Below are 72,089 nucleotides of genomic sequence, written 5' to 3' on the forward strand. Positions count from 1 at the left end.
TATAAAAAAAGTTGAAGTAGTCATAACAATGATTTCGGGGATATAAGGAATGCTGAAATCCGACTTATAAAGAAGAAGTTATGACCCGTCGAAGTTTCGCGACAAAACCGGCACAACGTTGTGTATCGTAAAAAGTGAGTTTGCGATAAAATACTTTTAGCCTTAGCGATCTAAATAAAAGTCGTAGTATACGATAAATCGAGAACGTACATAAAAAGAACGTCAAAATATGACTTCGTTAGGGGAAGTTATGATTTTTATAACATTTGGCATAACAATATGCAGCATGGAAATTGAATTTTAACACAACCTAAACGAGAATCGAAGATCTCGTTAATAAGAGTTCAAAGATATAAAGACAAGCGAAAACGAACTTCGAATGACAAAGTTATGAATTTTTAACGGACTTTAACTGTCTAAGCCTGTTAAAATATAACTTTAAAAATAAAGTCAGAATTAGCCGACGGAGTCTAAACGAAAGTTGGACATCACGTCGCTACCTATGCGTTGATATAAAGAACGTCAAAAACAGAGCTCGTATGTGAAAGTTACGTAATTTAGAAGATAATTAAATTATGGGTTAAGATGCGAGGCCGACACGGTGCACAATCTCAGCCCCACCTTCCTCCCCACAGCTTCACACGTGATGATGACACGTGGCCACATATTCCCCAAAAACCGTGTACGCTCGGTGTACCTATTTAATTATGCCCCGCATACTCCCATTTCTCAACTTATAGATAGAGGCGCAAATCTCTCATTTTCTTCACACCTTTTCTTACCAATCTTTCTCAATACCCCCAAACCCTCTCTTCCATTCCCTAGAACTTCCTAAGTATTAGAGGAGAGTCCCGGAGTGCCATAAGGCTCCGAGAAGAAGAGCTTATGGCTCATAGATTCTGCCCGAGCAGAGCCCGGTTCCTCGCTAAACCCCCTTGTAAGTGAGTTATGCTTACCCTACTTTAAGTATAACTTATGTTTAAGTTCATTATAGTTATTATGAACCTATAAACAAGATTTATCAGTGATTCAAAGTCATTATACCGATTGATCTACTTATGGGGATGATGTCTAGGTTGTGATTTAGTGAGGTGTTTAAAGTGGGATTTCCGAACAGTATACTACGTATACCAAACGGATCGTGCCTTCGATACGATCCTACCCGGTTGTCCCTTACTTGATAGATCATGAAGTAGACTTTGAGTTAATGATGAATCTAGACTAATAATTAGGCGTAATAAATATTAGACTAAAATCTAGTAATGATATTACTAGGTTTCTTCGAAGGAAAAAATTGCTAGGAGCAAAGTGTTGCCTAAATTTTGAGTCGTCACTTTAACAATTGAGTGTATAGTTAGGTTCTGTTTGTTTTTTCTGAGGCAAAATGTCTGCAGTCTGCGGACCACATCTGTAGACCTCTACAGTAGAAGAGGTGGACCAAACGTCTGCAGTCTAAAAAAAAAAAGACAGTTTGTTTTTTAAACATCTGCGGACTACTAAAATAAATTGAAATATAAATAAATTGGTTTTTTTAAACTTCAAAGTGATTTTTTAATATTTTTATGACTTAGTTATAAATAATTAACGAATCTAGATCAACTTTTATGTATTCTTGTATAAAAAATAAAAATAAAATTGGTATAAATTAACGTATATATTTGATAAAAACCAACCACTTTGGTTGCAAAGTTATAACTAAACATTATAATTAGTGATCAAATAATTTGATATATAAATTGATGGAAATAAACTTTGATTATTTCAATTAAATCTATTAAAAACGTACCATAAATATTTTCTAGAGAAATTGACGATACTGTATTAAATAATATTTTACAAAATTTGGAAAAAAATATAAGATTATATTATGATTTTTTTCATATTTATATAAACAACTTCAACGACTATTATTGTAATGAATTTTTATTTACAAATTTGTCAAAAATATCATGTTTGTATTGTCGAACGTTTTTTTTTTAGTTTTGTAATTTTTTTTCAAATTGTTTATCATTAATAAAGTTGGAAAAATATAAATTAAAAAAAAACTTGTCTGAAGATGTTAGAAGACTCTGGTCCAGATTTGCGCAAAAAAGAGGGCGCGCAGACATTTTTAGGTCTGCAGTCTTCAAAAAAACAAACAATTTGCTAAGGCTAATGTCTGCGCGTGGTCTGCGCGGCGCAGACAGAAGAGGCTACGCAGATCTACAGACAAAAAACAAACACTACCTTACTTTCATCTTACACATAGATATGAAGTATTTAATATACGTTACGTGCTTTGTGTTCATATTACATGTGTTCTTGATATCTATGTTTGATGAATGAAATATACATATTTTATTCGATTTAAACTGTATATGTATTTTATACATATAATTATGATGGGTAAAGATGGGTAGATGAATTAGATGATGAAATAAAGGATGAGAGGCCTCGATGTTGAAAGTTGATTCAGTAATCTAGTGGAGTATAGATGATGACCACATACTATTCTAGACAGTCTAGTGGAACGCTAGCATGCTCGCAACCTGTAGGTGTTTTTGAACTACGTGTTCACCAGGTGTACTCCAACCCCCTCATGGTTTTCTTTTTGACATATATTTTTGAGGAATCCCCCTTCGCAGTGTTGTCATCCCGATGAAAATCCTTAGGCTAGGTCCCTTAATTTAAATGCTTTAGGGACAGAAAGTGAGGATAACGGGAATGGGTAATCAGGTTGATTGATTGATGAAAATAATAAACTTAATTATTGTGGATTGAAAACTCCATGTGCTCACCAAGCTCCCAAGTCTGACCCACTCAGTTTCTTGTATTAAAGGTAGTGGCAAAAGAGCACATGAGTGTTGATATGATGAGATATCTATGAATTATAGGCCATTAGAATGATAGATGTTGTAAGGCCTGTATTATTTCTGTTTATGCGTATGTACTGTATTGACAATGACATCCCAACATTTTTTATATAATGAAAACACATTTCTTCAGAAAAAGTTTTGATAATTTACTTATCATGTTTTTTGGAACAAAATCTGCAACATTATTCTTCAAAAATGATACTCTGATTTTTTAAATAAAGCATAAACATATCAGTCTTTTCTAGCTGTGAAATTGGAGATGTTACAGTTGGTATCAGGGCATTAGTTTAAGAGAACTATGAATTTGTATGATTTCTAAACTTAAACTTAGAATGTTAAGCGATGATTGTAAGATGAGTGTCTACTATATTTTAGACACGAACACTAGCTTATTTTAGGAACGATGCCTAAATCGCTTTTATGTGTTAAATGATTTATGATACTTTATATGTTATTATTTGATCGGATCTAAGGTCTATTGCCGACCGGATCTGGAAACTTTATGTGTTCAGATTTCTATATGTTCAACTACGATATTAGAAGTGACATGTAACTTTTCGGAGAGACATGGAGGATTTAAACATCTATCGTAAATAAAGATCTAAATTCGCATGCTTTAGTGTATAGATCGACATGGTAAGAACTCGAAGCAGATCAGGAAACGCTAATGGAAACCATCAGCCTGAGCCACAAGAGATCGAGCGTGCACCGGAAGTAGCAGCTACACCTGAACCAATCACGATGGTAGGAGTCCAAGTTATGATTCGGGCTATGATGGCCGAACAAAGAGAGGAGATGACACAAATGTTGCATGATAATAGGGATGAACCTATTATACCCATTGTACAACCTGATCTGAACATTAAACAGTTAGAGGAAGGAAATTACAACCGTACTGTGAGTCAAGTTGAACCCTGAGTAGTAAGGAGGAACGAACCAAATAGAGGGATTGTAGGGATGGGCGTATGTATAAGATCTTCTTAGGTGCCAAGCTACCAAGTCTTTCTGGAAGCTCAAATCCAGTGGAGATTATGGATTGGATCTCCGAGATGGAAATGGTATTTGAAAGCTGCAACTACAGTAACAAGCAGAAAACTGTATTTGCAGTCAGAAAACTAAAGACCGGAGTTTTAAGCTGGTGGGAGTTATTGGTAGATACAATGCCACAGGGAGAAGCCCTGAGGATGTATTGGGAAGCATTCATGGAGCATTTGAAAATGCAGTACTGCTCGGAAGTAAATCTAATAGACCTAAACAACAAGTTTCAGAACCTGAAGAAAGGGAAGATGAATGTTGATGACTATGTCACTGCATTCATCGAGAGGATGAAGTTATTACCCTACTTGGTGCCTACTAAACTCTCCAAGATAGAGAAGTTTGCTAACGGGTTACCATCAGACTTTGGCCCAACAGTCAAAATGGCAAACACTTTGAAGACAGTCGTTAGAGCAGTTAAGAATGTCGATAACCAATTAAGGGAGAAGGGTGTGGAGAGAGTTGAGGTAGGAGAGAAAAGGAAGTTTGATTGATCTTCAAGGTCCAACAAGAAGACCAAGTTCTCGAAGTATGGCTCTAAAAAGTTTGGAGGAGGAGGAGGTGAAGAAAGATGGTGTGAGAAGTTCAAAAGAGGCACTTTTGAAAATGTGATGGGGAGGCAACTTGTTACAAGTGTGGGAAGACTGGGCATTTTGCCAATGAGTGTACATCCAACAAGACGGTGTGTTATCGATGTAATGAAGAAGGGCATATTTCAAAGGACTTCCTGAAGAAGAAAGAGACAGCGAGACCTAATGTTCTGCCAAGGCTAAAAGCAAGAGCATTCCAGATGACCCTAGAAGCAACAAGGGATTAAGCAAATGTCGCTTCAGGTACCTTTCTTATAAATGGATTGCCTGCCAATATATTGTTTGACTCTAGAGAAAATTAATCCTTTATATCACATAAATTTGGTGGAAGACTAGCATTGCATGTAGATAAACTTGATAATGCTCTAGTTGTAAAATTTTCCATTGGCAAATTCATAACTGTTAACGATTACATTAAAAACATCGTCATCGACTTGAACGGGAATAAATTCTATGAGGATTTGTTGCTCATTGAGTTGAACGGATTCGACATCGTACTAGGAATGGATTGGCTTAGTGCGAACGATGCCGAGATACTATGCATGAATAAGATGGTGAGAGTAAACCCACCTGGAAAAGAGTCATTTATGGTGTACGGGGATGATGACTAGGTTGTGATTCAGTGAGGTGTTTAAAGTGAGATTTCCAAACAGTATACTACGTATACTAAACGGACCGTACCTCCGATATGATCCTACCTGGTTGTCCCTTACTTGATAGATCATGAAGTAGACTTTGAGTTAATGATGAATGTAGACTAATAATTAGTCGTAATAAATATTAGACTAAAATCTAGTAATGATAATACTAGGTTTCATCGAAGGAAAAAAATTACTAGGAGCGAAGTGTTGTCCAAATTTCGAGTCAGCATTTTAACAAATGAGTACATAGTTACTTTCATCTTACACATAGATATGAATTATTTAATATAAATTATGTGTTTTGTGTTCATATTATATGTGTTCTTGATATCTATGTTGGATGAACGAAATATACATGTTTTATTCGATTTAAAATGTATATGTATTTTATACCTATAATTATGATAGGTAAATATGGGTAGATGAAATAGATGATGAAATAAATGATGAGAGGCATCGATGTTGAAAGCTGATTCAATCATCTAGCGGAGTATAGATGAAGACCACAGACTATTCTAGATGGTCCAGTGGAACGCTAGCAGGCTCGCAACCTGTAGGTGTTTTTGAACTACGTGTTCACCAGGTGTACTCCAACCCCCTCATGGTTGCCTTTTTGACATATATTGTTGAGGAATCCCCTACGCAGTGTTGCCATCCCGATGAAAATCCTTAGGCTAGGTCCCTTAATTTAGATGCTTTAGGGACATAAAGTGAGGATAACGGGAATAGGTAATCGGTTTGATTGATTTGATGAAATAAATAAACTTAATTATTGTTTGTTGAAAGCCCTATGTGCTCACCAGGCCACCAAGCCTGACCCACTCAGTTTCTTGTATTACATGTAGTGGCAAAAGAGAACATGAGTGTTGATCTGATCAGAGATCTATGAATTATAGGTCATTAGAACAATAGATGTTGTAAGGCATGTACTATTTCTATTTATGCTTATATATTGTATTGACAATGACATCCCAACGTTTTTAATATAATGAAAACACATTTCTTCATAAATGCTTTGATACTTTACTTATCATTTTTTGGGAACATATTCAGCAACATTATTCTTCAAAAATGATACTCTGATTTTTAAATAAAGCATAAACAAATCGGTATTTTCTGGCCATAAAATTGGGGATGTCACACAATTTTATAGAATCAATATGTGCGGATCGAAGAGATGTGTAATTAAGGTTAAAATGTCTTATAAATATTTATGATGTATTGTTGGATAACAGTTGGTTTTGCAGGTTATTTATTACGGATTGATATCATAATAAAGATTGATATCATAATAACATTGTGGGATTGAGAACACTATGTATCTCACTAGGTTTCCCAACCCGACTCACTCATTGTATATGCATCACAGGTAGTGGTATTAAGATTGTTGAAGACTTGAATATGATGCTAAGAGATTGAAGAGAATACCTGCAATAGTATTCAGGACCTTTAGGTCTTTACGTTGTAACTTATGCGTTGAATTGATTATGACATCCTCAGTTTGAGACAATCATTTGTACTTAAAATATTTTAATATACTGAGATTTTCCGCAAACCAAGATATTATGATTTTTAAAGCGTAAATATTTTTTTTTGGTTCTTGAAAATAAGGGATGTCATAATAACCCGTCAACATATTGGCTAATTTTGGTTGCCTCATCCTCTCCTAGCCTTCTCGTAAAGCTCAAGAGTTTATGAAATTGGTATTATATTATATTATTGATCTTTTGCCCTTTTCAAATCAAGGAAATCTCTCTCATGTTAGAGTATATTTTTCGCCATAAAAAATCTCACCTTAACACTAAATATTCCCAAGTTAATATTTCAATGACATGAGCCTTCAATGTTTGCTTGAGTTTGATTCATCATTACAAATCTTGATTTTTTTAGCTTGGCTACTGCAAAGTTAGTTCTTCGTTCGTCTTTCATTGACATGCATAAAATGTCATTTTCATATTTATAGTTCAATTATGCACAACAATTGGATCTAAAGTTCCATTGTAGCATGGCGGTTGATACATGTTTAAATCTTTGTAATTGCAACCTATTTTTATAACCTTCGCCCCCTTTGGAAAACTTCCATATCGTAGCTCGTTCCCCATGCTCCTATAAGACATACCAAAATTCCCCTTGCTTGCTTTATTTACCATGTTCGTGGTGTTCTCACTTATCACTATGCTTACTTCATTCTTTATTATTCTCTTACACTTCGAGAATCTCTTGGAATCTTTCGACCATTTTTCTCTTTTACTCGATCCATCATTTCATTTAACATAGTTTGAAATCCATACAACAAATTTGGAGTGAATTGCACTTAGATGTTTTCGTCACCAACATTCTATTTAGCAGTTGGTACTCGACTTCGTCTTGTCATAATTTTGAGAACCTCTATATGTTAATTTTCAAAATAATAAGTAACATTTGATATCTAGCACATATAATCTTAAGTCTTAACTCTTCCTAGAGCACTACAAATTAAGTATAAATACTAAACTAAGCACCTAATTCACTTAAACTAATATTCTAATACATTTTGAATCACCCCTCGTATTGGCTAGAATTTATGAGCATTTAAAAAAAACAATCTAAATCTTTTTAGTGGTGAAGGTCAACTTAAGTGTACGATAGTGCACAATTTATATCAAAAGAAGAGTTAAGTTTTAACCACTACATAAGTTTTGGTATTCTAAATGTTCAAGCAATCTTCAACTATAATATCTTCTTAATTTTATATTTTGGATACATGTCAAAATAATAATGTTAGGAGTTAGAGGCCCAATAAGTAAACCCAAGCCATGCACCTCTTCAATCTCAGTGCTCAAGCATAAGGGTGGTGTGGTGGACCTGAGGCATGTTAGAGCTCCACGCAGATAGGGATGGCAAAAAAACCCGAACCCGACGAGAAAACCCGAACCCCAAAGATTTTGGGGCGGGTCGGGTCACTCTTATCGGGTTTCGGGTCATTATCGGGTTTTTAGTTCGGGTTTGGGTCAGGGAGTGGGGTATGCATGCCCCGACCCGCCCCGACCCGAAAATTTATATATATATATATATATATATATATATATATATATATATATATATATATATATATATATATATATATAAAATGAGATTTCATCCCTCTAACCCATTTCAGCCACCCGAAGACTCTAACCTTCAATCCCATCACGTATTCCCAATTTCTCACTATTGTGATAAATTTAGTTACGATATTAGACTTTAGTAATTTCTATTTGGTTCACTTATGTTAAGAACTTATTTGTATTTTAAGCATTTGTAAGGTTTTAATTTCTCAATTGTTTCATTGTAGTTTTCCTAATTTTTTCTGCCACCATTTTCGGGTCGGGTTTCGGGTCTATATCGGGTTTCGGATCGGGTTCAGGGATATTTTTAGCCCCAACGGGGCGCCGCGATAAGAAACCCGTCGGGTTTCGGGTTGGGTTCAGGGACAAATATAAATATCGGGTTCGGGTATGGGATATGCCGCCCCGCCCCGAACCCGCCCCGTTGCCATTCCTACACGCAGACCATCAAGGGGACTCATGCCTTATATGCAATCTTTTTGTCATATATAGTCGAGTAAATTACATGAATGGTCCCTATAATTTGGGGTAATTTGCACGTGTTGTTCTTAACTTATTTTTTTTTTAACTCGGAAGGTCCCTAAAGTTTGTTTGTGTTGCGCGTTTGGTCTCTTTATTACCTAAAAAGACTATTTTGCCATTAATTTTTTAATTTATTCAAATAAGGTGGGGTAGGTAAAGTGAGGTGGAAGTGGGGTTTGAGGTATGTTTATTTAAATAAATTAAAAAATCAAGGGAAAAATAGTCTTTTGAGGTAAGATAGAGACCAAACGCACAACAAAAACAAACAGTAGAAACTTTCCAAGTTAAAAAATAAATCAAAGACCAAACGTACAAATTACCCCAAACCATATGGATCATTCGTGTAATTTACTCTTTATAGTTTTAAGATTTAAATTGTTTTCATCAATTCATTACCTGTAAATTTATAATCAAACGGGATGCTGACATTATGATAGGTTTTGCCATGTACTTTGCAAGAAGTTGTCAAAATAATTTTTTCTTTTGCAATAATATTATAATAATTTCCATATGGTAAAAAGTTATAATAATTTCTAGAGCTTTCAAGAAGGAAAAAGAATCTGGTTAACTCTACATATTTTTAGGTGTGACAGACTTGGCTTTTCTTGAATTCTTTTGAATAGAAAATATAAACATTTCCTCATCTTAGTCCAGATACATTTCACCTTAAAAGGTCGAAAGAAAATTCTAATGATGGACTTAATTGCAATTGTCTTCAAGAACCAGAGGTTTCGGGTTGAATTTTGTTACGTGGGAGTAGTATCTTTTTATGACGTATTAAGATTGTTTGTGAAAACGTGTTATATTTCATTTAAGTGTACAATAATAGTATAGTTGTAATTTTTATGTATTTAGTCGTTGAAATTATTACCATCTAAAAGTCAAAATAATATTTAAATAATTAAATACATAGGTACAATATATACACTGTACTATTCAAAATGGCCCATATAGACCCTTAAATAAATAGTTTAAAATATATAAACATGTAACTATAGTTTAAGAGCGTTTTAAAGGGTTATTAACGTAATTTAACTCAAGTCGGATACACTAACATTGTGACGTAGATGTATGTAATCAGATTGTATTAGCAAATGTGTGATCGATTTTGATCCATTAAATTCATAGCCCTGTGGGCTATGCGCTATGGGCAGATTATTTGATTTGGGCTCAAAATCAAATTGCTGGCATCTACTTTTTGTAACCCGAAAACAAAGAACGGGAGAGAATGACCCGACTTGACCCGAACCGAACGTCTGTTTCTATTTATCTATCCGAAAATAAACCTCCAAACCTCTGCTGAAGTTGGCCATGGAGAAAATGGGAAATGCGAGCCAAAGTGTTCGTGTGTGTTTCATAACCACGAATCTGCGAAAAAATCGCGACAAGAGAGAGAAGACCCGACTTCACAGGGGAGTTATTGAACAATGTCACTTCCACAAACAAAGAGACTCCGAAGAGACGGAAGTGGTAAGAGACAGACAGACAGAGAATATTGGGGGAGAAATGGAAAAAGAACATGGAGAAATTACGAAGATCTAACAAGGAAGAAATAAAGAGAAAATCATCCAGATAAATATATCAACAAAATGCCGGAACATTTTTTGTTATTGCAATGCAGATCAACCAGGATCACCAAAATTGGGCATGAGTGATCCAGGGGAGGTCCACGACGAAGGGAGCACTGATTATCTGTGAAAATAAGAAGAATATAGACATTTCCTTCGAAATTAAGGGTTTCATTGAAGTTTCACAATGGTAGGTGGATTATGTTTCATTTATCAATGCTGCAATAGATTTTCATTTAAAACATCATGAAATCTCGATCACGAACACTTTCGTTGCGTTATTACGCTCTAAAATAGAGATACAGGTTTGGTTTATGATATTAATATATATGACATTCTCATGCAAGTTTGATAGGATCTTTTTTGGAATTTCAATGTCAACATTGTTCTGCCTGTGATACTTGTAATAATGCATAATGTAATCAGCAAGTATTATAGAAAATCTTCAAGTCAATATTAGTTTAGAAGTTGAACAGATATGATATCCAGAGACAAAGTATTGCATCCTTTGCTAGATTTTCAATTCAAATGTACTGACTGATTTGTATGCACTACAGCGTACTGCAGTGAATATAATAGTAGGCTCTCATGTTTGGGCTGAAGATCCAGCACAAGCATGGATTGATGGGCAGGTTGTCAAGATTAAAGGGAAAGATGTGGAGATTCAGACTAGTGAAGGGAAAACGGTTATTTTTCTACTAAAACCTGACTTTTTTATATCAAACAATGTACATGTAGCAGCATGAGATTAATTTTATGGGTTCTTTTTCAGATTGTTTCTAATTTATCAAAAATATATCCGATGGATTTGGAAGCTCCTGCTGGTGGAGTTGATGATATGACAAAGCTATCTTATCTACATGAGCCAGGAGTCTTGCAGAACCTAAGAACCAGATATGAACTTAATGAAATTTATGTAGGTCTTCATCTAATTTTATGGTCTATTGATCTATAACTGCAAGAAATGGATTCTAACTTTATGGAATCATGACAGACATACACCGGAAACATTCTAATTGCAATCAACCCATTCCAGAAGCTACCTCATTTGTATGATGCTCATATGATGCAACAATACAAGGGAGCACCATTTGGAGAATTGAGTCCCCATGTATTTGCAATTGCAGATACCTCTTACAGGTAATGGTAAGTAACACCCTTTTCTTCTTGGATGCATGGGTGCTCACCACATCTTTACTGCATTCCAGGGCCATGGTCCATGAAGGAAAGAGCAATTCCATTCTGGTGAGTGGTGAAAGTGGAGCAGGTAAAACAGAGACAACCAAAATGCTTATGCGGTTCCTTGCGTATTTGGGTGGGAGGAAAGCTACTGAAGGTCGCACCGTTGAACAGCAAGTCCTTGAAGTATGATACATGACGTATAGTTCTTTAGAGAACCTCTTAATTATTCTATATTATGTGTCACTTCATGGCTATATACTGATAAACTTGCTGTGTCACTGCAGTCAAATCCTGTTCTTGAAGCATTTGGGAATGCCAAAACTGTTAGAAACAACAATTCCAGTCGTTTTGGTAAGTTTGTTGAGATCCAGTTTGATAAGCATGGGAGAATATCTGGAGCAGCTATAAGGACTTACCTTTTGGAAAGATCTCGTGTTTGCCAAGTCAATGATCCCGAGAGAAACTATCACTGTTTTTACCTTCTTTGTGCTGCACCACCAGAGGTACAAAATATAATATAACAATTTTACTTTGAGTATTTTACAAAATCGAAACTTTTTTTTTTAAAATTTTTTTTTCTTCCTTATTGCTTGTGCTTTCAGGAAGTTGAGAAGTATAAGTTGGGAAGCCCACAATCTTTTCACTATCTTAACCAATCAAAATGCTTTGAGCTAGTCGGTGTGAATGATGGACTTGAGTATCTTGCCACAAGAAGAGCCATGGATATTGTTGGAATAAGTAAACAGGAGCAGGTATACTATACCTTCTGTAATTTTGTTTTCCTTCCAGTTGATTCTTGATCCAAAGAATCTGTGAGCAACAAGTGGCTGCAGAAACATACTTAACCTCACATGTTGTGGTGTATTTATTGTTCACCTTACACCCTGCATGATTGATATGTGGTGCTTTTCTTGTCTAGCTTTAGACCCTGCATGATCTGCATCTTTCAATGCAATGATAGAGAAGAGCATGATCCATGGGCGTTGGTGTAATTTTGTCTTGTTTTCTGATAGGAAGCAATTTTCAGAGTTACTGCTGCTATTCTTCATTTAGGCAATATTGCCTTTGCTAAAGGGAAAGAGGTTGATTCTTCGGTGCTAAAAGATGACAAAGCTAAATTTCATCTTAAGATGACAGCAGAACTTCTAAAGTAGGTCTATTTTTTGAATTTTTAATGATCTGGAAGTCCTTTATTGCTCATAAATTTTTGTGTCAGGTGTGATCCTGTTGGCTTGCAAGATGCATTGTGCAAACGTGTGATGATTACTCCTGAAGAAGTTATCAAAAGAAGTCTTGATCCATTAAGTGCTGCATTCAGCAGAGATGGTTTGGCTAAAACAATATATTCCAGATTATTTGATTGGTAATTTTGCAGCTTTCATATGAGAACCATATTGAATAAACTTCTAGTATCTAAGATTTAGGATCCCTTTTTCATTATTTGCAGGTTGGTGGATAAAATTAATAAATCAATTGGACAAGATCCTAACTCAAAATGTCTGATTGGCGTTCTGGACATCTATGGTTTTGAGAGCTTTAAGAACAACAGGTGGCAACCAGGCACATGTTGTATTCCCTCCATTTCAAATAAAGCATTATCATTTTGACTTTGAAAAGTCACATATTTTTATTTTTGTCTCAATTTCATCATACACACAGCTTTGAGCAGTTTTGCATCAACTTTACAAATGAGAAGCTGCAGCAACATTTCAACCAGGTTACTATCTAAACTTTCTTAATCACTGTTAGCATGAGTTGTTGTTAATGTTAAGGACTCCCAAAAAAAAATTAATGTTTGAATTACAGCATGTCTTTAAAATGGAGCAAGAAGAATATAAGAAAGAGGCTATCAACTGGAGCTACATTGAATTTGTTGATAACCAAGATGTTCTAGATCTCATTGAAAAGGTATAGTCACTTTCAACTGCATTTATCTATATTTTCCATTATTTCAACCATAGAACTCTGAAGTTGTATCTATATTGCAGAAACCTGGTGGTATCATTGCTCTTCTTGATGAAGCTTGGTATAACAATAGTAGTATTAATTATGAGCTAGTGCAGATTTAAGATGTCTTTATTCACAATATTATTTTTTTCTACTTTTAGTATGTTCCCAAAGTCAACACATGAGACATTCGCAAATAAGCTTTATCAGACTTTCAAAAACCACAAACGATTTATCAAGCCCAAGTTGTCACGCACAGATTTCACAGTTGCTCATTATGCTGGAGAGGTATGTATTGTATTTGTAGCCAAACCGTGTTCTTACATGTAAGTAACACACTATTTTCTTAATCTTTTATAAAAAAAAATTGGGTGCTTTTTGTAGGTGCAATATCAGTCTGATCAATTTCTTGACAAAAATAAAGATTACGTGGTCCCTGAACACCAAGATTTGTTGGGTGCTTCCAAGTGTCCTTTTGTAGCCGGCCTTTTCCCTGCTTTAGAAGAGTCTTCCAAATCTTCAAAATTTTCTTCAATATGTTCCCGTTTCAAGGTAGGTATCTTTAATTCTTTATCTCAATTCTCAATGATTTTGATATTGTATGCTAATGTGTAAGTAACTATATGGTAATAATGCACAGCTTCAATTGCAACAACTGATGGAGACACTTAATGCTACAGAGCCTCACTATGTTAGATGTGTGAAACCAAATAATAAACTGAAACCTTCCATATTTGAGAACCTTAACATCTTGCAACAATTGCGATGTGGTGTGAGTATATAAATTTGTTTTATCTTTAATTTTAAGTCGGTTTTATTCATAGCCATGCATATTTCTTCCACCTTGTATGTGACTAATCTCTCTCTTAGGGTGTTTTAGAGGCAATCAGAATCAGTTGTGCTGGTTATCCCACCCGGCGTGCTTTCTTTGAGTTTATAAACAGATTTGGACTTCTTGCTCCAGAAGCCTTGGCTGGATTGGCTGGAAGGTAAAAAAATTTATTTCACACACACACACACACACTTGTTGCACCAGATTTGGACTTCTGAGTCTCTCTTTTTGGTGTTTCATCTCTTGCACAATACAGTAGCTTTGATGAAAAGATGGTATGTCAAAAGATCTTGGAAAAGATGGGGCTGAGTGGGTTTCAGGTTATTAAAATTTTGATTTACTTTGAGTTTATAAAGAATGAATAATCCCGTTGTTTTGTATATAACAGTACTAGGATTGTTTTATACAGATTGGTAAAACAAAGGTATTCTTGAGAGCTGGACAGATGGCAGAACTAGATGCAAGGAGAGCTGAGGTCCTTGGCAGTGCAGCAGCAATTATTCAAAGGCGGATACGAACTCATATTGCTCATCGCCAGATCAACGCATTGCGAAATTCTTCAATCTTTTTACAAGCTTTCTGTAGACGTGAGCCTCTCACATCACATGATCAATTGAACTTGTTTCTTCAAACTATAAACACACAAGACGACACATTATTAATAAGTAATAACTGTTTACACTTTTAGGTAGTCTGGCTTGCAGAAAGTTTGATCAACTGAAGAGAATTGCAGCTGCTATAAAAATTGAAAAACATGTGCGTAAATGGCGTGCTTGGGTGGCTTATACTAGGCTCCGTGTGTCAGTGCTTGCAGTTCAGACATGTGTACGCGCAGTAGAGGCGCGTAAAAGATTCCGATTCCGCAAGGAAACTAATGCTGCTATCAAAATTCAGGTTAATTTTATAAAAACTCTTTTTTTTATTATACTTATACCAACAGAGGAATTCTAATTGTGTTTTTTTTTATATAGACTCGGTGGCGTTGTCATAAACATTCTGCATACTATAAAAGGCTAAAGAAAGGATCTTTAGTTACTCAATGTAGATGGAGGGGAAGGATTGCAAGGAGAGAGCTACGAAAACTTAAAATGGTCAGTTATATATTTATTTAAAATCATATTCATGATGGATGTTACATTCTTTTTAGGGCAGATTAAAAGTTGCTAGCTTTATTTATTTTGCAGGCTGCACAAGAAACAGGTGCACTTAAAGAAGCAAAAGATAAGCTTGAGAAACAGTTGGAGGAACTAACATGGCGTTTACAGCTTGAGAAACGTTTAAGGGTAATTTATTTCAACTATACAAGTTTTGTTGGAAAAGTTTGTGATGTGATATGTCCTACATGTCTAGACTGATTTGGAAGAAGCAAAAGCACAAGAGGCACTGAAATTCCAGAATTCTCTAGAAGGTATGCAAAAGAAACTTGATGAAGCAAATGCATTGGCTGTAAAGGAAAGAGAGGCAGCTAAAAAAGCTATTGATGAAGCGCCTGCGGTTGTTGAAGAAAAAGAGATTGTTATTGAAGATACTAAGAAAATTGAATCCTTGACTGCTGAGGTGGATGAGTTGAAGGTAAGTAAGACTTACCATACAAACAGAGTTTTTTTTGTTTTTTTTTCTTTTTGTGGGGACCACATTAAGTAGTTTTTTTTTTGGGCCATGTAGGCAAAGTGGGAGTCAGAAAAGAAACGTGCTGATGAGCTGGAAGAATGTAGTGAAGGAAGACATAAGAAGTTGGAAGAAACAGAAAAGAAAGTCGTTCAGTTACAGGAAACTATGAGCAGATTGGAAGAGAAGCTAAACAACTTGGAATCAGAGAATAAAGTCTTCCGCCAACAAGCCGTGTCCATGGCACCTAATAAGTTTCTCTCAGGGCGTTCCAGATCTATTATGCAGGTATTTTATTTAGGTGTTGTTTCTTTTTGACTTAGTGGATTTAGTGAGAACAGTATGTATATATATATATATATATATATATATATATATATATATATCAGTGTTTCTTAATGTATTAAGAGGCTTTACCTATTTTCCCTTCTCTTTTCCTCCCAACTCATTTCATGTCAAAATTGATGAATATTGTGAAATTTGTTCTTTTGAAATGCAACGATAAAATGGTCATCTACTCTCATTCAGATGGTGCATTCAATCTAGAAAAGAAACAGCCTTTATATATACAACACTTTATCTGCATAGCCACTTTCATCCACACAGACACTGTTGTATGAAATTTTTATCCATTAAAGCATTATACTTTCAAATTTTTTCGTGTTAGAACAATATATTTTGAAAAATTTAGTCTACCATAGCAGTGAAAATTGCTGTATAAGATTTTTCAAAGTACAATACTGAAATAGGGAAAAAAAAAAAAAAAGTGATTGTTTGATATTCAACTCGTTGCAGAGGAATGACAGTGGTACTTTTATTGGAGAATCAAGGTCATCATCTCAGGTATCCTGAATCTTGAACTTGATGCTTTTTTTAAAAAAATTTAATCATCTATAAATAAATTACATGTTTCTGTTGTTTATGTATCAGGATCCGCATAGCCCTTCAATGCACCAAAGAGATCTAGCAGAAATAGACGACACACCACAAAAATCACTCAATGAAAAACAAATGGAGAATCAAGAACTGCTTATCCGATGCATTGCACAACATCTAGGGTTTGCAGGAAATCGACCAATTGCAGCCTGCATCATTTACAAATGCCTTCTTCAATGGAGATCTTTTGAAGTCGAACGCACTACTGTTTTTGACCGAATTATCCAGACCATAGGCAATGCCATAGAGGTACTTATTACTTAAATGCTACTCTTTTTTTCACTTCGTTTTAATAATTATAATAATTATTTTTTTCTAACTATCTTTTTTTTTCGTTTATTTAATAGAAAAAACAGGATAATAACGATATATTGGCATACTGGTTATCGAATGCCTCTACTCTTTTGCTTCTTCTTCAGCGAACGTTGAAACCAAGTGGGTCAGCATCTGGAATGGCCCCACAACGTCGTCGATCATCAGCTGCTCTTTTTGGGAGGATGACTTCTGTAATGGTTAAGTATTTTGGAATTTGATTCAACATATATATAATATGTATATACTAAAATTAAAATATGATTTTCTGGTTAGAGTTTCCGTGGGACCCCTCAAGGAATCGAACTTCCTTCCTTTGTGAATGGAGATCTGAGTAGTGGAGTTGAAGGTGGTTATACCAAAGTGGAAGCCAAGTATCCAGCTTTGCTTTTTAAGCAGCAGTTAACAGCTTATGTTGAAAAGATTTATGGAACAATTCGAGATAATTTGAAAAAAGAAATATCTCCGTTACTTGGGATGTGTATTCAGGTACCTAATTTCTCATTCTCATCATTTTTACTTAATTTATTATTCATGTTGAGTAATTAGGAAATAGGAGTGGACTAAATGGTAATTTCACAATTCACACTGAAGGCACCGAGAATTTCGAGAGCCAGCCTGGCAAAGGGATCATCGCGTTCGGTTTCCAGTTCAGCTCAGCAGACACTGATTGCTCATTGGCAAGGAATCGTCAAGAGTCTTGGAAGTTTCTTGAATGTTCTAAAAACAAATCATGTTAGTGCCATTTTTTTTTGTGTGTTTCTTTATTTTTTCCGTTTTTAACCCTTTTTGTGAAATGTTTTTAGGTACCACCGGTTTTGGTGCGTAAAGTTTTCTCACAAATATTCTCGTTTGTGAATGTTCAGCTGTTTAACAGGTATATATTTATTTTTTGTAGAGTGTGTTCTTTTGTGATGTGAATATAAATATGATTCTTTTTTTTTTTAATAAAATGCAGTCTACTTTTGAGACGCGAGTGCTGTTCGTTTAGCAATGGTGAGTATGTGAAAGCGGGATTGGCTGAACTAGACCACTGGTGTTTTAACGCAACTGACGAGGTAATTCCGGAGTGATTTTCTTTCGTTGGAATGGAATTAACGATTCCATTATGCCAAACACTATTTTGTATTCTTATTTGCTGAACACAAGGACTGCAGTATTCAGGTTCTGCTTGGGATGAACTGAAGCATATACGGCAAGCTATAGCATTTCTGGTAAAGTTTCTTTTATTATATAAAAATTTAGTCTTTCTGGTTTTAAAGATTTTATTTTAATCAATTTTAATCCATCCCATTCAGGTTATACATCAAAAGCCAAAGAAAACACTGGATGAAATAAGTCATGACCTCTGCCCAGTGAGTCATGTTCATGTTTTTATTAGTTTACAATAACAATCAAATATTATGTAATTTATTATACCAGTGAGTGATATATATTTATATATGGTCCACAGGTTCTTAGTGTACAACAGCTGTACCGGATCAGTACAATGTACTGGGACGACAAGTATGGGACACAAAGCGTCTCCCCAGATGTAAGTTTCATAATAAGATCAGTTTTTTTTTTTAATAAATTATTTAACTTTGATGGATGGGTCAGGTTATATCCAACATGAGATCGTTGATGACTGAAGAAAACACTGTTGTAAGCAATTCTTTCCTATTGGATGATGATTCCAGGTTAGTTTTAGTTGCTTTCTGTGTTGACTAGTACTGAAATGTCCAAAATACCCTTTGATGATATATGTTTTAACACAAATTAATTTTATGCAGCATTCCATTTTCGGTTGATGATATATCCAGATCAATGGATAATATAGAGATATCGGACATTGAGCCTCCACCTCTAATTCGCGAGAACTCAGGATTTAGCTTTCTGTTGCCACGTATCGAGAGCCACTGACCCAACTGCCCGATGTTTTCCGGTCAGGATAATCAACCCATGAGAAGGAAAAAAAAACATGAACTGTCCCGTGTTTTTCTCCATGTTTTTGTAGCTTTTATATGTTGTACAAATAGACATTTTTCATTTATTGACATCAGTCATAATGCCTGGCAAACACAATTTAAGTTAGAAAATTGTCCTCTTAACTTATCTCATAAATTCTATAACAATGTAATACAAAAAATATATTCAGAAAAAAGAAACAACACTTGCAAAACTGAGAGAGATGATGACTACTAAACCACTAAAAACTCAGCACCTATTGGCAAATGATCACTGGGATGAAAATAATTTGGCAATCCACCTTTTACATCCGCTGACTCAGCTTCCGGAAGCTCAAGGAAACTAACAGGTTCAATTTGAATCCCCTCATCAGAAGGTGAGAAAAATATATAATCAAGTGTACCAGTGAATCCAGGGGTATAATTGGTAAATCGCGGTTCACCCCTTGTACATGCATAAACACTTGATAAATTAATCGGTGGTTCATCTTCTAAACATTCCACTGAGCCACCAGAAACAAGATACTGGTACACCTGTACACAATTCCCAATCGATAATAAAAGCTAAATGTTTCTTGAATGTAAATTCAACAAGGGAATAAATAACCATTAAAATATAAATACCTTGTCTCCAGGAATAGAATTGAAATCCCCAGTAATGATTACTGATGGTTTGCACTCAAATTTTTCAGATACCATTTTTTTAAATTTTGCTACTTGTGATGATAAATATTTCGCCTGTGCAAGCTTCACATCTGCCCATTCTGGATCCCTACAGATAAAAAATAATCTTCAGACGAGACAAGGGCAAAACTGGAATTATAAGTAAAATAATTACCAGTAAAGATGTGTGTTTGCCACAATGATATAATGTTGATAAGGTTTTTTAAACTTGAAAGCAGCCATAATTCCAACACAATCACGTTTCAACCGGACATATGGATCATTAGGATCTCCTTTTCCTTTGGAATCAAGATCCTTCTCCTTTTGTTCCACACGAGATGCTTCATCCAGAAGCAAGTTAGCAAGGTCATTATAGTCAATTGTTTCCTCTATCACCAACTCCAATCTGGACATTTAAACCAACCAAAAAAAAAATGAATACAATCAATGAATATGCTTTTTACTATGAGAATGAATGAGACAGTTGTATACTTGTTGTGCTTGTAGAAAATCCCACATCCGTCTGATTTCCTACCACTTCTTTTAATGTAGATGCTTGAGTAATCATTTTGCTCTATTTTCTCTTTGTAGAAGGTATCGTATTCATCTAATTCCTGACAACAAAACAATTATTCTACACATAACAGAAATAAATAGTACAACAAATGTGTTATGGATATGAAGAAATTAAACCTGTAAGCATAAAATATCAGCATCAAGATGTTTAAGAAGATCAAGAATTATTGGGGAACGAGCTTTCCACCTGTCATAACCAAATTCTATGCATATTCAGATCATAAAAGAGGTGAATAGTTATCATTCATGATACCTTCATTTCAAATATGGAGTAATAAAGAGCTCTAAGAAACCAAGAAGAATTACTTGAGACAAGGTGATGGAGAGTGTGGGAATACAGAACTTTTTACATATACCTGCAGAAAAAGGAAAAAAAATTCAAGAAATAATGAATTGGCAAATTAAAGGGGTGTGTGTGTGTGCATACCTGAGCCAGAATGTTATATGAAACCACTCGAAATTTGAGGCCTGTAAAAATATTAGATATGAATTGATATTTAGGTTGACAATACATAGATTTAATTAGATAAAAATTTAAGGGGGATGGTGTTTTTTTACATACCCTCAGACTTGCTTACTGAAGTAATTTGATTCTGTTCGACTGGGATGAATTTAGGGTAAACTGGTGTAGGTGTAGGTGTAGGCGTGTTCTTAGTGCTCATTTTTCTCATACAAATCTTACTGCATATAACATAACCCACATTTTTATGAACAAACTGTCTATCACATTAAACAGTCATGTGCTACTTAATTCGCATCTCACAAATCACAAATGTGTGTGTTTGTGATTGATTCGTAAAATATACACTCGAAATAGCAAAAAGGACAACAAAAACTCAACAGCATACTACTCGTAAATCGGTAACGTAGCAAACACAAGATAAGCATCATAATAACAAAAAATCCGCCGGCGTACCTTGTTCGGTAGGAGGAAGAAACGAGAGGGATGCGAGAAAGCAGTAAACCACCGGATTTCAGAAGCATTTTCCCCCCAGCAGAAGAAGCGATATATAAGTAGAGCTTCCTCACAGGGCGGCCTCCTCCTCTTGCGACTAGCGACCAAGCCAATAAAAGGCCCAAATTACATAATCAGTCCCTCCACTGTTTTCCAATTGAGAATTTAGCTAAGATTAGGTTGCAATTTGGTAGAAATTCATGTTCGCTTCCATTGGAAATTTTTAAAAAAACTTATATGGTTAAATTTTTGCGTTTTTATTTTTCGTTTTAGAATTAGAAAAAGTGTTTGATTGTTTTCTATCTGTTTTTATTTTCGAGTTTTTGTTATTATAAATAGGGTTTAAACTGACTTTAGAAAAGAAGTTATTGAAATTTTTTTAGGTTTAAAATAGGGTTAAGGGTGTGTGGTGCCATGGTGGGATGGCGTAGGTGTTGGGGTTTGGGAGGAGAAAAATGTTTCTGAAATCGATAAATCGATAAGTAACTTCGATCTTCTTAAAGAACTATATGAACATTTTTCAGATATGATATTTTGATCATATGTTCGGGTTACACGAAATCCAGATTGTGGGAATAATCTTTTAAAGAATAATCTCAAGGTAAGTGGGCAGGGGGTATTTAGGGGAGGGGTGGGGGTTGGATTTGTAAGTGTGTGTTTTTATTTTTAAAAACTTTTGGAGATGAAAAAAAATAAAAAAAAATATGGAAACAATAACTATTTTTTTCCAAGTTCCTTGTAATTTTGGAAAAAATGAAAATATTTTTTTCCTTGGAGATTTTAAAAAAAAAATTATCAAATCAAACACGTTTTCAAAAATTTCACTTAATTTTATTTTATTATTTTTGGAAAACTAATGAATATTCCATGAAAAAAAGCACCTTTAGCATCATGAATTTTTGCAACTTTAAATCTAAATAATCATTTTTTAATATTTGTAATAAAATGAGATTATTTGTGGTCAAAACAGACAAGAGTTTCATTTGGATACACGACTTAAAGCTTTTAGAGAGTTTTAGGAGCATTAATCTTTTATCTTTTATGTTATATGGCACCTCTTAAAAGCTTAGAATTATTTTTGCCGAACACTTCCACACAAATAAAAGTTACAGTTTTTAACTGCCAGTTTGCAACAAGTTTTTCCAAACAGATCCTAATTTTTTTTTTAAATATTAGAGATAATGATATACATGTCAATTAACTATTTTAAATATACATAAAATACCATTTTTACATGTTTCCAGAGATAAAAATACATGCCTTGTAATGGTTATAAGTGTGTAACCAACTATATTGTCAGTTGTTTTATAACTAAAACTAACTCTAACAAGTTTCTAGAAAATCCAATGGTTTGTTTGTTGGAAGAATATTTATTACAACAAGCTTGTAAATATTATGTGTAGAATCATATTTAGCTAATGAAGATTCAATCAATCACATCTATGTAAATGAAAGGATGGATATAAATTGCAATAGCGTATGATTTTGTAATAGATATAAATTACAATAGTTTATGCTTTAAAAAACCACTATTTTCTCAATGATGGTTTATGGTATTTAAGGTAATCCTCATTTTGAGATGTTTTTTAGTCTTCCATAAAAAAAGGTTATTGTTAAAGTCACTCAGTTTTAATTTTCGGTTTCATTTACCTTAAGAATGACAGCTCCCTTCAAAATTGAAGTGCATGAGATTCGAATCCAATGCAACTCCTTTTATATTGCTCAATTCCCAAATGGTCATCAATAACGTAAATTCGTTCAAGATCCGTATGGGAAGTCAGTCGTGGAACACTAACAATATCTTTGACGTGTCTGGCTTTAAACCCTAACCTCATATGTGGAATTTAACACCTCAACCACTATACACATAAAGAAATTCAATACACCCTTTATTTCTTAAATGATAACTTAAATTTTAATAGACTCCAAAAAGATTCATTGCTCTCTTAGGAATTTTTGGTTTTTAATTCATAACATAAAATCTCAAATTTTATTTGCGAATTTTTTTTTTATTTATGCATACAATTTGGAAGTTCTAGCCCAAATTTCTTGTCATTGCATTAGGAAACGTCTAAAAATAGTCTACCTTTAGCTACTTAAGCAACACCAACATCCAGTAAGATGCTCTCGATAACATGAGGGAATGAGAATTCATTACAATGAGCTTAAATGTGCTGGGTGTTTTTAATGGCACCCAAAATTTTGGTCAAAACCATTACTACCTTAAAGTCAAAACCATTGACATATTAATTTTTTATTGTTTTTTTTACTTTTATCTATCTTCTTTTTTAAATATATCTTTTTTACAATATTAAATGATAATCGACAATGTCATTTAAGCTATATATATATATATATATATATATATATATATATATATATATATATATATATATATATATATATATATATATATGGTGAGGTTCAATAGAGAACCATAATTAACCAAGGAACCAAAGAACTAATTTTTTTTTTCAACTTTTATAACTTATTTTTTATCAAAAAAAAAAAACTAAAAATACAGAAATTCATAACTTTTTATCCTTTTTCCAATGATATAAAATTCGATTTTTTTTTACATCAAATTCACAATGTGAATCTTCGAAAATTCACAACGTGAATCCGGATTCACACGGTGAATCCGAAAAATATTTTTCACATTCACAATGTTAATATATGAATTTAGATATTTTTAGATTTTTTTTTTCGATAACGAATATGCTCTAGAAATTGAAAAAAAGATTTGGTTCCTTAAAGAACCCATAATTATGGTTCTCTATTGATAAATTATTTTTAGTATATATATATATATATATATATATATATATATATATAAACTTAAAAAAATATTAATAAATCATTTTTAGTATACTTATTCAAAACTCATCAATTCTGCATGTAGTTACATTAATATTATTTTTTATATTATTATTTATAATTATATAATTTAATTTTTTAACCATTACTAAACATATTTTATTTTTCAATTATTTATATTATAATTTAAATTAAATTTTCTTAAAATAAAAAAAAAAGTTGCTTTAAACTATTATAATCATTGTTTTTTTTATTTACCTTTGATTAGTTTCACCTCAATATTTTGTTTTTATTTTTTATATTGATTAAGCTCATATTAATATCCGATAACTCTTTAAGGGATTAGTCGACGTCTTGACCACACCTAATTGATTAATTTCTACACAGACAATTTGTAAAGTTATGATATTCGTCATATATATACAGGGCCTAGTCTTTTTTTTTTTATTATTATTAACGTCAAGAAAAAAAACATATTAAAAAAACTTGTGTGTCTACTGCTTCCTTTTATTATTATTATTAAAGACGGTACACAACTGTTTGGAAGTGATGATACATGAAAATTGTAATGAAAATCATAGATTAATACGATCTTAATCAATATAGAAATTAAACACAAAATATTAATATGATAAAAAGACTAACTTACCCTTCTCTTTTCGTATTTTTTTTCTTTTATTTATTATTATTATTATTATTATTATTATTATTATTATTATATAACAATTTTATTTGTTCTTTATTTTCATAGATGGTATTAATAGTAGTTGTTATGATGGTATAATAGTTGTTTTTTCTTATATTTAAGATTATTCGTTTAAAAAGTAACAATAAAATCTTTTAAAGCTGAATAAAAAAAGTAAATGATATAAACGAATGATGTAAACTAAAAACACATAACATTAAATTAATTATATTTGATGTTTAATAGTTATCCAGGGTTATATTTTAAGTTGTTTATTCAAGCAAAAAATAAATAAAAAAAAAACCATTATATATTGTGACCGAACAAGACGTAAATAAATATTAAATTGTATATTCGATTAAAACGTCAAAAATATTAAAAGATTTTTAAACTACAAAAACAAATACGAAAAAATAAAGGTAAGAATAAATAACAATATGATATATGTAATTTGTATAATTAATTTAAAAAATAAAAATAATTTTATAAGAAATCTATACAAATTCTATTAAAATAAAAAACAAATAAAATTGTTAAATAATAATAATAATAATAAGTTATTCTTTTATATGAAATAAGGACTAAAACCGTAATATTTATAAACTACAGGAATATAACATACTAATTTGTAAATTTAAGAACCAAAACTTTAAATCAGATCAAAACACAAGGACCACTTCTGTAAGTTACTTAAAAAAAAAAAACCATGAAAATGGTTTTGAAAAGTAGACACGAATCATTATATTTTTAATATTAGTTTAATTGAATTTACTATCAAAACTAAGGTTGAGCGCGGTATGGTTCGGTGCGGTTATTAGCGAAAACATCACCACTAACCGCAAATGCGGTTAATCAATTTTCAAAACCGCTTGGTGCAGTTATTTTTGAGGTGCGGTTAGACGGTTATTTTTGCGGTGTGGTTTTGTTTTTTTGTGTTGCAGTTATTAACCACATGGATTTGGTGCGGTTATTTTTTTGTGGTTTTTAACCACAGTTTAGAGTTCAAACGGTTTTAAGAGTTTAAACATATTTACTTGTAATAATAAAAAAAACCATAAGGTATAAGACAATTAACTTAAATCACAAACAACTAATATCTTAAAAACGTCAAATCAATAATTATTAACAATAAATATCTTAAAATGTTCTAATTTCACCATTTTTCAAAATTAAACATAACAAAAAACCAACACTTTTGTCTTCTAGTATTTTTTCATCTTTCATCCATGAAACTTGTCTTATTTTTAATATTTAATATATTAATAATTAATAAAAAAAATGTATATAATATATGCGGTGCGGTGCGGTTTTTTTGCGGTTTTCGAAAACTAATAACCACACCACACCGCAAATTTGCGGTTTTTGAAAAACAATAAACCTCACCATCAGTTTTTATTGCGGTTGCGGTTTATCGGTTGCGGTTTTTGCGGTTAATTTTAGTTGCGGTGCGGTTTTTGCTCACCCCATTCAAAACCCGGTTTTGTGCAGGTGGTTTTGACTTTTTATTGGGTGTGTTTAAAATCCCCCAAATATGCTTCCACAAAGAACTAGGACTCTTGGGATACTCCCTTCTCATGGGCTTTCACCATGAGAAACATGAAAAAACAGTTGAATATGTATATTTGCTTAAGGAGTAAAGTTCGAAGTATAAAACAAGATTGTGCTCATACACAAATTATTTCATATCGGTGGGGCTAATGACATACCACACCCAACCATTAGTTCCAAAGTTGACCCAACAAAGGCCCAAGTCGTCAATGGCCCACTCCATTGAACCCACTTGCCAAACTCATGCATCGTTAGCTCTATACATCATCAAATACATATATCTCAAATTGGGTCTATCCTAAAGTCAATGAAAACGTTATTCAAATAAAAATAGCATATTCCAACAAATCTTGTTATAAAAGGTGTTCATAACCATAAATTCAAACGAGAACTAAATCAAATATGTTATGCTCAAATATCGTAATCTATCTTCTCTTGTTTTCAATTGTTTGCTACTATGCACACCAATTTTATAATCCGAGTGTATTGTGTTTGGGATTACTTTTTAAAAGGACTTTTTGAACTTTTAACTTTTCTAAAACGTTAAAAGTTTGAATAGGTGTTTAGCAATTCTAAAAGTCTTTTTAGAATGACTTTTTGACAAGAAGAAAAATGAGTGATTTTAAAAGGTAAAAATTGTGACTTTTGGTTTTTTAGTCTTTGCTCCCTTAAAAGATAATCCAAATACATTGTAAAACCTTCTTTTGTAAAAATTTATAAGACAAAAAGTCATTTTGTTGAAAATGACTTTTTAGGCTAAAAAGCAATCCTAAACACCTCCTCGTGAATGTAGGAGGAGTGTATTCTCACATTCAAATCTTGATATACGGCTAACCGATTCATTTAAGTTAATACTGAAACTGAGATCAAAGGCATGTTGTACTCGTAGATACTTTATGGATCAAGGTATTATTGAGTCATAAATTATTATCCCGAACTTAGAATAAGTGATGTGAACAACTCGATTTAAAAGGCGGCATTGTGTAATGGCTGTAAAAGTATAGGGTAGTAATTGTAATATTATGTAATTGCCGGCTCTGTTAAGCCCTAGACCATAGTAATTATCGCCAAAACAGAGCTTTTTGCTTGCACATCCTACCAAAACCCTTTCCCTTCGCATTTCGCTCCTCCATACCCCCAGAAGCAGACGCAAAATCACCGGCGGCGATAACAACTACACACCTTCCCTTCCCTTCACTGAAAACTCAAATCTTCCATCGACAGCCTCAATTCATCATACATCTTCTGTTTCTTCTGTTTCTACAACTTCAATTTGGTAAGTCGTAAGCATTCGCTATTCGTTATTGTTGCTTCAGTAAAATGGTTATTGATTGTATGATATTCATGTGAAATGCGCGTTGCTTGCTTGAATTATATTTTCTTCTGGTTTTTAGTTTCCGTCAGGTTTAGGGTTTATAGGTTTTGTCGAGTTTTAGGTCATGAAACCTTTTTCTTCAATCCAAGCTTAAAGCTGGTAAATGGGTTCGTAATCACAAAGATAACCCTAGTTTTTCGTAATTAGGGTTTAAGTATATGGGATGGTGGTAAGAATTAATTATTGGTTTATTAATTTTTGCAGAAGGATTATCTGGATGATCTGCATAAACCATCAAAAAGCTCTTCAATAGCTTCAGAGAACTCAAATTATCAAGGTCATTACTCATCAATGTTGCAGAATTTGAATTTCATCTCTGATCAATTGGACCTCACTTCACTTATCAGACATCGATCTTTCACATGTCCAGTCAAGACTCAATCAACAGTCACTACTTCACAACGATATCACCATTCCGTACAATGCAGAGGCATTTGCCTCGACAGAATCACTGATTCCGGAGTAGACTCATGGAAGAGGAATAGAATCAATGAAACCAATTTCACAGAAAGGCATTCAGAATCTTCAAATAGAATCTTGGTGAACAACAACGAGCAAACAAACAACGACCTCCTACAGAATCTATGCAAAAAATGGGAATTAATAAAAGCAGCAAGATTGGTAGCTGTAATGACCCGTAGAAACCAAATCCCACATTTTGATTCTTGCATAAAGTTAATCAGAGGCCTAATAAAGATCGATTATATAGATCGAGCTTCCGAGGTTCTAGAATCCATGGTTATGTCTGGTGGTGTTCCAGATATCATCACTTACAACATGCTAATCACCGGTTTATGCAAGAACAAACAAATAATTTCTGCTATTAATCTTCTAGAAAGTATGAGCTTATCCGGTTGTCCTCCAGATGTGATTAGCTACAATGCTATAATTCGAGTCATGCTTGAACATGGCTACATTCAGCAAGCGGTTTCATTTTGGAAAGATCAGTTATCAAAAGGGTGTCCTCCTTACACTAGTACAATCACTGTTCTTGTTGAGTTAGTGTGCAAATCACGTGGGGTTATAAGAGCTATTGAAATTTTACAAGATTTGTCAATTGATGGATGTTATCCTGATCTTGTGACATATAATGCTATGATTAATGTCAGTAGTAAAAGAGGGGATTTTGGGGACACTATTTTGATTCTACATGATCTTTTATCTCATGGTATGAAGCCAAATACGGTTATGTATACGACTCTTCTCCATTCTTTTTTTAACCATGGTTACTTGGATGAGGTGGATGAGATTATTTCTCTCATGAATGAAGCTTCACAATCTCCAACTATGGTGACCTACAATATTTTGATAAGGGGTTTTTGTAAACACGGGTTTCTTGATCGTGCGATTGGCTTTTTCAATGAAATGGTTTCTTCTAATTATACCCCTGATATAATCACTTACAACACGCTTTTACGTGCGATTTGTGATGAAGGAATGACGGATGTGTCCCTGGAGATTTTGAACTGTTTGGGAGACAAAGACAGTAATACCCCTCCGAGTCTTGTAACTTACAACATTGTGATTGATGGATTGGCGAAAAGGGGTGATATGGAGAAAGCGGTTGATTTATATCAGAAAATGATGAAGGAAGAAAAAGATATTGTTCCTGATGATGTTACTCATAGATCCTTGATTTGGGGGTTTTGTCATGCTGATATGGTTGATGAAGCCATGGAGATTTTAAAGGTGATGGATAGAAAGAACCATAGGGCGACACATAGTACTTATAAGTATATTATTCATAAGCTATGTGAATATAAGAAAGTAGAAGGGGCAATTCAGGTATTAAAAATGTTGGTCTCAAGCCCATACAAGCCGTATAGTGAAAAGTTTTATTCTGATATGCTTTCAGGTTTAGCTACAAATGGTATGAACAATGAAGCTAAAGAACTACATCAGAAACTGATCGAATGGAAGGCTGTTTAAATCTTTTTTTTTTTTTTTTGTTCTTCTGTTTTCAGTTTAGTAATGAAAAAAATATCAATGATAAATGGCATACCTTTGTAGACCATTTAGCTATATCTGTTTTCAGAATCCAGAAATGGGAAAGTCTTTTTCAACCTTGTAAATGATTCTTGTGAGATTACCTTCATTTGGAAAAGAGAATGACCCAAGTCAATAGCCTCTGCCCTTCTGCCTGAAAACCCGACCCCTTCCACCAACAAAATGTAAGATGTCTGATTTGGTTGACAACCCGTTTCCACCATTTCTTCCAACACATGAATAGCATCATCCATTCTATGAGCTTTACACAATCCAAGAAGTATGATATTATAAGTTATAACACTTGGCATAAATCCATTACTTTTCATACTTTCCAACAACCCAATCGCCTCATCCACCATTCCATCTCTACACAAACATGATATAAGAGCATTGTATGTGATCTCATCAGGGTTGATTCCTTTCATAATCATCTCAGAAACCATACTCAAAGCTTTCTCTCTTTCTTTATTGTTCCATAAAGCACTTATCATGGTGTTATAAGTGCTTACATCAGGTGGACACCCTGTTTCCCCTAATCTTTCAAAAATCTGCATGGCTTCATCTGCATTTCCATTTTTACACAAAGCTGATAACACTGTGTTGTAATTTACTATATCCGGCCAACTTCCAGTTGATATCATGTAATCTAGAAAACCAATTGCTACATCAAGTCTGCCTTCTTTACAAAAAGCAGAAATCAAAGGGTCGAAAGTGAAAGCATCAGGAGTAAGCCCAGTTTCTACCATGATCTTTAACATATTCATAGCTTCATCTACCTTACCATCGCGACATAAAGAGGTTATTAAAATGCTATAAGTAACAGCATTTAACTCACAGTTTCTTGAGAACATTTCTTCCATTAATCTCTCTGCGTCACCCCATTTCCCTTGATTCAACAATGCTCGTAGTAGAATGTTGTAGGAGATGACATCTGGTTTGCATCCTTTTGATGGTAAACTTCTAACGAATTCAAAAGCTTCATCCATCATTCCTTCTCTACATAGACCTCTGATGATTGCATTGTAAGTGTACATATCCGGTTGAAGACCTCTAGACAGCATTTCATCAAGAAGCTTCATCGCTTCAGTAATCCCACCGTCAAAAATGGTGGCCTCGATCAAAATTGTGTAAGTAATCACCGTAGGTTTACAGTTATCCTCCAGTAGCTTATCCAACATCTTCATAGCAAATCCAAGTTTCCCTCTACTACATAGACTCCCGATCAGAATATTGTAAGTAACCACGTCCGGTGAAAACCCTTGATTTCTCATCCGATCTAGCACTCTGTTGGCTGAATCGATTTGATTCAGCTTACAAAACCCGCTGATTACTGCATTATAGGCGAAAACGTCTGGTTCACCATGGGATTCGAGTATCTGGATCACTTTCACTGCTTTTTCGACCCGTTTTGTGTTGAAGAAGCCCTTAATGAGCTTCGTGCAGAGGATAACGTCAGGTTTATAGCCTTTGCCAACCATGAGCTCTAGAAAGTAGAGTGACTCGTCGTATTTACCTGCTTTGCAGGACCTGTTGAGCAATTTCATGAAATGTGTCTCTTTGTAAGTGTAGGATTGGAAATGGGCAGGCTTCGAAGTGGTAGTAAGTTTGACATTTGAAGAAGAGCTTCTACTGTTGTTGGGACTAGGGTTTGAGTTTGGGTTTCTACAGGTTATAACAGAGTAATGATGGTGAGTAGTTGTTGTGTGTTTTGGGTGAGCGTTGAAGGGGAAGAATGTTGGTGAGAATTCTGTAGAAATCATTGCCTGATTTGGTCCGAGAGATTGAAATTCAGTAAAGTCTCATTGTCCAGAGAATGGAGAGAGAGAGAGAGAGAGAGAGAGAGAGAGAGAGAGAGAATCTGTTATATGTGTGGCAGGATATGAAGATTTCTGATTTCATGACAATATCCGAGTTTATGGATAAGATGAGACCCATGTATTGTCCGGGTCGGGTCAAGTTTTACTCATGCTTCATTTGGCGCAACAATTAACGGTATAAAAATAAATAACAAAATAAAAGAAAATTCATACAATGATATAAAAGGTTTAGAATGATTACTGTATTGTTTCAATCCTATTTTGGTCTCAAAATTTGTTTTATTCTTCTTAAACTTTTTTTATTTGTTAATTGTATTAGGTTGGTGATTACACAAGAGGTCCTTACACTTAATTTTTCGTTTTCTTTTAATCTTTTTCATCGACATGCCTTTTTTAAGAGCTTAATTTTCATGTATACCGAGTTGGCAAAAGCTAACCAAAAAAAATGGGGACTACAAATGAAAAGGATGCCCATTGTATTTTTATAGTACATCTATGACTAATTACCTAAGGATCACCCATTGAATTTCGCCCTAATCTTAATATGCATACATGTACAGACACATACAAATATAATTACATATACATACATATACACATAAATATACACGCATGAATACACATTATATACACATAAATATACATGCATGAATACACATACACAAGTACACAACAAATGCATATATACATACATACATACATTATACATATACAACTACACATATATACCATACACATACACACGTATACATAATAGCAGAGGGAGCAAACGGGCACACCGACACTACATCCCCCCGTCAAACAAAGTTGTGCTTAGGGTTAACAAGTTATATTGTTTTTTCTTATTTATAAAAAATGAAATGGTAGATTTATACTTTGAGTACAGTAATATATTTGATCCTCACCACCATCCTTTTTTGGTAATGGCTAATCCGCCACGATGCTTTTAGATGTAATAAATTTCCACCCACAAGTTAAACCAACATTTTGTAGCAATATGTTGCCTTTGAAAAACCAATTTTCATCAAAAGTGTCGATCCTAACGATATCAAACAAGTCTAATTCATTTTTATAAACTCATCAACGTCAATGTAACGTCATTATCTTTTAAATATATAACATAAGTTTTTATAATTACTTCTACATTAATGAAATGTTACTCATCTTTTAAAAATAGTTTCACTGCTACATCAACAATTCATTTATAATTTTCAACATATATCTTAAATATTAATGTATAAATTTAATTATTTATAATTAGTATAATATATTTTTATTATAAAATAATAAATTTTATGCATGTTTATCATATTTACAGTTAATTTTTCTTTTTATCCCTATTGGTCGCGGTTAATATTTTGTATAACTGAATACGTTAATAAAATTTAAAGCAAAAAAATATAATATATATAAACTAAACCGGTGTAATTTTTTTTTTGAAACAACAAATTAATTTACTCATAAACTACTTCTAATCACCATTTATGTCTTCTAATGAGGCTTGAACCTATCATCTCTCATTTGAGAGAGTCATTCTTTATCGTTAGACCAAAAGCCCTTTGGTGAATCGGTACGAATTTATCTTTTAAATTTAAAGATTTTACATTATTTGAATATAAAAAATATATTTTAATATCATATTATCATATAAATTGTCATTATTCTGAAATCCTGACTTTGCTCTTATATGTATGTGTTTATACACACACATGCATATACATATACTTGCATATGATTACACATGGTTATGCAACCAAGTTTTAGAGGGATATGTATAAGGATGGAAGGGTAGAGTGTGATCATAAAGAAAGACTAGGCCGACCGTTATCTGGGGAGGTGTGTCTATGGATTACGCTTAGACGCCCAAGTTAGAGATATATAGTTGAGAGAATATGAGAGAGATGAAGATGATTGGGTTGTGTTTTGTTACTTGTTGATACCTCTTATAAAAGAGGTATTTATATCATTCGTGGAAGAGACAATATCAGGGTTATCGTATGACTTGTGACACTATCTTCGCATGCTTTTGCAGGTGATCGTGGGTGTCATACAATCTTATGCTAGAATCAAGCATGACACTTTAGGCACTCGGGCTTTGCTCTTGGTTTAGTGGTATTGCAGCCCGATTCTACCCTCGTTCCAGCTCCTAGGGAGTCGCGCCGCTACCAGGTTTGCCCTATTGGGGGCAGGGGCGGGGTGGGGAGGCTGTAAATTTCTGGGGTGGGGGCGGGGGATGCAATCCCTGTCCCATTTGTCCCCGTTGACATCCCCTATGTCGGAGTCTCATGAATTTATAGTAAAAAAATGGATCAATATCCGATTATAATGCAAATTACAGAAAAATAGCAATATAGTTTATCCTATTTATGAATATAGGCGATGTATTGAATCTATAATTTTTTATGGATTACAACAACTTCTAAGTCTAAACATATCATCACCATGTCATACTTTGGTTTTTGTTAGCATAAGATCCAAAAGAAAAGCCTTCTCAGGGCATACCTTATTCACCACTTGTTCCACTTCTTCTCCTACCTTCTCCACTACTACACTCCTCCTACTCCTCACACCTTCATCTTCATCCATTTCCTATACACATTAATTACACAACAAAAAGACTTCCATAAATTTGAACAAAATTTAGAAAAAACAAAGTCTATGTTACTTACCTTGATCAACCATATTATATAAGTAGCAGCAAACATTGCTTGTGCTTGATAATCCTCAAAAACATTATCCGGGATCCTTTTACACCATCGGAAAAGTTTTATTTCATTTTCCACAAATAAATCCAAATGGGTCCCACTCCCACTCCCACTCCCACTCCCACCCGTATGACTATGACCTGCAAAATGCTTCATCCAGCACACTGACAAGAAACGCCTGTAAAGCCATAAGGCCTGCGTGCATCACATAAATACAAATACTACACTTAAAACTCCACCCAATCACAAATGAAAAATTATAAACAAAAAAAAAACACACACACACATACCTCTCGACCTATGTAACGCTTGATTAATATCTCACTCCATGTTATCTCTTCCTGATAGATAATTGCAAAAACATAATAATAACTTAATTGTATGGAAAATAACATATCATGAAGCTGTCAGATGTCAGATGTGAGTAAAAACCTTCCAAAGTTGACAAATTTCTGTTGCTTTTAAGTCTTGTTTATACCATGAATCTTCTAATGTCCTGCTCATTAACCGCTGTCCAATAACTTACATTTTAGTCACTTAAATAAACAAAGTCAACACAAAGTCAACAAACTTACAGTTCGATAATGAAAGCAAGAGTTATCTGCAACATGTAATCCAGCCCAATCTCTATATTTGATTAACTCATCAATCACCTGAGACAATCAACTATCAAGTCAAGAAATACTCCAAAAGAAGAAAATTGTGAAATTATTTTATCAAATTTGTACCTGACTCTCGGGCATGTAGGAAACTAACCAACATCGATGATTCCATGCACGATAATTCATCTTTGACTTCTGTATGTATAATTACAGACAACATTATCAATCAAGGAATGTGGTGCTACATAAAAAAGAACAGTTGAAAATATTTCAGTTAGTTAACCTCTGCTATTCTGTTAGCTAAATCAGATTCGTTTTTCAAAATCTCTTCAAGATTTGTACACTTTCCAGCTATCATCTTGATCACCCATCGCCTATCATAAATAGAAAAATGTTATTGAAAGATGGAGGAGAAGACAAATAAAACATCAGAAAGAAAGAAACTTTATTGAGGCTATAAGTAAGAGCTACCTTCCAAAATGTTACCTATGGCTCCATGTACGCTCGCTTTTTGGTGAACATGAAAGAACCAAACTTGAAAGTGAAAGCTCATCAAGATATAGCCTAATGTCTTGTTTGTTTAAGACAACTTCCTTTCTGCAAAGCATGAAAACATAAGAGAAGCCACATCTTTCAGGGATATAAAAAAAGAAGAGCAGATGATGTTTTTTATGAATCAGGGAAACAGAAAGAGACCTGCAATTCCATGCAGTTCCAAAATCACAACTCAGCAGCAAAAGCGCTCTGCTATGCTTCATTAGTTCGTTTTCAAGACCAGTTAGGGGAGATGAAGTGGCTGAGATATTATCTACTTTCTTTGAATGTAAAGGGATCAGCATCTTATATTGATGTAGTGAAGACATAAATGCATGTTTAGCAGCAGTGTATAATGGGTGGATTGATTCGGTTGAGATGCCCACTTTGTGATCTTTACTCCAGAAAGACATTTCGGTGGTATTAGCTTGTGAAGTGTCACTCATGGAAGCAAATTGGGATGGATGAACAAACCCCACTTCATCACTGTTTGCAGATGAAAAGTAGAAGATAAAGATACGATATTTTAAGCATAAGATTTGGTATAGTAGTATCACATGTAAAACTTACATTAAAGGATCCGATTCGAGAATGGACTCTAATTGATATAGAAGAGAAGAAGGGTCCGAGTAGCTGGATGGAACTGCTTCACTCATGATTTGAAGGACTAACAGCTTGGCTCTAATAAATATTCAGCACGCAGGGATATTTTTGTCCGCAAAAAAAGTCTCATATAAGTTTTTAGGAACGAGATTGAACCTCACCCAAAATTGAATCATTTTCTTCAGTTTCAATCAACGATTCCAACATAGAACTATGAAGACTGAATGATAACAACACAAAGCATATTCAGATGCAATGGAATGAAGCTTGAACTATGGAATTATGAACCCTAACAAAATAAGCAACAAAATAGAGAAGTTATGAACCCTACCAACAAAAAGATCATGATTCCTTTCTATATTTGATGATGTCTATTTTTTCCATTCCATAATTAGTATCAGGCTTTGTCCAGAAAAGAAAAAGGAATACCAAGAGGTGAATGGTTTACCATTTGTGGAACACCAAAAGTTTTTCAGTGGCAAATGAACTATCCAAAAGTTTCTCAGTATCAATATTTGCATCAATTAACCCAATACACAACAATCAAATTAACAGAAATGTGCCATTCCTATTAATTTGTTAGTGTATTGTGTTTAGCCAAATATCACTTTAACTTTGCAATTGGAATTCAATTAAGTTATCAAACAAATGAATTAAGTATATAATAAATTAATTAAGTTTTAGAATCAATTACATCAACCAGATTTATATATATATAAATTTCTGAAAAATAAAAATTGGAGTGTAACTCATACCATAGGTTATCAGGAATCAGAATTAACGAGAAAACAATTTAGGTTCTTCAACACTAAAAACGAAAAATGAAGACTTAAGAATAGTCAATTACACTTTCCTCTATTGAGATTAGAATGGTAATATGATACCTTGAGATTATACTGACGGGAGGAATCATTGAAGGGTCGACGTCAACGGGAAGAGGGGTTGGAGGGGAGGCTCCAATCTATTAGCTTCAACTCCCGTGGACGTGAAGGAGAGCGTTGATTTAGCTGATTCGAGGAGAAAAATGTCAAAGGGATTGGTTATCTGTTTGGCAGGATCTGAATTTTTAAGATCTGAAACGTTAAGAGCATCTGAATTTTTAACAAGCTGTTTGGTTGGAACCTCTGAATTACTGTGCTAAATAATGAAAATGACCATTTTACCCTTCTGTATTATTTTTTGCTAAATTCAGTAATTCTATTTTATAAAATAATTTAACCAACTTCTTAAATAATTATATATATATATATATATATATATATATATATATATATATATATATATAAACACCATATAAAATCTAAACACCCTACAAAATCCAACACATATGAAAACACATACAACTATAACAAACATGAGCTGCACATAACTACATAATGTTATAATTGGAAGAACTCTATCACCACACACCAACATTATCATAACCAGAGTTCCAATATGCACCACCATAACTTCTGTTGAAGAACTCTATCAACAACATTTTCTTTGACAAATAAGATGATATGCAATCCCTTAAAAAGAATATTTCAAGTATGAAATATTTTAAATCAACAAAATTTGCAGCAGCACACAACAGGCAACAACTATGAAATCCACCTCCAAAACCAACCACATAAAACATGACCAGGGGCAATATCTCCAAGGGGAAATCGACCACCAAGCTGTAACTTTGACTTTAGTTGAATCCAAAAACCATAACTTTGACTTTATTTGAATCTAAAACCGACATCAGATCAAAACTGAAATATAACCTAACAAGTAACAATCACATTGATGAAAATGGGCTACAACATAAGGGGTAGGATCGACAAATCAAGCCAATTTTTTTTAATGGAGAGAGCGACACCAATTAAGGATAAAATTAATCGGTATCTATCCGCTTACTTTCACCATCGTGCTTGAATGCTTGTTGGGATTGGGATTGAACCAGAATAATCAAGTTTCAGGGAAAAAAACTTACCAAGAGCTGTGTTGTAGATGAGGGACCAGGAGAGCTTTGCTTCCGGTGGTGATGGTGGCACTGGCGAAAGAATCGGCCGACTGGTTCAGACCGGAGATGGAGTGGGTGAGCAAAACGTCATGTATATTGAAAGAGAAGATGGAAAGTGGGGCTGAAATATCAAGGGCAAACCTGCAGAAGATGCCGGCGATGCAGCTGGAGCCGAAGACGAAGGCGCCACAGGCGAAGCCGACGACGGCGGCAGCAGAGGGGATCGGAGCTGCAACAGATTGGAGTAAAGGAGAGGCGTCGTTGATGGTTGGGAGGGAAAAAAGAGGCTGTGCCCTGAAATAGAAGAGAATGCGATTGTGAGCAAAACAGGAAACGCCGCGTGTTCTTATTTTTCTAATAAGAAGATGTCTGAAAATTAAGAGGTGTTTTCTAATTTAAGAGGCAAAAAAAAAATAAATAAATAAGATGCCATCAAACAACCTACGTCTTAATTTTTAAGAGATTGTCTTTTAATTTTTTAATTAAAAGGCAAACAAATAGCCCTAAGTCAGGTGAAAAGGAATGAGATTAGGTAAATTTTGATAACGGACAACATTACAATTTGAGGGATGAGGGAAATCATATTTGGAGAAGGTAAATTTTGAGGCTCCCCTTCTCCAAATATGATTTCCCTCATCCCTCAAATACATCTAACTCATCAAAAGTACACAATGATAAAGCATACATTGGTATGAAAATACCATCCGAAGTAAACAATGATAAAGTATACAGTGATATGAAAATATCACCAAAAGCATACACTAATACAAATGTATCATCTGAAGTATTAAAAACAGATAAATATGAGCAAAAATTATGCAAGTATGTATCGGGAACATTTTCCCAAACGGAGCAAAATTACAGCACACATGAACGAGAAACACTAGCATGTCTCAAAACATTGAAAAAAATGGAAAGTCGATCTACTCCAAACCAGATTCGAGCTACGCACAAATTCCAAATATCTACTTGGCTTTTGGCGATATAAATTACAAGAAGATTATTGTCGTGGACGTTTAATCCGTTGGCAACTACAATTACATCAGTTTCACCCATACCTCAAGTATATCAAAAGTGTCAACAACCATATAGCAGACACACTAACAAGAGAATGGAAGCCATCATAAAGCAACACTATTCATGGAAGACTAACACAAGAACAAAAAAATATATCTGCTTTTTCGGAGGCGGGAGGAATGACGTAAGCAATGAAGAAAAAATCCATAATTGAAGACATTATTGAAGACACCTGTCCTTTCAATGTGGAAGGGATTATTATATTTATCACTATGTAAAGTGTCGGTAGAATAATTAGGAGTGTTATTTTATTTATAAAAGTGTCGGTAGGATATTTTTATGTAAAGTGTCGGTAAGTGTCAATTATATTATTCGTGATTTAACATAAAGTGTGTAACCCTCAATAGTCTAGGGGGCTATAATGTAAATATGTATGTTATATTGCAATCGAACGATTGCAACAATAATTGTAACCGGCTCTGTTGAGCCTATAAATAGGGCCTTTGCCTAAATGAAATAAACAAGCTAAGTTTGAGTGTTTAAGACTTGAGTTGATCTCAATTGTCTTCTCTGTTGAAATAGTTGTTCTATTTCTGAATAGCAGAGTCCTATCCAAACATATCCATATAATCATCTAATCATTCAACACAATCCATCATCAAACCAATTCAACGCATCATTCAGGTATAACCTTCTGCATCATTCAGGTATAATCTTCTTTTAATCTTTATTAATTCTGTCATGTTGTTAAATTTATCAAAGCAATTAATCCGTCATCATGTTTGGAGAAGGGGAGCCGCGGGGGGGGGGGGGGGGGGGGTGTTTGGGATTGGGTTTGAAAATGTTGTTTATTAGCTTTTTGAAAAACAGTAAAAAAAAGTATTTGGCAAATTCAAAATTACTTTTCAAAAAAGTATTAGCTTTTTGAAAATGTTTATCTGCTTGATTGCTTATTAGCTTTCATAATGTAATCATCAGCAATGGATTCTCTCCAACCGAGAGAACAGGAACAGGTGATGAGAGACTGAGATAAACAATTATTTCTATGATTTATGGAAAAGATTGACCTAAATAATTTGAGTGTTTTGTCATAAAGATCGGCCAATGTTGATTTGGATCAGGGGTTTTCAAGGGTACCAAATTTACAAAAAAAAAAAAAAAAAAAAAAACAAACCGAACCCAACCGTAGGAAAGCGGATAACCACGGTTCGGTTCACGGGTACCCGATAAAATATAAAAAATTCAATTCAACTGAAACTATAAACTTCATTCTAGTTATTTCTTTCTGGAAATTAGTAACCCAAAGAGTCAAAAAAACATAATGAATTTCAAATATCATACATTATAATTGATATAATAAAAATAACAAAAAAAAACTAATGAATTTAGAACTATAAAACTGAAATTGTCCATATAGATTTTTGTTTGGGCTATTAGATACTTTTTTACTTATATATATATATATATATATATATATATATATATATATATATATATATATATATATGTGTGTGTGTGTGTGTGTGTGTGTGTGTGTGTGTGTGTGTGTGTGTGTGTGTGTGTCAAACGGTTCGGTTCGAGTATCTGCAATAACATCATAACTTATTGAAATCAAAATAAGAGTGTCTAAAATTAAAATAACAGTGTAAGAACAAAAAACAAATAGGAGAACCGTTGAACCAGAAGAGAAGAAAGAATGACCTTATTTGAGTGATTTCCGGTGACACTGTGTGTGACAGCTTATTTCCCATGAATGACAATTTGGCGAGACCAGGCTGCACACGTCAAGACTCCAGCGATGAGCAACCAGCAAGGCAGCGAGCGACGATAGGGATTGGGGAGGTTTTTGATGGTTTATGCAGACAATCCAGATAATCCTTCTGCAAAAATTAATAAACCAATCATTAATTCTTACCACCATCCCATGTATATCTTTGTGATTACAAAGTACAAACACATTTACTAGCTTTAAGCTTGGATTGAAGAAAAAAGTTTCATGACCTAAAACCCGACAAAACCTATAAACCATAAACCTGACAGAAACTAAAAACCAGAAGAAAATATAATGTCACATGAATATCATACAATCAGTAACCATTTTACTGAAGCAATCAATATCATAGCCTTCATCTCCATTTAACACCTGATATGTATGTATGTATGTATGTATGTATGTATGTATGTATGTATGTATGTGTGTATGAGCAAAGATCATCAACATCCCACATGAATTCAAGTATCACAAGTTCATAACAATAAATTTGATTTTTGATTACAACATTCAAATTTTAGATTTAATCATGGTTGTAAAAATCGTTCGGCGGTAGCTCGTCGGTCGACTGACGATAAGTGATTAATCAGACTCGGCGGGGATTAATTGGCGATTAATCGGGGACCCTAAATTATTTATAAAATTATTTAAAAAATCAATATTTCCTAAAAAATTAAGTATTTGGAAATTTTGAAATTTAAAATTTTGAAATTTTAAAAATTTTAGTATAATATTTTAACATTTGAAAGCTTAAAAATTTAAAATTTTAAAATCTTCGTGTAATATTTGAAAATTATTTTTTTTGAATTTTTTAAATATTTCCCGCCTACGACCACCGAGGACCGCCAAGGCCGCGTTTGACCGATTTTGACCAATTTCCGCCAAGCACCCTAATCGTAATCGGTTCGAGGCCGCCAAACGATTAATCCCCGATTAATCGGCCGCCAAGGCCAATTTCTGCAACACTGGATTTAATAAAGTATTTATAAATTAAAATGAAATAAGATTGTATAAATACAAACTCAAGCAATTACAATAAAGTTGTACCAAAAATAACCACATAATAGCATTATACAAAATCCATTACATTCATCATCAACCACCAATTCATCTAGTATTTTGTTAGAAGCTTAATCATCATCAACATCATAAGGATCTGCAGTAATGGAACTCACAATTAATCCCAGGTACCCAAAGCACAAGAAAACCAGCTATATGCATCTCGTAAGAAAGTGGGAAAAAGTTTCAAGTGCATTAACCCTTTGTAATGAGAATGTAGTTCTGAGTTTAGGAAGTCAAAACAAAGGGTAAATTGGAACCAAAACTGAAACGATGTAAACAGTTAAGATTGATGTATTACAATAACCTTTTCAACCAATTCCCAAACCTTGACAAAAAATACAATACATTTTGATTTCATACATACCAAACTACCAACAAGAATTCTGATTCGATTTTCATAACTCATACAAGCAACAAATTATGATTTCTTACATTATAAACAAAAACGGAAGAACAACCATTCGATCTACTGGTTTAAAAAAAAAAAAAAGACGAAAGAAATAGAGGTTGCTTACCTTTGTTGACGCAGCTTTGGCTGGAGAAGGCGGAGGTCACAGTGAAGGAAAAACGGCGTCGATCTTGGGATTAGGAGGAGGCGTCGATGGATGTGGATAAGCAGGATAGCGATGATTTTTGTTGTTGTTGCGTATTTCTTTTAGGTCGAGAGGGACGAAGGGGGTGTTTGCTTAGCTTTGGACAAAAAGATCATAGGATTCCTATTTGGAATCCTAGACTTTTAAAGCTACTTTTGGATTTTGCAAATAAGGAAAATCAATTTTTTGGAAAAGTCAGGGAAACCTGACTTTTTGTAACTTTTTCAAAAAGATCTTTTGGCCTCTAAAAAGCTAAGCCAAACACCCTCGAAGAAAGAAGAGGGCATGAGAATCTTTTGTTCCAGCAACATGTTGTATTGTAAGCTAAGAGCATCCACAAAGACCATTATCTCTCAAAATATAACTTTAAAATATATTTAAACTAGATTATAATTATTATATATTATATATCATGTCTGTTGTATGGCATAATACACTTAATAATGTACATCATAATTAATAAAGTAAATGATGGTCCCACTTATTCATTGTTGCAAGGTTTTTAGCGGTTGCAATAACTTGACTAATGTGGTTTTCGAAGACTGTCCAGGTGACATTGCAAGGTAATTGAAAGCACCCGGGTGCTCTAACCGAGTAAGTCATTTGGACCAGACATTCTGATCGACTCAGCAGGTATCAAACACAACCGTCTGACCGAGTCAGCCCAAATCGTTGACCAAGTCGAGTTAGACGGATATAAAACAGGGCCTTAAAGTTTTTTTTTCACTAGTAAAAAAATTTATGAAAAAAAATTATGTAGGTAAAACAAAAAGCGGGAAAATGACTTGCAAGTGTATCTTTTCGTCTTGGATATTTTTTTTTTATACATTTGCCCATTTAACTTGTTAAATATGCTCACATTTAACAAGTTAAATTGTCAAATGTGTACCAAAAAAATTTGTCTAAATATGAATAATTTTTTTACATATTTTTAAGACTTTTTATAATTTCTTACATATTTTTTTAACTTTTTTTATATTTTCATATAATTTTTTTATAACTTTCATACAATTATTTCTAAACTTTCTTATACAACATTTTTAAAGTGTTTCATAGATTTTGTATGACAATTTAATATTTTTTTATAATATTTTAAAATAATTTCGTTAAATATTAGTTTAAAACGTTATATTAAAAAATAAAAAATTTATAAACTTCTAATTAAAAAGTATTAAAAAGTTGTAATAATTTTAGAACATTTACATTGTAAAGATTTTTTTTTGTTTTTTTATTTACTAAATAATCTTTTCTTTTTATTTTTTTTAAAAGACTCTTCATACTTATTGTTACATATTTAATTTATTTAATTTTTCTGTTAGATACTATTTACTTTAGAACTATTGTATATGCTTAACAACAAAAGAAAAAAAATATATAAGAGACTATATAAAATATTTCACAAAACAAAAACATATTTATTAATTAAAAAATAAAGTTTAAAATTGATCAATATTTAAGTAATATTTAGGAAATTATTGATATTTTAAAAATAACATTTGAAAAAAATAATACAAACAAATATGAAAAATAAAATCATTATTAAAAGTGAGGGGAAATGACTTATCAGAGTAATTAACTTTTCGTTTTGTTCATATTTAGGCAACTTTCATTTTCTGTACGCATTTAACCATTTAACTTGTTAATGTGTTCACATATTACCATTATCATCGGTTGTAGTCGGTGACAATGGTAATATGAACACATATAATAAATTAAATGGTCAAATGTGTACAAAAACAAATAAGTTGCCTATATGTGAACAAAACGACAAAGATGATTACACTTGGTAAGTCATTTTCACAACAAAAGTAGATGAAAAAGTTTCGACATACCCATTCAACAAAAATTTAATGATTAATAAGGTTTTTGGTTGTTTAGTTATTTTTTATAAAAAGAAATTAAGTAAGACTATACGGTGTCATGCGGTTTTCGCCGCTGGTAGTCCGAAGTGAACTGCTTTACCGACGGTGAACACCACGCCTCTCCTATTTTTTCTTTCAGGAAATCACCAAAAAAATCCTAATATTTTGGGAATTTTTTTAATAAAATCCTAAATTTTATTTTTTGCACAGAAAAAGTCCCGACTTTAACCTTTTTAATAGAAAAAACCTAACAAAGTGAGTAATTTATTCACTTTAGCCATTTATGACATGTTTAGCAGGTAATGAAACCAAATCGTTAAATTTTCCAAAATAATGGTTGTAACATCCCATTTAAATAGAATAATTAAATAATAAACCCATAACCCCGATAAGTAAATTTTATTATTATTTTATATTACTAAAGCCCAAAAATCAAATAATAATTAGCAAGATGCTGGTTTCGGGAAGCCAAATGACAAGAATGGAAGTTTCGGGGGTTAAAGTGTAATGTTGGGATTAATTTTGCAAAGGAATTTAGAAGTCAAGGGAGGGCGTTTGGTATCATTGGACTTAAATTGTAAAGGATTTCAGTAGGCAGGGTGTAAATGGTAAAATATGGACCTACTGTGAAAGAAAAAGGAAAGGGAGGGGCTAATGTTGTCATTATGGGGTATAGTTTATTGGATCAGGGTTAGGGCTGGCAATTCTCGACACGACACGTGACACGACCCACGACACGACACGAAATAAATGGGTTTGGGTTGAGTTTTTCAACCCGCCAACCCGTCAACCCGTTTATTAAGTGAGTCATATATGGGTTTCTCAAAAAATAAACGGGTTGACCCGCCAACCCGTTTATATTCTTAATAAAAAAAATTATTTTATTTTTAAATGTATTTATGTATCAAGTATTAATATTTAATAAGTATTGTATAATATATACCATTGATTCATAGACCATTTGACTGTTTTGACATTTTGACTTGTGGTGGATAATCTAAGGTTGTAAGTCGTAACCTATAAGGCTAAGTCTGTAACATGTTTCTATGAATGTTTTTAATTTTCATTTGGATGTTTAAGACTTAAATGTCTAAAATTCAGACCCACGAACCCAAATCTGACCCATGAACCCGCCAACCTGTGAACTCGTATAAATAAATGGGTTGGCGGGTCATATATGGGTTTATGTTTCAAACCCGCCAACCTGTGACCTGTATATTTAAATGGGTCGTGTTTGGGTTGGCATATTTTGACCCGCCAACCCGCGACACGCCAACCCGAACACAACACGATTGTAAGACCTAATCAGGGTATATAACCCGTACTAACCCCATCGCACCTTGCAAACCCTAACCCTAACCTCTACATCGGCCGCCACCCCTCCACCTCCTCTTCTTTACTTTTGGTAGCCGCCAACCTTCGTCGTTGCCTTGAACCACCAAACGACTGCCGCCACAACTCCGACGATGGGATGGAGGCTCGATATCGTGGCTGTTGTTGTTGCTTTCTCAACCGCCATTCCTTCCTCCCTCCGAGTCGTCGTCATGTTGTTGATTATCGCTGCCGGATTGCGCTGCCTTCAAGCTCCGTCGTCGTTGGCCGCTGTTGGGACGGAAGAATCACGTTGGTTTCAATTGTGTCAATGTTCTCGGTGATGAATCGTATTGCCTCTCATTCCCCTCCTGTTTCTTCTCCACAACTGGTGATCGGCGTCCGCCGCTGTCGTCTGGAGGCTGCTCAATCTGGAGGCTGCTCAACACCGCTAATGTTTCCGTCCGCCACGTACCACCGTGAAATGGTGGTTGGGTTGATGTTTTTTTGATGCATTTTCATGCGTGTGCGTGTGGCTTTCTGTCGACTGGAGATCGTGAAGAACCACCATGGTCGTCGGCCATGGTGGCTGCCGGAGATAACGAAGCAGTTGCCGCCCGTTTCTTGTGTTACTTTCGGCGCCGCCCACCATAGGTGGGTGTTGGGTTTATGTTCCGAGCAAAGGATGAGTGTGTGCGTTTTATTAGTGTGTGTGTGTGTGTGTTTATTAGTGTGTTTGTGTGTGTGTGCTATTTGGATTGTGTTGTAAGTTGTAATCAATCGAAATAGTAAAGGAAAACTTGAAACCACCACCGTGAGGTGGTGGCTGCCGCTACCGGCCGCCGTGTTAGGAGGCACAGTGCCTCGTTTGCATTTTTGGACTCGTTTGGGATGTTTGGACAAAGTGGGTCTCGTTTTGGATGTTTGGACAAAGTGGGCCCAATGAAACCCTAATAGGTCCAAAGGAACCCTAATTGGCCCAATAAAGCCCAATTGACCTAAAATTCCAACCATTTAACTTATGGGCTAGTATGTGGGTAAGAAACCCTAATTGGGGCTAGGAAAACCCCTAATGTCATGAAACCCTAATTTTAGGACTGATCGGGACCCGCATCGGGATTATTTTTTTAAACTTAAATTATTAATTAATAATCATTGGTAAACTAATCTAAAGCAATGTTGGACTTAATGGATTAAGTCCTTAATAGAATAAGTCCTTAATAGGTTAAGTAGGAACACTTAACCCTAATCATCATTTCATGTGAAAACCCTAATTTCACTTGGGCCTTGATTTGGGCCTTCCTATTCGACTTTGGTGATTGGGTTATTTATGGGCCATTCAAAATCTAGCATATGGACTAGAATAATTTAATGGGTTTTAAGGCAAGGCCCATGTAAGGGGTTTGGGCCCAATTTGGAAAATTGGGCCACATATGGGCTATTATTAGACATTTATGATTATGGGATATTGGGGCATGGGAATACCAAGAGTTTGGACCAGAATGGGTAGTTGGGCCTTAAGGTAAGGCCCATGTGAAGGGTTAGGCCTAATTTTGAAAATTATGCCACATGTTGGGCTTTGGCCCATTACATGACTTTTAGGACCTTAGGCTTGGAACCAATTATTAATTGGGTATTGTTTGATGTTGACAGTTCGGGAAGCTGTCAACCAGCAGCTGGAGTTTTATCTGCGGGACTTCAGCAGCATCAGGTGAGTTATCCTCACTATATCAACAGGGTCTAAGTCACCAATGTCGGCCCTTATCGGATTTGCATATGGGTTTATTGCATGATATGTTTATTTGATTTACATCCTGGTACTTAGGATTGTTGCTATGTTAGAGATCGGTTAGATCAGCATCTTGGTTTAGGATGGTTGTTATGTGAGATTACATCCTTGTTTAGGATGGTTGCTATGTTAGATTACATTCTGGTTTAGGATGGTTGATATGTGATATTTCATCCTAGTTTAGGATGGTGTTATGCTAGTAATTTGTTAGATTGATATCCTGGTTATAGGTTGGTTGTCATGTTATCGATCTGTTAGATATGTATGAATGTTTGTTATTGCATGCTAGCATATGATATTTATGTGCACATGGTTGTTGTTCTGGGGAAAGGGTTGAGGCAGGTCCTGTTGTGTGCAGTAAACCAAGACACCCTGGGCAGACCGGATAGACTGCAGGCCCGGGCCGGGAAAATCTAGTCAAACTGAAGGCCCAGCGAGCGGTTCAGATAGGCTGAAGGCCCCGAGGAGGGCGTTCCAGACGTGCCGAGGGCTTGGAGAGCGGTCTAGATAGACTGAAGACCAGGATTCGGTCCAGTAAGACTGATGGCTCATTATGCATGTTGTTCTGTAATTATTTGCTTATATGTTTATATGATATGGTTATATATGTATGGTGTTGGTATTTTGGGGGTAACTCACTAAGCCTTCAAGCTTACATTTATCGATTATTATTTCAGTTATTCTAATGATTGCGGGAAGGCGAAGGGGTGATCGTGCACCTACTCATGTTTTATGACCTGATTCTGGGGATACTTTGATGTTTAAATTATTTTGAAAGTAAACTGTAATAACATAATGGTTTTAAATGTTTTAAAAAATTTTAAATTGGCTTGAATTTTATGGATGTTACAGTGGTACTTTTCTACAAATTTCGTCAAAACTTGTATATAATGTATAAACGTATTTTTATGTTTATATATATATATATATATATATATATATATATATATATATATATATATATATATATTAAGTTTTTATATGTATATGTTTACGTAATTTTATGTATTTTAGATATAAAAATATTTTTTTACGTATTTATATATATTTTTAAGTATTTTACATATTTTTTTATGTATTACATATTTATCTCTTTTAAATGTATAAATGTATGTTTTTTACATATTTATATGTATATCTAAGTAATTTACATATTTTTTATTTATTTTTATGTGTTACTTTTTATGTATTACGTATTTATGTATTTTTTAAAGTTTTATATATAGATGTTTATGTATTTAAATGTATAAACGTATATTTTACGTATTTATATGTATTTTTAAGTATTTTACATATTTTTTTTATGTATTTTTATGTGTTTGTTTTATGTATTACATATTTTATGTATTTATGTATGTTTTAAAGTGTTTTTATAGATGTTTTATGTATTTTAAATGTATAACTGTATTTTTACGTATTTATGTATATTTTTTACTTTAAGTCATATTCACTATTTCGTCTCATTTGTATAGCTTCTTCGAGTATGTCTAGATGATCTTCCCATATACCTACATATCTTAAGTTTTTTCAACTCGCTTATCTTGAAATTAAACATCGAATAGAAAAAACTTAAATTATATGGGTATATATGCATACAGCCCATACTGGAAGAAGCTGTGTGAATTAGATGAAATGGTAAAGACAACTTGAAGTAAAAAAATACATAAATACTTAAAAATAATATGGTTATACATTTAAAATACATAAAAATCTATATAAAAATCTTTAAAAAAAAAAATACATAAATACGTAATACATAAAAATACACAAAAAATATGTAAAATACTTAAAAATACATATAAATACAAAAAAAATACGTTTATACATTTAAAATATATAACAATATATTAACATCTATATAAAAACTTAAAATATACATAAATACGTAAAAATACATATAAATATGTAATACATAAAAAAACACTTAAAACACATTCAAAATATGTAAAATACTTAAAAATACATAAAAAAAATATGTTATACATTTAAAATACATAAACATCTATATAAAAAAAATACATAAATACATATAAATACGTAATACATAAAAAATAAAACATAAAAATACATAATATATATATATATATATATATATATATATATATATAATGGTTAAAAATACATATAAATATTTAAAATACATAAACATATACATATAAAAGCTAAAAAATACATAAATACGTAAAACTAGATATACCTACGTAAAAAATATGTTTATACATTATAGACAAGTTTTGACCAAATCTGTAGAAAATTCTCATTATTTTGGAAAAAATAACGATTTTGTCTCATGATCTGCTAAACATATAAAAAACGGCTAAAGTGAATAAAATCGCCGGTTTCTTGAACTTTTCTATTCAAAAAGTTAAAAAATCAGGACTTTTCTGTTCCAAAAATAAAATTTAGGTCTTTATTAAAAATTTTACCAAAATATTGAGGATTTTCTAGAGATTTCCGTTTTTCTTTCACGGTAAAACATATTCACTTTTACAAATCTATGTCCATCTTTATATTTCTTTTATATCTTTTTAGAAAAATCTCTCAAAAAAATGGCAAATCTATTACAAACTTGCAAGTTGTTGCTAACCGTTGATCATATTGTTGTTGATGCGACATCGACTCCGACCACCTGCTCTGAGGATGTGCTTCTACGTCAGAGACAGATCTGCGAAGTCACAACAGACAAGGCCGTTAGAGCCGCCCCATGGACTGTGTCCTGGGAGCGGGCTCTGATGGTCAAGTTAGACCATCTAGTAGATCTGAGATGGTTCTCTTTAGCTAGAGAGAACCATCTTGGTGATGGTGGTGGTGTATGGTGGCTGATGGCGGCGGGTGGCGGGTGAGCCCCTGACCGAAGTATAGTGTGGCGACTAAGTCATGGGGGAAGGTCTAGTGGCGGCTGAGCCACCTGGGGAAGAGTCCTACTCTATGGAGTAGGCTCTATTCTATTTATAATGGACAATTATGCCTTAGGCCAGCCCAAGGAGCTGGGCAAGGCCGCCCGGAGGCGTCGGGCGGGGCTGGCGGGCGTGCACTAGGAAAGGCCGGCAAGGGGGCGCCAGGAAAGGGAGTGTCAAGCCAGGTCGGCAGGAGATTCCCCAGCACGGCTGGCAAGGGAGCGTCAGGCAATGCTGGCAAGGGAACGCCAGGCAGGGCTGGCATGAGAGCGCCAGGCCAGGTGGTGGTTGTCGAGGCCAACAAAATAAATACCCTAAATATTGCACACTAAAGTAGTGTATAGTGGTAAAGAGATCATATCCACAGAGATTTGTTCAATTTAAATCTCTATGTAAATCACTTGTTCAAGTGCTTGTAAAATAAGAGTGAAAGTAAAATGGGGGGGGGGGTAATTCTTTTTGATTGTTTGTCAAAATTAAAAACTAGCTAGAATGTAAATATGACAAGTAAACAAGTATAAGATTTGATTAAATTCAATGAAGTGAAGTGAAATTGGTTGATTTTGGGATAGACCACATGGATGACATAGTTGACTTATCATTAGACTAATTAAAGTAAACCTTGTGAAAATCAATTAGCTTTAAGTTCTAAGAGTTACCAAGTCCAAAAGATAATCAAATGATTACATTATCATTATGGAGGAAAGATTCCCATGGTCTAAATGAAATGAAAACAAACATATAAACCATTTGTTGCTTACTAATTTGAGGGTCCAATACTTAACCAATAAATTAGTCAACAAAAATAAGAGTTCATTCATCAAAGCTCATGATCAAAGATAAATAAACACACGGAGATGTTTGATTATAAAACATTTCCATAAACTTCAAACACAAGATAATAATAAATCTTCAAAGCAACTAATCATCCATGGGTTAAATCCTAATCAACCAAATGAGAATCTAGCCAAGCATGGCCAAAGTAAAAGAAATACAATATAGTTTAGAGATACCAAACATGATTCAAAGTGCAAGATGAAATGAAATTACACCAATCTTCAAAATCTTTAATTTCTTCCAAACTTTTCTTGAGAGCAAAAGAGTAGTTCTTTCAAGTCTTGATAATCAATTCCCCCTCCAAACCACCAGTAAAAAGGCCTCACTTCTGGATTCAAAAGCTCATCAAAAGCCATCCACCAACCTACCCAAAATAAAGTCAAAAAGTCAAAACCCATATTCACCACAGCACGATCCATGCGGACCGTTTGTAGATCCACGAGGACCGTGTGGGTCCCGCTGATTGTAAACCTTGGTCCATTTGACATATAATCCAGCCCAATCTTCTTCACTCATCCTCTAGCCCACATGCATTAATTCTTGGGAGCCTAATTATGTTATTCCAAAGCCTCCAATGATGGTCCAATGCTTCCTTAGTCTTTCTCAACTCGAGTCCTCGTCCAAAGATTAAGTTTGACGTGCTTCTCGATTATACTAACACCAAGCCCAATTGCACCACTTCAATCCCACAAACAGATTGCAAACCTCCAGTAGTCCCGTACTCCTTCCATACCTCCTATGACAAATAGTCTTTGGTAAATCCTGCAAATAAGCTCAAAACATTGGAAAGCACCTGGTAAAGAAGAAAAATAATAAAAAGAGAAAATATGCATGAAGATTAACTAAAACGAGAAGGTTTTAACTAAAAATAAGCTATGAAAAAAGTAATAAAAACGAAACTATCAAATCACCCTAAGCTTAAACCTTACATGTCCTTAAGTAAGACAAGACTAAAATGAACTTGGGATGCATTATCCTAAAAAGAAAAAGAATGAACATCTTAAGCAGAAATTCACGACACGCCTTTAAAATAAAAACATATAATCCATTTTTAGAGATAAATCGCTTTAAGGGACGAGCCTTTGTTACCTTTCTAGCAAGGGATACATGTTGATCAAGATGCAAAACGATAATACATACTTCACTATTATGGTTTATGTGACATTGTTTCGTGGTCTGATCTAGCCCACTAGCTATAAGAAAGTGTCCCTTGGTTAGAATGTTCCTCACTCCTCAAAAATTCAACCCTACGCCAAGAAATAAAACCTAGGAAAAGATTGTTGGATTAGTGTCTAAGTCCATAACTATTTTGGTATGTATTTGACCCGATGGTGCATGGTCCTTTTGGGTTGCCTTCACCAAAGCAGCTTGATAGGATGAATTATGGAGAGAGAGGATTAATTATGATTTATTAATATATTATGAGAATAATATATTAAAGGAGAAATCATATTGTTTAATAAATATTAGTCAATAATTAATTAAGAATTAATTTTGTGGCTAAAAGATATTAATTAAATAAAGGGGACTGGAACTGTCAGTTGTGTGATAGTTGAATATTGGGCTAATGAACTCCATATTAGAGGAGTGGACGAATTCTATGGGGAAACCCATTAGAAATCGTCCAAGGCCTCTAAGGATGGAGTCCATGGGCTGCTTAGGGCCTAAGCAGTCAAATTAGGGTTTCCTTGTTAGATAACCCTAATAGCCTCACTATTTAAGGACCCCTAGGCACCAAAAATGTGGGTAACTAATTCCTTAAGGTTTCTAGACGTTTTTGAGTGCCTCTCATCTTCTCCTTCTTCATCCTCTTGCTCTTGGTGTTTGTGACTCCATTAAAGGTGCAACACTTGAGGCACTAAGCTTTTAGAAGCCAATTACAAGAAGGAATAGATTGTTATTGCTAAATAACAATCAAAGGTAATATCTAAACCCTAATTTCGTTCATAGTATGCTAGATCTAGGGTTTGAGAGCTTTGGATGATTATTGCATGTACAATTAGATAAACCTAGATCCAAAGTTTAGGGTTTTGCATGTGCACCATATGATTGATGTAGTGCTCATAACTCATCAGTGGTATCAGAGCCTAGGGTGTTCTATTGTATTTGATGCAAAATTATGTTTTCAAAGCTGAAAAATTATGAATTTCAAATATGTCCTGATTCACGTCATGAACACAGTGTGTTCACCTCGTGAATTCAGTCTGTCAATAGATTTTCAAATTAAACCAGACTCATGTCGTGAACACTGTGTGTTCACCTCGTGAATTCAATCTGACAGCACAATTTTGAGATTTTTGCCTTAATTTGATTTGGATAATTACCTTAAATTGTTTTCCCAAATTAAAATCAGATTTTTATATTATGGTAATTGATATCCTAATCAAATTAATGGATAATTGACAATTTAAGATAATTACTTGTTTTATAAGATAAAGATTGATTATTTGTAATTTTGATTTGAATTATTTTGTGAAAAAATTAAATTATGTCAAATTTAGATAATTCAAATTAGTTGATTAATTTAATTATTTGTAATTTGATATAGATAGTTTTGAAAAGTTTCAAAACTTGCCCTCAAGTTTTGGAATTTAAATTTTGATTAAAAGTTTAATTTTGAAATATTTAAATTCTAAACGCTAATGTTTTGAAAAAGTTCAAAACTTTCCCTCAAGTATTGGAATTTAAAATTTGATTAAAAGTTTGATTTTGAAATATTAAATTCTAAAACCCTAGTACTTTGAAAAGTTCAAATTGCACCCTTATGGTTTTATTAAATTATTTAAGTGTATGATTAAAGGAGAATTAATAAATCCATAGTGATATGGTTTACATTTAATTAAATTAAAAGTATAATTTATTAAATTAGACCACCTGGTATTTTAAAAGTGTAAAATACACCCTTATACTATATATAACATTAAAAGTCTAATATTATATATGTATAACTTAAACTGCTAGTCTTACTGTTATTGGCCTCATTCACGAAGCTGATCTATAAGGGGGTATAAGATTATGGCCTATAAAATGGTCGTTTAATGGGTGTCCACTCTCACCCACCGCTTCCTTGATTGGTGGAGGGTCGTTAGCCGAACGGGTAGGATAGGGCAAACCCTTTCCATTAAAAGTATAATGAAGTATAAAGTAACTAAATGTTTTTACAAAATGTGACAACCCGAAAATTCCATTTTGTATAACATATCAAGTCAATAGAAGTCAGAATAGTTACTGTTAAATTTCAGACTTTTTGGAATAAGTTTGAGTATTCTAGGATTAACACTTTAGGAGATATCAGGAGAGAGGATGACCAAGGGTTTATGGTGCAACAATAAAGTCCCGACACATCAAAAGTTTAGAGTTTACGACCTAAACTTGGTGTTTACGGCTGTAAACCCTAAAGAGGAGGGGTATAAAAGTGGCACTTAGCCATTTTTAGCAATTTTCCACCTTTCCAAGAGTAAACTCCCAAACTCTCTCAAGTATCATCCCGGTTATCTTCAAGATCTTCAATCTAGTGAGTGTTTCTAGCTCTTTCAAGTTAGTATATCACTTCATCTAGTGTTTTAATACACATCCATCCGTCTAAATGTTCCAAAAGGATTCTTCAAGTTCACCAAGAACACCAAGAACACACACTAGTGTTCTTGGACTTTTAGCTCATTTCAAGCTTCCATATAGTAAGTACCTCTATCCAAGAGTCTTATAAAGCTTATTATACATCTTTACATCAAGGAAATATCCCAAGAACACAAAGAACAAGGTGTTCACGGTTTTGGGAAGCTCCCAAAACCGTAAACACCAAGTAAGGTGCCAAAGGGTGCCTTAGGGTGCCTTAGTCCATTCACAAGCCTTAGAGACATGTCTAAATCCTTCCTTGATGTGTTTATCACCTAAAAAGCACAAAAATCTCTCATTTATATGTGTTTACGGTTTGGGGAGCTCCCAAAACCGTAAACACCCCAAAGTAAGTATAAATGACCCATATTCTTTCCTATGCTTTAGTAACTAACAAGGATCCATTCTTTGATGAGCATATAACTTGAAAACATGAAAATACCACTTTCCATATGGGTTTACGATAGTAAACCCAAAAGGAAATGGCCTTTGGGCCGTAAACTCCTCAAAGGAGTGTAAGGATGCCCTAATCTCTTCCAAAGGCCTAACCATCAAGTGGAAATCCTTCAAAGGACTTGTAAAACCTCAAAATAACTTATGGTAAAAAAGTGAGGAGTTTACGACCGTAAACCCTTGATTTTACGACCGTGAACTCATTGGGTAATGGTCATGAAAACCGTAAACTCCAAAGGAGTTTACCCTTGAACCCCAAACACAATAGCAAGGTCCTTTAGCACTTAGATGCAATCCTTATGACTTGTAGCACTTATATAAGGTGTTTTACATGCCTTAGGATGTCTTAACTTTGTCAATTAGTGGTTTAAAGTCTAATTGGATACATATATGTGTGATTATATGTTAACTAGGATCATTTGGTGTGAACAAGTCTTCAATTGTCACCTAGCTATCCTACATCTTCAGTTCATCCAAACCACCAACTACAAGTGAGTTCATACCCCTTGAATTAACCTTTTAAATGTTTTTAAATGTTTATAAATGCTTTAGGGGGGGGGGGAATACAAGTGGAATCATGTTTAGTTATTATATCAATCACATGTGATTAATAATTAACATGCAAATGGCTTACTTTACGTTAACTGTTTTACCAATCAGATTTCTTCAAATGTTTATCTTAAACGTTTTTAGGTGTTTAAAACACTTTATTAAACTATTTATTAAACACTGTATGTTCATTTCAAAACCCTGTTAAATTTGTGTTTCAAACAAAGGTTCCTTTATACTTAAACTGTTTTGTCAAACAAATACTTTCAAACCGTTTTACAGACTGACATCAAGTTGATATTTTCTTAAGTATTAATCTTTTTCAAAGGTTTTATAAAAACTCCTTATATGCTTTTATATTGTCAATTGCATGCCTGTATATGTATAGTTATATAAATAATGTTTAAAGGACTTAGGAAGGCTAACCCGCTCTATTTCCTTTTCCCCGTTGGGTTGTGGTCTAGTAGGGTATCGGGTATCCGTCTGAAGGTCGTTTAACTATCAGTTATATATCATGTATACATATAGAGACATAAAAGTTTCCTCAGTCAGTTCAATACCTTTGGGTAGCGAAGGCATACTTCAGGTTATACACGTACATGGTTAGTAACTATTATAGGTATAGTTAGGAGATACCACTTACCATTCCAAGTACAGGGAATCACACAAGAGTCAGTTCATTCATGAGTCTATACTAGTACATTACATGTTACCTGAATACGTTTACATAGATACGCTTACATGAATACGTTTACATAGATACGCTTACATGAATATGTTTACATAGATACGCTTACATGAATATGTTTGCATAGATATGTTTACATGAGTACGTTCACATAGATACGTTTACATGAGTACGTTCACATAGATACGCTTAGATGAGTACGTTTACATAGATAATATATGATGAGTTACTATTACATATTATATGTGTAGATACTGTTGTATAGTTCTCATTCTTATCTTTATCTTGTGATTCAATCACATAAACGACGAGATAGATTGGACTTTATATCCTCGTTCCAAAGGATACTTTGTGGGACTAACCATTCCTAGAACCTCTGTTAGCTACAGAGGTAAATGCACATCTACGGATGTCTTAGGTTGATACCATTACAGGTATACTTTAAGGGACTAACTATTCCTACACCCAGATGTTAGCAACAGAGGTAAATGTACATCCACGGATGTCTTAAGTTAACACTGTTAGTTATCCTAGTACAAAAGGATAATACTTCAGTTATTACGTTATTTTTTTTCCTTTACTTTGTGACACATTCACATGAACGACGAGGTAGGATATATTAGATATAGATAACTATTTGTCCTTAATACCTTTATATTGTGACTCATACACATAAACGATGAGGTATACTATAGTTTTATACTAATAGTTAAACAGGGAAAAACCATCACATTTACAGAGATACTTACTTTCAAAACAGTCAGGTCTTGGTAGAATACTACTTTCAGAACAGTCGGGTCTTGGTAGAAGACTACTTTCAGAACAGTCGGGTCTTGGTAAAAGACTACTTTCAAAACAGTTAGGTCTTGGTAGAAGATTTCATCTATACTAATAGGAATCATAGGGATTTCTAGGGTTTATCAAACGCTTTCACCTAACTTACAAACATTTCCACACTTATGCGAACTTTCCTTCAGAACAATGTCAAGTCTTTCATTACAAGCTTTAGAAATCAAAGACACATTAATACTTATGAATTCACCAGCTTTTTGGCTGATACTCGCTTTCAAAATAACTTGTATTCTCAGGTTACAAACAGACAGGTATGACGACCAGGTTTTGTGAAGGCGGAGTAGTTCAAACTCGTCTTTTATTTTGATGATTCATTATGTTGTCTTATATTATGAAAGAACACACTTGTAATTAAAATTATACTATTAATGCAATGGATGATGTTGTTGCTTGTTTACTACTTTACATTGTTGTGGTACATTACATGACATCCTCCGCCCCATAACGTTTCCGCCGTTCTCGGTTTTGGGGTGTGACACAAAATTCCCAATCTTAGTTACTTTAGGCAAAAGTGAATTTGATGCAATTCCATGAAATTACACTTTGTACCCTTGCGAAGACGTTAGTGGAGCGTGTGTGGTTAACCGGCACACTAAATGGTTCTAAGCAAAGGTAACAAAGGGTGACTCAATGTTTGTCATAGTTCGGTGGAGCATGTGTGGTTAACCGACACGTCGAATAGGTGACTGTAACATTGGGGGCATCATGTAAGTTTGCATGGTTATTCACACCCTGTTTTGTGATCCTCGGCATCCCAATCACAAATCAAGGGGCATATCGAGATTTAAACATGCCATTGAAAAGTTCAATGAATCTCAAAGGATCTAAGAGTTTTCAATACATTTAAAAATTAATCTCTTTTTTGTTTTTCATGGTGGAAAAATTAGTGAATCGTCATTCACTTACCTTCAAATGTTCTACAATTTGGGTTACGACATCCCTCTCCCAAGTTGTAGAGTATTGTGTTGGGTCCCAGCCTTAATATCTCATGTGGGTGATTTATTAAGGACTCAATCAATCAACTAACTTGATTTTTCTCCCGTTTTGTAGATGTCTGAATCTAACCGTGGTCTTCCCGAATCCCATGGAAAAGGTTTTCCTGGTCAAAGTGAAAGTCTGTTACACAATGAAGGTGAAAGATCAATCCCTGCATTGTGGACTAGCTTGGTTTCACTTCCTCCACCTCCTCCTGTTGTTCTCCCAAACCTACAAGATCGAAGAGTTGAAAAGTTCAAAATCAGTCAAGCCCTGTTGGCAATGAAACATGAAGATGGAAAATCCGTGTGTGCTCACGTCCTAGGGATGAAATCACACATCGATAGGTTGACAATGTTAGGTGCATCTTTTCCAAAGAAGTTGGCTGTAGACTGGGTTCTTCAATCACTCCCTAAATCATATGATAAGTTCATAAGAGAGTATTATATGATGGATATTGATGCGACCCTCATTGACCTAACTTACATGCTTATTGATGTTGAATCATAAATGATTTGGCAAAGTAATGGAGCATATTTGTCTGGTAACTCAACCAACCATGCTTCCGTGGTCGCTCCAGGAGAAGCCATCTGTTTCTGCTGCCAAGAGAAGGGGCGTTGGCTACGAAGCTGCCCAGAGGACCTGAAGAATCTAAGAGATGGGAGAGTCAAGACGTTTGGCTCTACTTCAGGTAAAATCCACTATCTAACTCCATAAAGTTCCTATTCATTGATTCTTAATACATAGTGTGATAAGATTACATTTGAATGTTTTACAGGATCAGAGAAAAGAGAGGAAACTTGATGGAAGAGCAAGATGAGTCTGATCTCGAAGAAATGGATCACGATCGCATGGATTCGAAGATGAAATTTTGAGCTTAGAAAGTTATGATAGATTTGTTAGGAATATTTGATTAAATAGTTTTTCAGTTGATTTTGCATTATAAGGACATGTTTTTCGCTGCCTTTATGAATAAAATATTTTTTTTGATTTGTCTTATTTATATATATCCTTGCAATGAAATCATTGTGAAAAAATTGATGTTTGTGTATTTCTATAAATGGATGTGATTTTTAGTTATCTTATTTATGGTAGTGTCAAAATTTTCTAAGTAAGGAAAGATTCCCATCACCCAAGTTTCAATTGGACAGAAACTTGGAGTCATACAACTTGTATTGTGTGATGTATGGAAATCTTGGTACTTAGGAAATTAAGACTAATTCCTTGATCACACAAGTATGTGAGTCAAGTGAAGGACTAAAGGACTAGAACACAATGTTGTGCACTAGTCAAGTCCACCACAAATAACAATAAGACTATTCGTCATAATTTACTAAAAGTCTAGTAAATGTGGTTATACTTACAAGATTAAGTGTAATTCTGAATCATTGAAAAGTTTCAATGAATGACATAATGAATAAGAAGAATCAATGAAGGCAGAAAGATAAAAAGTTTCTCAAATCTAAGAAGAAAGAGAGTACTTTTATATCAGTTTTATGATCGTCTTAATGATTAAGAACCATATCACAATTGATCCTCTAAGGACATCTTAGTGTACTAGTATGGCTAAGAAGAGGAATCGGAAATTGTTAAAATGGTTAAATAAAAAGGATGAGTCATACTTCGTTCCAAAATCAAGTCTTAGAATCGTACTCCAAGATTGTGAATTGAGTGACACACACTCATCAAATGTGAAGTAGAAAAATGTTTTTCTTACTCTTGCACGTTTGAAATTGGTAAGTTGTGATGTCTTGGCTAAGACTAAGACCAACTAAGACCAAATGTGGTAATGTTTTTGTCTTGATATAGACACACACTAACTCTTGGATATTTGTTTATCAAGAAATGTTTCTTGAAAAGAGAATTTAATATGTCAAGAGGTCAGTGGGAGTCTGAAGATCTTGAATAGATTCAAGAACTAATCAAGAGTAAACTTATTAAACATTAGCACACGACTTGAGGTTTGTAACCCATCGTGTTGACATATTCTTGTTTCTGTGCCATCCCGATTTAGTAAACTATGCATATAAGTTCTACGAGTTCTCAATAGGTTGCATAAGGGCAAACACCTTGTTCGATAAAAGTACATTGACTGGCATAGGTGAGCTGCTAGATAACTTGGAAGCAATTGTGGGACCCTTGATGGCAAGAAATTAAGAATGAACAAGTTATGTCCATAAGAGTTTGAATTTGTCACAAACATTATCTTTCGATTATGCTTATGGCAAATTCACATGGATAGGAACACATACACCATAAAATCTAAGTGTCGTAAGGTTTCTCTCCTTCATGAAAATGATTGTGACGAAACGCTTTCACTAAGAGAGATTTTAAGGAGATAGCGATTATGTAAATTGCATTCTCAATTTCGATTATGATTACGACATCCCTCTTCATAGTACGAATTGTGAGATTTGGCAATTAGTTTGAACATTTGGGACTTAGTAAAATAAGTTATGAATCAGTTTAGACACATATGTGAGCTGTCTAAGGAAAGGTGTGTGTTTTTTGAGAAGCTTAGATAAAGGCTTATCGAAGTATATCGTATTAGAAACAATGAACTGTGGAAGTCAATAAGTATTGTTGTCTAGAAGTTTAGCTGGTTCCTAAATACATGTCAAAGCTAGTGGGAGCATAAATGTTATGCTGGAATGGATATAATCATCATGTTAGTGGGAGCATGATTATTATTTAAGTATTGCAAGTTGGCAATATTAATTATATAAAAACAAAAGTTTCACTTTGCAAAGTTGTAGGGGTAGCAAAGTTGTTTTTGCTATAATTAAAGGAGATAATGTTATATTTCGTTTCCAATCTAAAAGCTTATATAGAGAAATTTTAATTGAATTTAGTCAAAGGGTATATTTATTATTTGCATTCTCAAAATACGATTATGATTACGACATCCCTCTTCATAGTTCAAATTTTGAGAACACGGCAAATAGAAATATTATGACGATATTATAGTAAGAAACTGGTAAAGTATCACGTTTTTTTTATGAATTGTATCCCATACGCTTCGGGTATATGATCGATTGCATATGCTGTAATATTCGACCGTTCTAAAATTTTCCAAATGCCTAGGGCATTTAAAGGGAAAAAGGAAGTAGAACCGGTTTTGACTAAAATAATTAAACAACTGCCAAGGACAATCTAAGGTTCGTCAAGGATTGGTCGCTTGTGGACAGTTGAAAGTATAGTCAGGGATGGACCATATTGACATTATTATGAATAGATAAGATTCTATTTAGAATGAGTTGTCATATGGAAAATATGGAAATGTTTCCATGTTGGGAGTTGGATATCGAGAATAAATATCTAGATTAGAAACTTTTATGCAAGAAGGATGTTCAAAGGAATGTACTTTGAGTGTGAGACTTCATGACTATGGAATTGTCTTGTAACAATATCCAATAGAGAACTTTGTAATTTCATTGGCAAAGTGTTGGTGACTTTGGTGCCGTGACATTACGAAAGAACTGTTGCATAAAATGTTAGAATCTAACATATTCTAGTAGTGGCGAGAATTTTGTATTCTTACACTAATGGATTGGGAATTGTGAAATGAGTGTGATTGAAAATGTTATTCAATTATATTGTTTCACAAAGTAAGGACCGTGGGTAAACATAGTGTGCATGCTAAGAGCATGGGACAATTGTAGTTATAATTCAAGTAAGAAGTTGATTACCTGAAACAAAAAATGATGAGTAATCAATATGGTGATTAAATAAAATGTTTTATTTATACTCAAAGGTTTGAGGCCATATAGGATCAGTATTATTCTTGTGTTTCAATTTGCATGTTTTGACTTCCCGAATAATGAGATTATTCAAACCCTCCACAGTCGCTCATTCTTTGGAAGTAGGAATGAAAGAAGACTGTCATGAATTTGACTGTAAATTGTTTAGAGCGTTTTAGACATAGCAAAAGTTTGCTGCAGGGTTCATGAGTGTTGCTATAAGATTAGAGTATTGGAATAAACCCACGCTCACTTGGATCGCTTCATGGATTTTATCACGAGTGATTGATGAGACGATAATATCTTATATTCTTGAAACCGAGATGTGTAAGTTGTATCTTGCGAGTCGGTTACACATTGATAATATGTAAACGCACCAGTAACTTGGTGTTATAAAACGTATTATTATGTGTAATTCGGTGAGTGAGTATAAGTGAGCATTGAGTTAAAGTTTATCCGTTCCTTTTACGCAAAGTGGGATAAAAGCGATATATGTGGGCCCCTCGATGATTTAGTGATGACACCTTAAGCGCTTGGCCAAGCCGGGACTAAGTTGATGTGTTCAATTGTAGTCTGTTGTCAGTCGTCATAAATCGGAAGTCGGGAAACAATATATAGACAGAGAGAATGATTTAAATCCATGTCTCTGTCTATATGATATCTAGAATGGAGGAATATATGATCCCTTATCTAAAGGACACGCTTCTTATAAGATCAAAGTTGACAGCGGCTTTTGAAAGCTACGGTTGCGGATTAGGATCTAAAGTCATACGTAGAATAGTTATTACACTTATCTAAGTGGGGAGACTGTTGGATTAGTGTCTAAGTCCATAACTATTTTGGTATGTACTTGACCCGATGGTGCATGGTCCTTTTGGGTTGCCTTCACCAAAGCAACTTGATAGGATGAATTATGGAGAGAGAGAGAGGATTAATTATGATTTATTAATATATTATGAGAACAATATATTAAAGGAGAAATCATATTGTGTGATAGTTGAATATTGGGCTAATGAACTCCATATTAGAGGAGTAGATGAATTCTATGGGGAAACCCATTAGAAATCGTTCAAGGCCTCTAAGGAGGGAGTTCATGGGCTGCTTAGGGCCTAAGCAGTCAAATTAGGGTTTCCTTGTTAGATAACCCTAATAGCCTCACTATTTAAGGACCCATAAGGCACCAAAAACGTGTCTAACTGATTCCTTAGGGTTTCTAGACGTTTTTGGGTGCCTCTCCTCTTCTCCTTCTTCATCCTCTTGCTCTTGGTGTTTGTGACTCCATTAGAGGTGCAACACTTGAGGCACTAAGCTTTCAGAAGCCAATTACAAGAAGGAATAGATTGCTATTGCTGCATAACAATCAAATGTAATATCCAAACCCTAATTTCGTTCATAGTACGCTAGATCTAGGGTTTGAGAGTTTTGGATGATTATTGCATGTACAATTAGATAAACCTAGATCCAAAGTTTAGGGTTTTGCATGTACACCATAGGATTGATGTAGTGCTCATAACCCATCAAAGATAACTCGGGCCAAAAATGGCAAGGAACAAGCTACGTACAAAAGTTGGCAAACTATAATCATCTAGAAGAATAAGTGCTTCCACCAAAATAAGATTCATGTAGAGCGAAGGGTCGAGCACGCGATGAGTAAAGGGCGCCATCGTAGTTGCCAACAATAGTCAATAGATGAAATCTAACTAGAAAAACATCAAAGTAGAAACAAATTACATGAGCTAAAACCTTGAAAAGGGCTAAACATCTACAAAAGCAAACAAATGGATACAACTCCGTGGCCTGACCTTTTATTTTATTTTATTTATTTATTTATTTATTTTTATTTTTTATTTTATTTATTTTATTATTTTTTTTGTACAACAAAACCCCAAGGACACAGTTACAAATACAAATACTTAGGACACAATGAGGAAAACACTAAAAATATATAATTACATTCACATCTTATGATTGCGATAATATCCGACTTTTCAAAACCATTTTTTTGGCTCACTTTTTTGGTTTACCACAGGAATATTACAATTACAACCTGGAAAAATACAAAACATAACTATATACAACTATAAGCGGAAACTAAATCTAACACAAACAAGAGGCCAAACGAGCACAACTACACTAAGGCTAATTCGAGATCAAGTGGGAAAATGTGTCTAAATCATAAAGTAATGATGTATGATGTGAATTGTAGCCGTTAGACACTAAAGATCTCAAAATAGCGCAATTTAGTTTTTATTCCTTTCTTTGGGGTTTGATTGTGGCTTGTGAGAAAAATGCAAGTGAGGGACTAGTCGGCACGAGGCTAAGTTATCCTCCTACTTATGCCACACTTGTCATGAGTCGGTTCATATGCATAGCTACTTGCACTCTCTCCCCACGTATGTATAAGAGAAGATACAACAACTGAAGGTCCCTAAGAACGATTCTTATTTGTTATGTGAGTTTCTAAAAAGAATTGTATTTAAGGTATGTCGAGTCTTTCAAGTAAAGATGTTCGGAGATGAGAATAAAGAGATAACAAAAATGCATGTATGCTAATGGCTTAAGCTAAATGTCATGCAAAAATAAAAAGTGAAAAGGAAGAAAATAAATTCTTGTTGGGGTTTTATAAAATAAAATAAAAAAATGAATGCAAATTAAAGCTAAAATTTTATGAAACCTAAGCTAAGATGCATGAAAAAGCAAAAGAAAAGGGAATACCCCACCCAAGCTTAGAAATAGCATTGTCCTCAATTCTTGGGGCGAGGTGAAAGTACCTAAACCGACGGATCGGGAGGAGGGTATGGGTATTGGGTGTAAGGGTAGGGGTAAGGCAGAGGTGGATAAGGGTGAGTGGGTGGAGGGTATAGAAAGGGAGGAGGAAGTGGTATGTTCTCAAAGTGGTTTTGTGATTGGTGCCACTCCCACATATGGTGCAACTGCTAAGTCATGATTTGGTTGGAGACACAAAGAGCCTCGAACCGTTCGGAAAAATTGGGGGGGGGGGGGAGTGGGTAATATCCAGGAGGTGCTTGGGGTTGGGCTTGTTGTGGACCATGGGTTGGCTCATCGTTAGGCTCATCATCCACATGCATCCTATCATCATCTTTAGCCTATAGCGCATCCTCATTGACTGACTAAGTGATGGTCCTCGCGAGTCTCCACTGAGTGCGATCATGGAAGGTGAAGTTGGAGACTCGGGGGTCGGGAATAATAAGATATGCAAGCCCTTTGAGGATAATACCATGTAAATCCGCTTCTACTCCTACGACGGATGTGATGCATGTTTGTTAGAAAACGCTCATCCAAAAGAGTCTTGTTGTCAACAGGCTCGTAATCGTCTGGGAGCTCAATATCAAGACCGCGAGCTAAAAGGGTGACAAATCTTCCAATGCAAATATCACCGGTTGTTTTGGTTCTCATGAGTGCGCGTTTATAGAAAAACAATGAGGCAAAATCCGAGATCGGTGGGTTTTCACGTCGTGTCATGCACCAAAGGAAAAGAGCTCATTTTTTGTGACTTGGCCGGATTCTTTGCGGGCAAAAACAGTGCACACCAAGATACGATGGGCAATACGGAGGCACTGGTGAATGATGGAGGTTGCCTTATCGCGATCGGCACATGAAAAGATCCCACCGGTGATTTCTGTCCAAAAAGTCTCGTGGTTGAACTCGGTAGGCAAGGTGTCGAAAGTTGCGAATGTGTTTGAGGAAGGTAAGCCAAATATGTTGTTTATCCTTGCAAAATCAATGTATGCCCGGTCCCCCATAAGTTGGAATGCAACCTTTTTTCTCTCGCTGTCTAACCCGTAGTCGGTAATGAACTCTCTAGTAGGGAGCTTGTAAGTGTGTGCCATGAGTTTGAGAAGGTTTTCCCACCCGATGTTACGGAACAATTGAGTGACCCCCTCAAGAACCCCTAATGAAATGAGCGTGGGTTTGCACGCAAATTTGGTTGAGGCGACTTTTCTAGGCAAACTCTTCTTGTAATTTTCAGTAGCCTTTGCATCCCGAAACCTTGGAATGTTGGGTTCATCGTTTTGAGCTCTATAGGGAGCCTTGTCTTGGGTGGTAGCCGGACGCTTTCTAGAAGTGGACATGATCAACCTGTAAGGAAATAACAACTACACGAACCAGCAATACCAACAAATAATATTTCAATGTAAGTCACCAATCGACTCCCTATGGACTTCTAAAAGGTTCAACAATCAAAGAAAGAAATAATTCCTAGACTCATTTGATGCACTACCATACAAATTGTTGTTCTAAAGCATGCATATTGGTCAATTAAAGTCAATGAAAGAATGTAGCCATTAGTGACCACGACTTTTGAAAGTCGAAAATTTTGCGCACAAAAATTCGGGATATGAAAACTTTGAAACACTCCACCCCAAGCTTAAAACTTTTCTCAATACCCCGTGAGAAACAATCTACCACGAAAACCTGGGAAATCCAGCAACGACTTGAGATTCCGGCAAAGTTTTCCGATGAGCTTTAAGAGATATTTTTAGAGAGGTTTGCAGCCTTGACCAAGAGGAGAACAATGGTGGTGTCGGAATCGTGTGTGGTGGACGGAGTTGGCCGGAAAGTGGCGAGATGGTGGTGGTGGTGCCCAGAATTCCAGCAGCAGATCGGAGTGGTTTTTGGGTGGGGTTTGTAGAGCTCGAAAAATGGAAGAGAATGGTAGTGGTTTCACATAATTTCGACCGGTGGTTTGACGGTAAATCGAATTTAAGTGATGGAGGTGGGTAGTGCTTTATTGGAGTTTAGGGGAAAAGAAGAAGAAGAATTGGGGAAGAAAGGGCGGACTGGTGCTTTTTCTTGGTCTAATTCGTGGTCATACCTAGTCAAAACACGGGTCAACGAAAGTCAACACCCCACGCGGACGGTTCTCTGAGTACACGCGGTCCGCGTGAATTGCACTGAAACAATCCCAAATTCGAATTTTCACGTGGTCCTTTGTAGCAATCATACACTGTCCGTTTTTATAACCCACGCAGACGGGACTCCGATCACACGCGGTCCGCGTAAAAAGTTTTGTAAACATCCATTTTCTCAACAATGATGCGGTCGAATTTGGGGACCACACGCGGTAAGTTTTTGTAACCCACGTGGACGGTTCCTGGAGTACACACGGTCCGCGTGAGTGTTGCTGAAATATCTCTACTTTCGCCTTTAGACCAAAACGAATATCGCGGCTTAAAATTCAACACTCTTTTGTTGCAAGAAGGAAGAAGAAGAAGAAATGTTAAATACAAAAAGCATTCATCCAGAACATTTATTCGGGATTTGAAAATATGAAAACATTAAGCTTTCCAAAAATGCCCTTCTTTAACGTCTTTGGCGAGACGTCCTTCCAGCTTGATTCAACACCCCGAGACATCCAAATGGATGATGTCAAGGGCATTTGCATTAAAACCTTCATAGAAAGGCAACGATGCCCATTGACTTTGAAAATTTGTCCTGTTTCTTCACTTTGTATTTCCACCGCCCCATGGTCAAAAGTTTTTATCACAACAAAAGGCCCAATCCACCTTGATCTTAACTTTCCGGGGAATAACTTCAATCGCGAATGGTAAAGCAATTCTCTATGTACCGGTTCAAAATGCTTGCGGGTGATGGACTTGTCATGGAAAAGTTTCGTTTTCTCCTTATAAATCTTTGAGTTTTCATAAGAGTCATTTCTTAACTCTTCTAACTCTTGGAGTTGAAGCTTCCTGTGTCTTCCCGCGTTATCAATATTGAAATTACATTGTTTGACCGCCTAAAATGCACGGTGCTCCATTTCGACGGGAAGATGACACGACTTTCCAAAAACCAACCTAAATTGGGGACATTCATATCGGAGTCTTGTAAGCGGTCCGATAGGCCCACAACGCATCATCAAGCCTCAAGCTCCAATCCTTTCTTGTTGGATTCACTGTTTTCTCAAGAATACTCTTCACCTCATGATTTGAAACTTCCGCTTGACCGTTCGTTTGAGGGTGGTAGGCGGTTGAGACACGATGGGTCACATTGTACTTCTTCAATAAAGCCTCCGTCATCTTGTTGTAGAAATGCGTCCCTATATCACTAATCAAATCCCTAGGCACACCAAATCTCACAAAAATATTAGACTTTAAAATCTCGATAACCGTTTTGGCATCATCCGATCGTGTGGCTTTGGCTTCAACCCACTTAGAAACATAGTCAACCGCAAGCAAGATATAAATGTTGCCAAATGAGACGGGAAATAGACCCATGAAATCAATCCACCATATGTAAAAAACTTCACAAACAAGGATTAGATTTTGTGGTATTTGGTTCTTTTGTGAAATGTTCCCTGTCCTTTGGCACCGTCCACAATTTTTGCAAAACAAGTAACAATCGCGTGACATGGTTGGCCAAAATAGTCCACACTCAAGAACCTTTCTCAAAGTTCAGTTAGGTCTAAATTGTCCCCCACAAGCAAATTCATAACAAAATTGCAGAATAGATTGATGTTCTTGTTGGGGCACACATCGCCTAATAATTTGAACAGGACAATGTTTCTACAAATAAGGTTCATCCCACACATAATATTTTGCATCACTCTTCAATTTATCTTTTTGAGCGCGTGAGAATGTGTCGGGATACCTTTTTGTGACCAAAAAGTTAACGATATTGGCATACCAAGGAGTAGATTGAGTAAGGGAAAAGTGACGCTTATCTAGAAACTCGTCCTGCAACGGGAAATGAGTCTCATTTGAAGTGATCCGGCTTAGATGGTCGGCAACAAGGTTCTCGCTTCCACTCTTGTCCCGAATCTCCAAATAAAATTCTTGCAATAGTAGGATCCATCAGATAAGTCTTGGCTTCACATCTTTCTTTGTCATCAAGTACTTGAGAGCCGTATGATCTGAATACACTATAACTTTGGTACCAAGTAGGTATTGCCTAAACTTTTCCAAAGCGAATACTATGGACAATAGCTCCTTCTCCGTGGTAGAGTAGTTGCTTTGAGCATTATCAAGTGTCGTCAATGCATAATAGATCACATGAGAGACTCTTCCATTCTTTTGACCCAAAACGGCGCCTATAGCATAGTTGCTTGCATCACACATGATCTTAAAAGAGAGATCCCAATTTGGTGCTTGCATAATGGGAGCGGATGTAAGCAACTCTTTGAGCTTGTCGAAAGCTTCTTTGCACGCCTCATTGAACTCGGAGTCAACCTCCTTTTGAAAGAGTTGGCACATTGGTCTTGTTATCTTTGAAAAGTCCTTAATGAATCTTCAGTAGAAACCTACATGGCCCAAAAAAGAACGAACTTCCCGAACACAATTCGGGTAGGGTAAGCTTTAAATAACATCAGTTTTAGTCTTATCTACCTCAATTCCTTTCTTTCACACAATGTGAAGACCTTGACTCACCATAAAATGACATTTCTCAAAATTTAGAACCAAATTCGTTTCAATGCATCTTTTTAAAATCTTGGTGAGATTGGTCAAACATTCTTGAAAGGAGTTGTCATATACCGTAAAGTCATACATGAAAACCTCAATTATATTTTCAACATATTCCGAAAAAATACTAACTATACAAAGTTGGAAAGTGGCCAGGGCATTACACAATCCAAATGACATTCTCCGGTATGCAGAAGTGTCAAATGGACATGTAAAGGTTGTCTTTTCTTGGTTTTCTGGTGCCACCAGGATTTGGTGAAAACCGGAATACCAGTCTAGACAACAATAACGAGATTTCCCGGCCAACTTCTAACATTTAGTCAATTAAAGGTAATGGGAAATGATATTTTCTTGTTCTAGCATTGAGCTTGTGGTAGTCAATACATATTCTCCACCCGTTTTGCACACGGGTGGGGACCATCATACCTTTGTTGTTCTCGACCATCGTGATTCCCGTCTTCTAGGGCATAACTTGCACCGAGCTCACCCACTTGCTATCCGAGATTGGATATATCATCCCCGCATCAAGGAGCTTTAAAATGTTTTTCTTGACATCTTGACAACTTCCATCATTGGCGGATTCAACCTTCTTTGCGCGTCCCGGCTCGACTTGCATTCGTCTTCCATTAAAATTTTATGCATACAAGTGGAGGGACTCAATCCATTGATATCTGCAATCGTCCAACTCGTTGCTTCTTTATGTTCCTTCAACACCTTGGGAAGTTTCTCTTCTTCACATTCGGTTAAGTGAGTTGAAATGATAACCGGAAGAGTCTCGTTGTTTCCCAAGTGCATACTTCAAGTGTTGAGGTAGGACTATCAACTCTAGTTCCGATGGTTGAACAAGGGAGGGTGGTAATCTTGTGTGAGTTTGAGGTAATTCAATTTGCTTCACACTGAATTGAGTGGTTTTCTTGATCTCCAAATTTTTAACCAAGCTTTCAACTTCGGGGTCTAGTGAGTAGAGCTTCAACTTCTTGGCTAACTTTCCACAATCAAATCCTCTACTCAAAATCATCTCCAACATGTCACCATTAGACAATTCAAACAATTCCTGGGTTAATGATTCAACAACATCAACAAAATACAAAGATGAAACATCACTAGGATATCTCATAACATCGTAGAAATTGAATCTTATTGTTTCCCCATCAAACTCCATCGTTAAGCTTCCCGCATATACATCGATTTTCATTCTAGCCATCTTAAAAAACGGTCTCCCAAGTAAAATTAGACCCAACTTGGAGGACGCTTGTTCTCTAAATCAATCACATAGAAATCCACCGGGAAGACCAATTGGTTCACTTGCACCAAAACATCTTCTGAAACACCTCTAGGAAAGACACTCGATTTATCCGCAAGTGAAATTATGACACCGGTTTCACTTAAGGGTCCGACATTCAACGATTCATACACCAAATAGGGCATGACATTGATAGAAGCACCAAGATCAAGCATGAAACTACTAAAAGTGACATCTCCAATCTTGCAAGGAACCGTGAACATTCCCGGATCTTTGCATTTGGGTGGAAGTTTCCTTTGTAAAACCATGAATGCATTTTCATTCATTGATATTTTCTCACTTCCCTTCAATTTCCTCTTGTTGGTACAAAGCTCTTTCAAAAACTTTGCGTATCTAGGGATTTGCTTGATTGCATCAAGTAGAGGGATGTTTACTTCCACCTTTCGGAAGGTGTCCAAAATCTCTTTCTCCTCCATGTTCTTCTTCGAAGTTGCAAGTCGGGAGGGGAATGGCAGTTGAGTGGCTATTGGTGTCACTAAGGGAATGATCTTCTTTGGAACTCCAGCTTGTGCATCATTCTTAGCTATAGGATCCTCAATGGGAGTGATCTCTATTTCTTCGTGCTCTTCCTTTGACTTCTTCTTTGAGCTACTTTCTCCGGTTTGTTTTCCACTTCTTAATGTCATGAAATTGACATTTGGGTTCTTTTCGGTTTGAGAAGACAAGTTTCCACGGGACTCCAACTTACTTATGGATGTAACTATATCTCCCATTTGTGCTTCAAGGCTGGAGATACTAGTCCTTGTCTCTTTTTGAAATAGTTGGGTACTCGTGGCTAATGATTTGACAATGTCTTCAAGTGACATTCCGGAGCTACTCGGGTGTGATTGAGGAGGTTTTTGGTGATGATGTGGAGGGTGCGGTTTGGGTTGATAATGTGGTGGTGGGTGTTGGTAATGATGTTGTTGTCGTGGATAGGAGGGTCTAACCAATGCATTTTGAGGCAATGGTCTTGGGTTGTAGCTCATATTAGGATTTGGATTCCAACTTGAATTGTATGAATTTTGGTAACCGGATGGTTTGTTGTGGTAATTTTGGAACTCTCCCGTGGCATTCACATGTTCTGCATCTTCTTGGAGAATGGGGCACATGTCTGTAGGATGTCCCATTGTTGCAAATATTCCACAAACCATCACTTGTGGAGTTTGTCCCATGGCTAACTTTTGAACAACGGAGGTTAAGTCTTTGATTTCAGACTCGAGGTTTGATGTTCCCACCTCATTGACTTTTTGTTGAGTTTCTCTCTTCATATCTTGGCGCAGGCCAAAATGTTATGAATTTGCAGATATGGTGTTGAAGAGTTGTCTTGTTTGTTGTGGAGTTTTACTAAAGACATCTCCACCACTTGAGGCATCAACTAGTGTTCTCTCCATTGGCAAAAATCCCTCGTAGAAATGTTGAAGAAGGAGTTGCTCCGGGATTTGATGTTACGGACAAC

The 72,089-nt window shown here is 34.8% G+C and overlaps 6 protein-coding genes across 14 annotated transcripts; 2 read left to right on the plus strand and 4 right to left on the minus strand.

Annotated features, from left to right (window-relative positions):
- Positions 1–10,039: 10,039 nt before the first annotated feature.
- On the plus strand, positions 10,040–19,192 carry LOC145066279 (myosin-11-like). Of its 2 annotated transcripts, none has more exons than XM_079013486.1 (36): positions 10,040–10,487; positions 10,855–10,983; positions 11,070–11,213; positions 11,292–11,437; positions 11,506–11,662; positions 11,764–11,982; positions 12,082–12,231; positions 12,493–12,629; positions 12,696–12,842; positions 12,927–13,028; positions 13,139–13,196; positions 13,286–13,387; positions 13,468–13,505; positions 13,588–13,714; positions 13,811–13,978; positions 14,067–14,198; positions 14,297–14,415; positions 14,515–14,578; positions 14,668–14,845; positions 14,947–15,152; positions 15,230–15,349; positions 15,443–15,541; positions 15,609–15,830; positions 15,924–16,154; positions 16,662–16,709; positions 16,797–17,051; positions 17,150–17,314; positions 17,391–17,603; positions 17,709–17,849; positions 17,921–17,991; positions 18,073–18,172; positions 18,272–18,328; positions 18,413–18,469; positions 18,568–18,648; positions 18,714–18,793; positions 18,887–19,192. In XM_079013486.1, exons 1-36 carry the CDS (start codon positions 10,485–10,487, stop codon positions 19,014–19,016), a joined length of 4,596 nt encoding a protein of 1,531 aa, XP_078869612.1. In that variant the 5' UTR covers positions 10,040–10,484; the 3' UTR covers positions 19,017–19,192. The 2 variants fall into 2 exon arrangements, with proteins under 2 accessions (XP_078869612.1, XP_078869613.1); XM_079013487.1 differs by having other exon boundaries at positions 17,150–17,308.
- LOC145066282 (DNAse I-like superfamily protein) lies at positions 19,179–21,344 on the minus strand. The gene is made up of 9 exons (XM_079013493.1): positions 21,216–21,344; positions 20,862–20,980; positions 20,727–20,767; positions 20,606–20,655; positions 20,417–20,486; positions 20,216–20,337; positions 19,899–20,129; positions 19,685–19,832; positions 19,179–19,594 (listed from the first exon to the last, which is right to left on the minus strand). Exons 1-9 carry the CDS (start codon positions 21,281–21,283, stop codon positions 19,295–19,297), a joined length of 1,149 nt encoding a protein of 382 aa, XP_078869619.1. The 5' UTR covers positions 21,284–21,344; the 3' UTR covers positions 19,179–19,294.
- A 40-nt stretch (positions 21,345–21,384) lies between these two features.
- LOC145066280 (Pentatricopeptide repeat (PPR-like) superfamily protein) lies at positions 21,385–31,560 on the minus strand. Of its 4 annotated transcripts, none has more exons than XM_079013490.1 (2): positions 29,682–31,560; positions 21,385–21,400 (listed from the first exon to the last, which is right to left on the minus strand). In XM_079013490.1, exon 1 carries the CDS (start codon positions 31,426–31,428, stop codon positions 29,695–29,697), a length of 1,734 nt encoding a protein of 577 aa, XP_078869616.1. In that variant the 5' UTR covers positions 31,429–31,560; the 3' UTR covers positions 21,385–21,400; positions 29,682–29,694. The 4 variants fall into 4 exon arrangements, with proteins under 4 accessions (XP_078869616.1, XP_078869617.1, XP_078869614.1 ...); XM_079013491.1 differs by lacking the exon at positions 21,385–21,400 and adding an exon at positions 26,544–26,561; XM_079013488.1 differs by lacking the exon at positions 21,385–21,400 and adding an exon at positions 26,586–26,602.
- Positions 27,443–29,751, plus strand: LOC145066281 (Pentatricopeptide repeat (PPR) superfamily protein). Its single transcript, XM_079013492.1, has 2 exons — positions 27,443–27,580; positions 27,884–29,751. The coding sequence occupies exon 2, from the start codon at positions 27,971–27,973 to the stop codon at positions 29,606–29,608; it is 1,638 nt and encodes a 545-aa protein (XP_078869618.1). The 5' UTR covers positions 27,443–27,580; positions 27,884–27,970; the 3' UTR covers positions 29,609–29,751.
- A 2,215-nt stretch (positions 31,561–33,775) lies between the features above and the next one.
- Positions 33,776–38,255, minus strand: LOC145069440 (uncharacterized). 5 transcript variants are annotated; one of them, XM_079016377.1, is made up of 13 exons: positions 38,061–38,255; positions 37,890–37,969; positions 36,814–36,936; positions 35,897–36,149; positions 35,489–35,812; positions 35,279–35,389; positions 35,076–35,166; positions 34,919–34,987; positions 34,766–34,843; positions 34,623–34,700; positions 34,481–34,531; positions 34,155–34,385; positions 33,776–34,074 (listed from the first exon to the last, which is right to left on the minus strand). In XM_079016377.1, the coding sequence occupies exons 4-13, from the start codon at positions 35,980–35,982 to the stop codon at positions 33,931–33,933; spliced, it is 1,263 nt and encodes a 420-aa protein (XP_078872503.1). In that variant the 5' UTR covers positions 35,983–36,149; positions 36,814–36,936; positions 37,890–37,969; positions 38,061–38,255; the 3' UTR covers positions 33,776–33,930. The 5 variants fall into 5 exon arrangements, with proteins under 5 accessions (XP_078872503.1, XP_078872502.1, XP_078872501.1 ...); XM_079016376.1 differs by having other exon boundaries at positions 35,897–36,218; XM_079016375.1 differs by having other exon boundaries at positions 36,814–37,002.
- Positions 38,256–70,578: 32,323 nt separating this feature from the next.
- Positions 70,579–71,901, minus strand: LOC145066775 (uncharacterized). Its single transcript, XM_079014048.1, has one exon. The coding sequence runs from the start codon at positions 71,899–71,901 to the stop codon at positions 70,579–70,581; it is 1,323 nt and encodes a 440-aa protein (XP_078870174.1).
- Between the last annotated feature and the right edge of the window lie 188 nt (positions 71,902–72,089).

This window comes from Lactuca serriola, chromosome 8, assembly GCF_051521515.1.
Source record: "Lactuca serriola cultivar US96UC23 chromosome 8, Lser_US96UC23_V15, whole genome shotgun sequence".
Taxonomy (NCBI): Eukaryota; Viridiplantae; Streptophyta; class Magnoliopsida; order Asterales; family Asteraceae; genus Lactuca; species Lactuca serriola.

Coding starts and splice junctions, on each gene's coding strand:
- LOC145066279 (XM_079013486.1), top strand. Junction 11,214..11,291: donor ATGAACTTAATGAAATTTAT/GTAGGTCTTCAT, acceptor GAATCATGACAG/ACATACACCGGAAACATTCT. Junction 12,232..12,492: donor GAATAAGTAAACAGGAGCAG/GTATACTATACC, acceptor GTTTTCTGATAG/GAAGCAATTTTCAGAGTTAC.
- LOC145066282 (XM_079013493.1), bottom strand. CDS start 21,283: ATGCTTCTGAAATCCGGTGGTTTACTGCTTTCTCGCATCCCTCTCGTT. Junction 20,338..20,416: donor CTGATATTTTATGCTTACAG/GTTTAATTTCTT, acceptor TTTTGTTGTCAG/GAATTAGATGAATACGATAC. Junction 19,833..19,898: donor GCAAACACACATCTTTACTG/GTAATTATTTTA, acceptor TTTTATCTGTAG/GGATCCAGAATGGGCAGATG.
- LOC145066281 (XM_079013492.1), top strand. CDS start 27,971: ATGTTGCAGAATTTGAATTTCATCTCTGATCAATTGGACCTCACTTCA.
- LOC145066280 (XM_079013490.1), bottom strand. CDS start 31,428: ATGATTTCTACAGAATTCTCACCAACATTCTTCCCCTTCAACGCTCAC.
- LOC145069440 (XM_079016378.1), bottom strand. CDS start 35,982: ATGAGTGAAGCAGTTCCATCCAGCTACTCGGACCCTTCTTCTCTTCTA. Junction 34,988..35,075: donor TAGCTAACAGAATAGCAGAG/GTTAACTAACTG, acceptor TTATACATACAG/AAGTCAAAGATGAATTATCG. Junction 34,386..34,480: donor AGCGTTACATAGGTCGAGAG/GTATGTGTGTGT, acceptor TGATGCACGCAG/GCCTTATGGCTTTACAGGCG.
- LOC145066775 (XM_079014048.1), bottom strand. CDS start 71,901: ATGAAGAGAGAAACTCAACAAAAAGTCAATGAGGTGGGAACATCAAAC.